Raw genomic sequence first — 72089 nt, 5'->3', positions numbered from 1 at the left:
TTAATGGGACACAAACTCCTACAGATACAGACTATGAGATACAGATCACTCATAGATAATATACTTTATCATTTTATAAGCTTCTTCCAGTAATGGCTCTGTCTTAGAAAACTTGACACTCTTTTTAGCGGATGGCACAGAGCTTTGTTCACAGAAAACGCCCAATAAGTAAAACATGTATGAAACTGAACTATGGGCAACAAATGTTAAACTGCAGTACCAAATTACTATCAACAAGGGCACCCCCAAAAAAGCTCTTCTACAAGAACCAAAGCCAAATCCTAGTGGAGAAAGGAGGCAGACAGACAGGCAACATTTGATATATTGAACATATAGCTGAGATCAGAAATTCTTTCAAGGCAAAGTACATGAAATCTCAAGGATGACTCACAGCTAAGGTATATATTTTCATAACTCACAGCTAAGCAGTAGCAAGAAGTACATGGGGCAGTCTTTTTTCAACTCCTGTTTATGACAACTCAGAAACTCCCTTTCCGAAAAGATTTCCTCTTGAATAATTTCATACTAAGTCCTTCCTCTTCTCCCATTTACTCTTCGTGTGCAGAGATTTAAAGCAAAGAACCACTTTACTCCAACTGTTCACAGTACAGCCCTTCTGTCTAATTCAAAAGTCCTTTACTTAATGACATTTTTCTTTCAGTTCAGAATTCCTATCAACAAACTCCTGTCATTTTGGTTTATTTGTAAGTTCATCTCATTAAGATAAACTATACATTTCTGAGGGGCTTCCGTGATGGCTCAGTGGTAGAAAAATCCACCTGCCAATAGGGGATACATGGGTTTGATCCCAGGGAGACGAAGATCCCCTGGAGAAGGAAATAGCAACTCACTCCAGTATTCTTGGGCTTCCCTGGTGGTTCATAGGTTAAAGTGTCTGCCTCCAATGTGGTAGACCCGGGTTCGATCCCTGGGTTGGGAAGATCCCCTGGAGAAGGAAATGGTAACCCACTCCAGTATTCTTGCCTGGAGAATCCCATGGACGGAGAAGCCTGGTGGCTACAGTCCACAGGGTCTCAAAGAGTCAGACACGACTGAGCGACTTCACTTTCACTTTTTCCAGTTTTCTTGCCTGGGAAATCCCACAGACAGAGGACCTGATGGGCTACAGTCCATGGGGTCACAAAAGAGTAGTGCGTGACTTAGTGACTAAACAACAACATACATTTCTGAAGCCAACAAGTGTGGTCTCTTTGAAAAGAACCTTCTTAGAAGGCATCAAAGAGTAAGTATGGTGATTTAAATAACTAAAAATTTCATAAGAATAAATATTTGCATTCAAAAGATATTCAATACAGGACAACCGTGACTATGCTGGCAGAATAATTTATTCTTAGTCATGATAATATGGTTTTGGATTTTTGAACTGATAAACAGATAGCGTATATTTTGAAAAATCATTATGCAACAGCTCTTTAAAGACATGAGTAACTTGGACAAAAAAACAGGTAATAGAAGTTAGTGGAAGGAAAGGAATAGCAGATTGCTCCTAAAGAAGCCAGAAACTTAATTATCACCTTAACTGAAATCCAAACACCCGGGTTCTTGTTTCAAGGAGACCTACTCACAGAATATTTTCATGACTAACCCTATGTTTGCAGCTGAAGATTAAAAACTAAATATTATTTGACAAGTTTTTATATGACGACATAAAGAGTGGCTGGAGCCTGGCTGTTGACTCAAACATTTCTGCCAGCCTCTTTTGCCTGCCAAAATATAGCTTCAATAAGCACACATAAATTTTATTTTTAATAAATAACCACAAAACGGTTTCATAAACAGACTAAACTGTGGATAATTGTAGCTTACAATGAATATGTGTTACAGTTTCAGTAAATAGAAGTTACACAGTCTGAAACTGGCACGCCCTATCTCCATCTTATGGATTGATGGCAAACCAGCCCGTGTTGGAACAGCCCAGTGATTTTCTTGGTAAGAGGCCTACATCCTAACTACTTAGGCTTCTGCCTTCTTGCAGTAGCCCTCCTGTTTGTCTCTGCAGACATTAGGTTTTAGAGTCCTGAGAGTTTAAAAGGAGAACTGAGGTCTCCACGTGGTGTCCCAAAAGGGTCTTTGTGGTAAGAAAAGTTCTTTATGTCCTGACCAACATGCAGACACCAATGATGATTTAAAATGAATAAATAAAGGGCATCTGGGGGGAATAAATACTGATGTGATGAGAAGGCACGAGGGAGAAGAAACTGTTCTTTCTAACTAACTTTTCTTGGAATTTACGTGCTCCTTTTACTCAAAGGATCCTTTTGGAAAAGTGCATTGCGTTTTCCTCTGTTGGCAACTTTATTTTTTTTGGTAAGCAAATCAACTGATTTCTTAATAAAAAGAAAAGCAGCTTATTGAAAGCTTAATGAATTTTTTTTTCACCTTTAGAAATCAGCTATATTTTTAAGCTTCCTTGACCACACGTGTGCTTTGATGAACCTCCCTCCCACTCAAGGAAAGAGTTCCATGTTCCTCACGCTCCCAGCCCTGAGCCTTCACATTCACTTCACACTGATCCCAGGAAACACAGAGAGAGAAAAGTCAAAAAGGGGGGAATTTTTTTAAAAAAAACATCTTGAGCTTCTTTTTGAAGATGAGGAAAGGGAGTTTTATCTCTAGTAAAAACAGGCCCTTTTGTGAAAAAAAAAAAAAAGAAGAAGAAGTGATGATTGATCAAACAGCATTCAGAATTCCAGGCATACCAAGATATGGCTGTGTTAAACGGGAAAGATGACCCAAAGACCCCAGGCTGTTTGAAAATAAATAAAAGGACTCTCTCATCACGTTCTGCATTCCTATTTGTAGTCGTGTTTTACACTCTACCTGTGGTGACGTTTCTCACTCGTTTCGTAGCTCACAGTTGGATTTATTCAGCCGCAATTTGCTGAGAACCTCCTTGTGGAATGTATGAAGCTAGGACCTAGGATGAATGGAGCAGAGCATGCGGTGAGGAGGGGAGACAGAGTAAGATGGCAGCACTGATGCCAAGAAGCGCCCAATCTGAGGACACAGAATAGAGCAGAGCTATGGATTAAGTGCCACATGAGCTCAGGGAGAGAGTGACTCATGCTGCCTGAGCTTGATCTCCGCCGTGAGGAATGCCTTGTGGTGTTGTGTGACCTATGAAACATTGGCAGCCTGCAGTGCCGCCTCACAATTCTGTTATGCTCTTGAGCATGGCCAAGGTTAGATTTCTCGTGGTAAGTTCAGCCCTCCTCCCGTCTGCGTCCTTCACCGCCTTCCCCAACCCTCCGCAGTATTTCTTTAAACAAACTCTCACCCGACTTCAGTTAGCCAGTTGTTTTATTCCTCACTCCAAATTTAACTCTCTCGGCACATACCTTGTTAAGCAGTTATGTGTAGAAAGCTGTGGGGGATACGGGTATGCTGGGTCTCTTTTTCTTCAAAAAGCTTATAATCCAGTGGGAGAATTAGGCATGTAAATCTTTAATTGGGGGAAAAAATGCTGTAATAGAGGTGCAAGTAAAACGCTGTGAGAGCTTAAAAACCTAGGGGTAAGTTTGAGTTTGATGGGATCACAGTTTTCATAAAGGTTCTGGCACATGAATTTGAACTAAGGACTTCCCTGGTGGTGCAGTGGAGAAGAATCTGCCTGCCGATATAGGGGACACGGGTTTGATCCCTGGTTTGGGAAGATTCCACATGACGCGGAGCGACTAAAGTCCATTCAACACAACTACTGAGCCCAAGTGCTGCAACTACTGAAGCCCCTGAGCCTCGAGCCTGCGCTCGGCAGCAAGAGAAGCCGCTGGAAGGAGGAGCCTGTGCGCCACAGTGAGGAGGAGCCCCTGCTCCCCGACTAGAGAAAACCCGTGCAAAGCAATGAAGAACCAGCGCAACCAAACACAAAATATCTTTTAAAAAATAACCAACCAAGAGGCATGGACAGCTTGCATGGACCTCCAGGGAACAGTGTGAGTCAAGGCCTAAAGATTCCTGGGTAGGTGGCTAAGAGCGAGGAACAGATTAAGAGCTCCTGATTTCTGCCAGGATGAATCCAAAGCAAGAATAGAAGTTACTCTGAACGTTTTGAAGTTTTCTTGAAAAAAAAGAATTACACTGATCTGTGATTGTGAGTGGTAACTCTGGAAGCAATGAGGAAAATGGATTAGAGAGAGAGAGACTCAGAATCAGAAGCTGGAATGGGCCCATGTGGACGATCCATTTATAGTGGGTATACCGCACTGTAAGACAAGAGGCCTTTAGAGCCAAAATAAACGTGTTTCTGTGTAGACGAGTCTCCTCTGGCACATCTCAATGCTCCTGCCACCTTTCCTTTTCAACAATCAGACAAGCAGCCGAAGAAATCAGAAGTTAAACAAATAAAATATTCTCTCTTGAGAACTGTGCCTGTGTGCTCAGTCATGTCCTCCTCTTTTGTGACCCCACGGACTGTAGCCCCCCAGGCTCCTCTGTCCATGGATTTTTCCAGGCAAGAATACTGAAGTGAGTTGTCATTGCCTACTCCAGGGGAGATTCCTCACCCTGGGATTGAACCCATGTCTTTTGAGTCTCCTGCATTGACAGGTGGGTTCTTTACCACTGAGGCACCTGGGAAGCCACTGAGAACTGTTGGTCCTAATAGAACTTCCTGCAGTAATAGATATTGAGCACTTTAAATGTGACCACTGTGACTCAGTAATTTTCATTGAATTTCCATAGTCCCATGTGGCCTATGCCATCATAGTAGACAGTGCAGCTCTAGAGAATAAAACTTTACTGAAGTAGGAGAAACAAAGCATTTTTTTTTTAACTCTAATACCAATCATCCAACCTCAGTGGCTTTGCTGGCTTTTGAAGAGGATATGTACCTACTTCTCGGATCTTCTTGACACAGGGATCGAACTCAAGTCTCCTGCACTGGTGGGCAGATTCACTGCCACTGTACCACCTGGGAAGCCCCGCAAGAACCCCACATTAAAAAATAGTAAGATGCAGTGCTTATATTTAGCTCAGGCATGAGAAAACATCAAAAACACTGTCACTTTCAAAAGGGATCCCATTGATTATTCAGAAAGACCATCTTTACTTGATGGATAAGAGAGAGAGACTCAAATCAGGAGCTGGAATGGACCCATGTTATGATGGGTCCATCTATCTATGGTGGATAAAATCATAGAAATCAGCAAGAGGTTGACTAGTTCTCTCTGTTTCATAAAGAGAAGCATTTACCTCCTAACTATGCATTTTCTAATGAAGGCTTCCCAGCGAGTCATCATCTCATTGTAACTGAAGAACAGCTAGATGACTGTGGTGTGTAGTTAAATGTATCTGTAAGTTGATTTGTGGTGCTAGCTTCCTGGATCATAGCAATTATTTTGTTCAATAATTTTTTTCTCTGTGGTTTTGGAGTCAAGAACTGTAATAAGTTTCTAAGTCTCTGAGTGCTTCTTGTAGTTATTTCAAGAAAGCTCTTTTGCAATTTTCTTGGTAACTGATTCCTTGTTACATGAATTCAGATATGCATGTGTCATGGCTGCCAGTCAACTATTAGGACACATGACCTTTTAAATTCTTCATTCCTTAGCACCTCTTAAGGGACACTGTAGTACACTATGTAAACCCAGAACTAGATCATTTTTGCTAATCACGCTAACAAAATATATTAGAGAAGCATTGGGAGAAATTTACTAATAGGAAGATTTTGAAATAACATTTTTTTCATACATTGGTTACTTCCAATGGAACCAGTGTTTAGAAGATGGCTATAATAATCTGAATCTCTGATAAACTTTAATAACAGGACAGATTACCTTGAAGTCATAATTTAAAAATAGATGTGCCAAAAGTCACAAATACAAAATAACATTTTTCAAATTGTGGGTTACCTAGGAGTTCAGGAAATCAATGTAGTGGATTACAGTCAAATTTCAAATGTAGAATAGTATAGACTAGGATTGGATGGAATGGAATATAATACAACAGAAAAAATCAGTGTATGACACATCTATCGAGGGAGAGAAAATTCTGTATCACAAACTCTCTGCCAGTTGTGCCCCTGTGAGTATGTTCTGAGTTGTGATGAAAAGAAATACTTTACTAGAGAATTACTATACAGAAAGCTTGAAAGCCACTGACTACCAGATGATAGGAGTTGAAATTTCCTGCTGAATGTATTGTTCCATGTGAGAAATATTTATCAAACATCTATTCTATGCCTGATACTGGATTCAGTTTCAAGACCATATAGCTGAATACATGCTTGCTTGCATGCATGTGTGCATGCTAAGTCGCTTCAGTCATCCTATCCAACTCTTGCAACACTATGGACCATAGCCTGCCAGGCATCACAATCCATGGGATTCTTCAGGCAAGAATACTGGAGTGGGTTGCCATGCCCTCCTCCAGGGGATCTTCCTGACCCAGGGATCAAACCTGAGTCTCTTACATCTCTTGCATTGGCAGTTGTGTTCTTTACCACTGGTACCACCTGGAAAGCCCTGAATACATGCTTCAGTTCAGTTCAGTTCAGTTCAGTCGCTCAGTCGTGTCCGACTCTGCGTGACCCCTTGAATCACAGAACGCCAGGCCTCCCTGTCCATCACCAACTCCCGGAGTTCACTCAAACTCGTGTCCATTGAGTCGGTGATGCCATCCAGCCATCTCATTCTCGGTCATCCCCTTCTCCTCTTGCCCCCAATCCCTCCCAGCATCAGAGTCTTTTCCAGTGAGTCAACTCTTCGCATGAGGTGGCCAAAGAATACATGTTTACTTCCCTCAAATAAACTTACCATCTGACAGTATCCACTTGTGAATAATTATGATAAGATGATATATGAACAGCTATGTTGAGAACATGGCAGAGAGGGTCCTGCTTCTGCATGTGAGGGAAATCAGACAGGAAGTGAGAGGAAAACTTCCCAGAGGAGCATCTGATGTGTCCTGAATAGTAGGTGACTGGGAAGCACAGAAAGAGGGGTATTACATTGCTGTATCTTAAGGCTGACTTGTGAAATCTATTTTACCTACAGTCTGAGATGGTCCTCAGATTTCATTGCACACCTTGGTCATCTAATACAGACTGCCAGCAAACCTAGAGGCATACAGAAATTTGAAATATTTTTATTACTTTTGAATTGTTAATAATATGGGAGTGTTTGCTTTACATCGGAAAGACTGTCACTTTTGGGGGGAGCAGGGTGCTGCACTCAGTTTTTGTTGCAGCATGCAGAATCTTTAGTTATGGCATTCAGGACTTGCGCCATGTGAACCCTTAGTTGCAGCATATAGGATCTAGTTCCCCAACCAGGGATTGAACCCAGGACCCCTATACTAGAAGCATGGAGTCCCGGCCACTGGACCATCTGGGAAGTCCCCAAACTATCACTTTTAAGAGAAAAATTTTTCAAATGGAAGGGTTAGTCTCAAATGGGTCACAAGTTATACTTCCTAGGAAAGAAACCAAATTATTTGTGTAACAGGGTGTAGAAAAATCATATGTTGTGCAAACTCCTATCTTTTCAGCGGTCTGAACAAAACAAATATTTATTAGAAAATAAAATAGTGCATGATAAGAAAATCAAGAAAACTGGGTCATGCTTTGCATACTTATAAGGGTTATAGGACATACATCATTTAACCTAATTTCACACTTATAAAATTTACATTATATTGGGAGTTGGGTAGAAATTGAGGTCTAGAACTAGGAATATGTGTCATGAACAATCACAGAAGGCTTTTGGAGCCAATTTAGGCAGCATATGTGTGTTTTATAAGCATGAAATTATAGAGACCTCAAAGCCCTACTTCAAAATAAGACTTTTTATCAATTTCTTTTTTCTTGGCATCATTTACATTTGAGTGTGAACATATTTGGTATTTATTTTAAAAATATCTCCTCTTTCTCTTTTTTTATATGATATCTAACATTATTTCAAATAGTAATTCAACTCACTGGTCCCTAAATGATGTAGCAGAATCTAATAGAACTTTATAATCAGGGCAATAGCAAAAGGAGATCATTGATGAATTTTACTAGGTAAATCACATTTAGTCCTCCTAAATGTGCATGTGTACATTTGTGTGTGTATTCTTGGGGCTGGTGTACTGGGATGAACCAGAGGGATGGGATGGGGAGGGAGGTGGGAGGGGTGTTCAAGATGGGGAACACATGTACACCCGGGGCAGATTCACGTCAATGTGTGGCAAAACCAATACAACAATGTAAAGTAATTAGCCTCCAATTAAAATAAATAGATTAAATAAATAAAATAAAAGATGAAAAAAGAATCAATCACTTTTAAAATAGTCTCAGAGAATGAAAATAACCCTTGTATTTTTTATTTCAGTTCCATGGCATGTGCCATTGTAAAAATTTTGATACAGCCTTGAGGTATATGACCTCACTCTCCAAAAAATGACCATTTTTTTAAATAATAACTTTGATTTGAAATGAGAAAATAAAGAATAACATTTCCAAGTTTTACCATAACACCATTTTTAAACAAAACTAAACCTTTCTCCTCAGGTACCCATTAAACTTTTCAAATCTTGGAAGGGAGAAGCACAGTAATTACAATCGCAACTTTTACCTAAGACTTAAAAGTTAAAGAAACCTGAAAGAACTGCAACTTTTTAAAGCAGTTCTTCAGTTTTCCAGAATAGGAAAAGTGATTATGAGTTAGCTTGTGTTTGGGTTTGATTTTCATCCTGCAGGAGTGAACATTAGACCAAAAATATATAGATCTTGTAGTAAAAGCTGGGGCTCCTTTCCCCAGGTGCCTGATGCTGTAATGTCAGATTTTTCAAATTCTTCTCTACTTTAGAGGAATCAGATCATTTCCAGGAGTGTGCAGATGGGTGCTTTTCCTTCCAGCACAACTTCAATTGTCTACCTGTTTACACAGCAGATGCTCTGTAATTTAATCCCCACCACAAAAGACAATCATTATGATTAAATCAGGCACTAGTTTAACGAGGTACACCTAATAAGCACTTCTGGTCCTCAGATCTTGCACAAACAACATTCTTTCATTGGGCAACTTGTAAAATAACTTTTGCATCCTGTGGCAGACTCCCCAGACACAAGGCACAAAGTGCTGTCTCTTGACTGACTTTTCACCTAGAAAGCAGAAAAGACTCCACTCCATCCCAGAATCTGTGACTTTGGTTCATCTAACCCATATGAAAGCAGGAAAGGGAGACATTTTTTCCACTGTTTGCACTCACTGCAGGTTTTTGGTATACCACACTACTGAGCAGAATATGTGTCTCAAAGTACATGGCAAAAAAAAGTGCCTCAGAGAACATAACTTTTTCCAAACTCAGTTGGTTTCTCTAATTTTAAAATTTCCTCCCTTTTAAACACATGCACACGTATGCACACACACACACACATAAACACACGCATCCATACAATTTACAGAAAGCAAGGGAAAACCAGAAGGGTCTTGTGGAAGGCAAACAAAAGGAAGACACAGCTTCAAAAAGAGAAGGAGAAATACATGTTACAAGGGAATCCCACCAAGGATAAAAAAAAGGATAGAGCATGGAAAACAAAGTTGTTTTCACCTCTGTAAAAAGGAAATATTCCAAAGGAGAAAAACATCCAACAGGATTGCAGTTCATGAGTATCATTTCCTTTCAAGCCCAAAGGTGCAATTTGCAGATCAGCTTCTCCTATCTCCGTCCAGTGCCTTGACTATTTCTGTGCTTTTGTCACCATTTCTCACCTTTTCCTTCTTTTTTTATTAATCTCCCTCCTTCTCAGGAGGTAAATAGAAGGTGGTCCCTCTATTTATAAAAGACTGTAATGCCTTTTGGATTGAAGAATGTGGAAGACCAAGTCAGGAATTCCAAACAGTCAAGCAGCATTAGGCTCTGGCCGAACTGTAGTGAGAAGGAGGGAAAGTGAGTGAGCCTGGACACTGGACAGTGGAGCTGATGTCCTCAGAAATCGCTGCAGTTTATACTTTCCATTTAAAGACAACTCACGGCTCAAATACAAACCGATGGAGTAAAAAAGGCATGATAAGGGTTTCTAGTTTGTTGTTTATTTAGAGAACTTGTCTTGATGTGTTCCTTCCATCCATCATCCAAGGAGGAGCAGCCCTCTCTGAGTTGTTTCAAATCCATTCCCTGCAGTGGACCTCACAGCTGCACCCACCACATATGGTAGCTCACATAGAAACACATTTCTAGAGTAGAAAGAAATTAATGATTTTGTGGTATGACAGAGATTCCCAAAATTTATATGAGAAAAGAGAAGCCAGAAGCCATAAAAAACTGCTTTTATATGTAAAGCTCAGTGATAAGTAGGTAAATAAATTAGATGTATGTATGGATGGATGAATAGATTGATAGATGGATAGATGACAGAGGGAGATCTTGCTTCTCCATCCAGCTTTATTTAAAGGCTTGTGACTATTTTTTCTTTTTTTTTTATTGGAATATAATTACTTTACAATGTTGTGTTAGTTTCTGCCATACAGTGAAGTGAAATCAGCTGTATGTATACATATAGGTCCTTCTTCTTGGACCTCCCTCCCACCCCACTCCCATCCCACCCCTCTAGGTCATCACAGAGCCTTGAAATGAACTTCCTGTGCTTTATAGCAGAGTCCCGCTAGCTATCTGCTTTATTATTGTGTGTATGTATGTCTTTTCACACAAAAGTAATATTTACAAGTCACTATCAAAGAATTACCCACAATGAACTACCTAAGGATTATTATGGATTTTCAGTGAACAAATCAGGACCAACTTTGGTTCATTGGGTAGCGGCTCATCAAGGAGAAGAAGCAAATGCACCCACAAGAGCTTAGACCTAATCCTAGCCTGATTTGCACATGGTCCCCAACTTCTAGAGATCAGCTGCCCTGACATGAAATCTCATATCCCTCCCTCAAATTTCAACATTCCTTCCTCTGGCCTAGTTATCAAGAATATCTGTCCTTATGGATGATGTTAACGAAGATGATGTTGGTGATGGTGATGACAACAAGGATCACAGTCAACAACTCCCAAGAGTTACTCTTTGGCAGGCGTTAAGCTAAGCATTTTTCATGGATTCTCTTATTCAATTTTTACAACACCATAAGACCTATCCCCATTTTACAGCTGAGGAAGCTGAAGCCCAGACAAAATTAAGCAAACATACTCAAGGCTGCATGCTAGTAAGTGACAGAGTCTAAGCTTGACCTCAGACAGTGCAACTCCAGAACTTGTGCCATTAACCCTTACTCTCTCTTGCCTCCCATAATGTCCACGCAGGTCCTGAACCACTGGATTTGTCTACAAGATGCTCAGGCCAAACACAGTGGGGGTGGCCCTGAAAGTACCTAAGTGTGCATATGTATTCAACTGACTCCATTTGGGCATATTTAAAGCCAATTGCTACACAATTGATTGGGTTATGGAATGATCCAAAAATGTAAGGGGCCAAAACAAGCAAACTGTTTCACAGTCTGGCTAGTCCTTTCACACAGACAAAGCCAGAATCTCTGTGAACGAGGCCAGCTCTGTGGCAACGTGGAGAACACAGACACCTCCTGTATTCTTCACCACCCACCCAACCAGTGCAACCAAAATAGAGACTACTGAAGCCATCCATTTGTGCTCTGATACCCAAGCTGAGATCTGAAATAAGATGTAAATGCAACATACATACAGGGAACGGAGGAAAGAGGCAGAAATATTTTTATATTAAAGAATTGGAAAAAGATCCAAAATTCACAGTACCCCTAATGCCCCCGACTGCTGCCATACACACACAAAAATGCAAACACACACACACACCCCCACAGACCCCACAGTGAGCCACTCAAATGGCAGGCAGAAACAGTCAGAGAGCAGCAGAAAAAAATAGAAGGAAATGCTTCAAATGAGCAATGAAAATAGGAGGGAAAACTCTTTCATTTATTCTATATTATATTCATTCACTCAATAAATTGAGTACCTACCCTTCTGGATATAAGTTAAGGAGCTGTCAGTCTAGTGCAAGAGATATAAACATGAACAAATGACAAAGTAGAGAAAATTCACCATCGTTTTAAAACAACATTTCTTGTAAATGACTGTGTGTAACTACATGTGTTTGAATGGTTTTGAAACAAAGCCTATATTATACAAGGATTAGCTGTTATTCGGGAGTTCTGCGTGTGTCTCTTCCCCTTCATTAGTGGGTGGTCAGCTATTAAATATGCCTAATTTCAAGTATCAATAAATCTTGGCTCCGCATTTAATTTCTTTACCTAACTTTTTTGGCTCAATTCCTGAATTTAAAACATCCATTACCTGACTTCACACATGCTTTCAAGTAACTTCAACTAATGTATAGAGGTGTAGTATGAGAGGAATGTGCTATAATATGTACAAGACTTGTTCTCTCTTGAAAGGATCTTAAAATTGTTCATGGTAATGAGACAGGTATACAAATAACTTTACTGCAAAAGTGGTACAAATTACTGCGAAAGAAAGATAAAACAGGCTACATGTAGTAGAAGGAATTAAAAATAATAGTTTTTCTTATAATTTAACTTGAAATCTTTAATAAGGGTGATTTTCAAAAGGGGGTAATAATTCATTACAGGTCACAAATCTTTAAAAAGATAAGGTTCAATATCTCTTATGTCTGAAGACCTCAGCATTTGCTTACGTTTAAGTTGAAGCAGTCGATAGACTTAACCAGAACCATTTTGGTGGTTATGAGTTTGTCATTGGTAATGCCCACACTCGAGCTCTAGAAAGGCAGTAGAGCCAAAATTTCTCCATCTCTTGACTCTCCCTCCTACTTTGTTAATTTTCAGACTCCACGTGGTGACTCCTAACAACTCCAGGGCCATACTCTTCCATGTTCAATCCAACAGAGAAGAGAATCTTCCCAAGAACTCACGCCCATCCCCTGGATTCACTCATTTCTGCCTCTCTGATAATCACTGTGGTTCAGGGGCTGTGAGGCACTGACTGGCCAAGCTTGAGTCATAAATTCCAGCCCTGGCGTCAGGTATGACAGCCCAGCTGAATCAAACAGAGAGAGCAGAAGATGGTCAGCATAAGGGCAGGAAAGAGCACGTGATGCTGATTCCTCAAGCAAACACCCTCCATCCACGTTGCATCCTTCCGAATATACATCAATCTCACATCCCAGCCATACGCGAAGCAACACCGATGAGGAATATAGGAAAATAAAAATGCAGTCGTGGATTTCGAGCTAAAACCTATCAATAATTCATTCATTCGTTAACTTTTATCTGTTTATTTTATTTTTGGCTGTGCTGTGTCTTCGTTGTTTTGCGGGGTCTTTCTCCAGTTGCAGCAAGCAGGGGTCACCCTTCATTGTGGTGCTCGGGCTTCTTACTCTGGTGGCTTTTCTTGTTGCACAGCCCAGGCTATGGGTGTGCAGGCTTCAGTACTCGTGGCACCCAGTCCCTAGAGTGTGTGGGCTCAGTAGTTGTGGCACACAAGCTGAGTTGCTCTACTGCACGTGGGATCGTCCCAGACCAGGCCTCGAACTTGTGTCTCCTGCACTGACAGACATGTTCCTATCCAGCGTGCCACAAGGGAAGTCCCTACATAGTTGGTTCTTAAATCGGTGTGTGTCTTTCAGCCAGTGGTTCTCCTCTCCCCTGAATCTGTGTTCTTCTCGGATGTCCGCTGTGAATCCTTAACCCCTCCTCCTGAATTCGCTTGTGCATTTTCCTCATTCACAGGGCTTCCCTTGATGTGGGAGGGTTCTGAAGAGAAACTAGGTGTTGACTCTCCAACCAAATGCATGTTAAAAAAAAAGTAGAGAGAAACGGCATCCTTTAAACTTATCAACATGTTGAAGCTAAACAGGAAAAATATGGGCAAAGGCAGGAAAAATCCAGACCGTACGCTGGGTGATTGTCCATCTCAATACTTTCTACTCAGCTATGGAAAGTATGTCATGACTCTGAGAGCACTGTTTAGCACCAGGGGTGGGGAGAAGAAGGAAGGACTGTAAATGCGTATTAACAAACTTATCTCATGCAGATCATGCTTTTAGTTAATGAAATAGCAAACCACTACCAACACTCTGCAGTCACACCTATTAAATGCACTCAAACACTCTGTCAAGAGAAACACGTTTATCATCTGTCTTTTCCGATAATTATCATTACACTTTTAGGAAAAGTTTATTTAGGCTTTCTACTTTAGGTTGATTCAGATTCTCTTTGGAATTAAATAGAATTTTATGTGAACCAGAGCTTATCGTCAGGAAAATATCAGATTCATAATAAATGTTTTATTTGTCAAATTAACAGTAATGATTAATGAGGTATGTGTTGCCCCACTTGAGTGGGTTGTTCAGTCGCTAACTTATGGCTGACTCTTTGCGACCCCATGGACTGCAGCACGACAGACTCCTCTGTCCTCACTATCTCCCGGAGTTTGCTCAAATTCATTCCACTGAATCGGTGATGTTATCTAACCATCTCATCATATGCCATCCCCTTCTCCTTTTCTCAATCTTTCCCAGCATCAGGGTCTTCTCCAATGAGTCGGCTCTTCACATCAGGTGGCCAAAATATTGGAGCTTCAGCTTCAGCATCAGTCCTTCCAATGAACATTCAGAGTTGATTTCCTTTAGGATTGACTGGTTTGATCTCCTTTCTGTCCAAGGAGTGGGACACATCATTTTAACAAGGCCCTATAGGAGCCCTTCTCAAGACAACAGCATGACTCAAAGGAATGAGTAATATTAGGAATTCCAGACATCACAGTAAATGCCAAGATGAGAACAGTGTCTTAGCTTGTGTTCTATTTGGGAATTTCCTGGTTTCACTATTTATCTTGTCAACAAGTAGAATGGGTTTTATCTACATTAAATCTACATATAATAAATTAACAACCTCTGAAATAAGTCTTGTCAAATCCAGCAACCTCACACATTGGAGAAGGAAATGGCAACCCACTCCAGTGTTCTTGCCTGGAGAATCCCAGGGATGGGGGAGCCTGGTGGGCTTCCATCTATGGGGTCACACAGAGTCGGACACGACTGAAGTGACTTAGCAGCAGCAGCAGCAGCATTCAAATTACATTGATTTTCTAAGTATAGCTTTCCAGCAAAAAGATTTCACTTATTTTAAAAAAAAGATAGCAAATATTGATACATGATTAAGAAGTTTCAAAAGAACCTCAAAACACACCCAATGAAATTACAGCATCACTGACGCAAAGGCCATGAGTTTGAATAGTCTCTGGGAGTTGATGATGGACAGGGAAGCCTGGCATGCTGCAGTCCATGGGGTCGCAGAGTCAGACACGACTGAGCAATTGAACTGACTGAATGAAATTACACATTTATGTGACAACAACTCTAAAATATTTAATGGGAACTCATGTACACCCAGGGAAGATTCATGTCAATGTATGGCAAAACCAACCAAAATAACATTGTAAAATAATTAGCCTCCAATAAAAAATTAAAAAATAAAATAAATATAATATCCAGCACTTCAGATTGTACAATTTTGGGGGTGGGGTGGTGGTTCCTATTTTCATTGCACCTCATATGAATGGTGGCTTCTAGAGATGTTCAGTGTAATGGAACAATGCCATGTGCCATGCTAAGTCACTTCAGTAATGTCTGACTCTTGGCGACCTCGTGGACTGTAGCCTGTCAGGCTCCTATGTCCATGGGATTCTATAGGCAAGAATACTGGAATGGGTTGCCATGTCTTCCTCCAGGGGATATTCCCAACCCAGGGATTGAACCCATGTCTGTTAAGTCTCCTGCATTGGCGGGCAGTTTCTTTACCACTAGCACCACCTGGGAGGTGGAACGGTATATGTGTCACATGTCATTCTCTTAAAATGCAATGTATGTATGTGTATGTCTGTTCATGTACATACATATATTTATCTATAGGTATATCTACATCTTTCTATGGCCATATAGATAGCTATACTATCTGTCTATCTCAAACTAGATTCAAAAATTTCCAAAATTTTTCCTCTACTCAACAGATAGTAATTGGCTTAGAATTTCCCAATGCATTTGTAATCTGGAAGCAACTTCAAGCCATTCATATCCCCCTACTTGCACTGACTTTTGATTAGTTGTATTTTTGAGTTGAATTTTCCAGACATATATGCCTTGTCTGTAATTACAAGTACTCCATTAGGTTTCTTTCTGCCTATAAAATATAAACTAAAAGTTGACTGTGTGTGGGAGAGACAGAGAAAAAGTGACAGAAAGATTCAAGTATGAATTTATCTCAAAGTCATGGCAACCATGAAAATTCTTCTCCATAAATCAAGAGAAGATTTGTCCTGCCTATCTCAGGAAAAAACTATGTGAGCCTATACAAGTTACTTTTACTTCTGTATCTTTCTATAATTTTAAGCTGCACATTTCATTTAAACAGGATAAATTTGTTTGGAGATGATTTATTTAGAAGATTCAGAAATACACAAAATCTATCCTCAGTGGATTCAACAGCAAGAACAAGCTGTATATTTCTGACAAGATTTACAAAAGTCACTAGCCTAAGAGAAAATTGGGAACTCTGACAGGTGGTGCAATTTTTCTCTTAGCCAAAGTTAATGTGAATTAATTGTAATAAAACTACCCAATTTCAAAAACAAAAACAAAGGTGGACTATAACTGGAATAACACTTAGCTAATCTATCCAAACTGGATGTCAACCAAGTTTCCAGAGTAGAAAAGACTTATGACTGGTCAGTGGTTTCCAGTACAAGTTTCAGTTTTCAAAATATTTCCTTAGAAAAAAAAAAGGCGGGGGGCACCAAATTTGAACTTTAAAGTAAAAACCTTTGCCACATATATTCCTGGAATCCTGCTTGCTGCTGCCTCACTTTTTCCCCTTACCTGAACATGTCTGTAAAAGGGGACATTGTCCAAATAATATGATCTTTTCTTCGTTATAAGGCTGCACTTATCTCCCATCCTATAAAAATGAGTAGTGAGCATCTATGACAATATAACCTTTCATAGACTTAATCCCTCCCCCTAAAGAAATTCATTTATTCTTTTCTTATTTCCTCCTATATAGATTTTCTGATAAAATGTATATTCACACTCTCTGCTGATTTATATCTATGGGAAATCAATGTCTTCCTTAATGCTCCAGAGACTTAAATAACCCATTCTCAGCAGCAACTGATTATATTCATAGAGATAATTTACCTTTGAAATATTACCCAGCAGTCTTTCAAACTTGTTACCTACACCATTTCTCTGTGGCACACTGTGTATCTTCTAATTAGATGGTGTTTGTAAATAAAATATCTCCATTCCTAAACCAGATAAGGAAGCCAGCGGGCCTCTTGCTAACACAGTGACAACTAGTGATATTCCAGGCATGAGTGTCAAATTTGACTCCTCCCTACTGTTTTAAGAAATCATTGTGGAGAGGGGCAATGTGATGTTTAATACCTCGTCAACCAAGAGCCTTCTTCCTGTTCTGATTATCTCAGAGCTCATTGCATTGGGGACATTAAGTCTGGAAGAATCCTGCTGATATAACCGCCTTGTTACAAAAATAACAGCACTGACATCCAAAGTACCTAAGAGACATATCCAGACTTAGTCAGCACCCCACAGATAGTTAGTACCAACATCACAATGATCATCTGTCTCTGGAGTCTCAGGCCAGCCTTCTGGCTTTCATGTAATCTAGTAACATGTGCGGGATTGTGTGCTAAATTGCTTCAGTCATGTCCAACTCTGTGTGACCCTATGGACTGCAGGCTGCTGGGTTCCTCTGTCCATGGAGATTCTCCAGGCAAGAACACTGGAGTAGGTTGCCGTGCCCTCCTCCAGGGGATCTTCCCAACCCAGCAATCGAACCCATGACTCTTACATCTCCTGCATTAGCAAGTGGGTTCTTTACCACTAGTGCCACCAGTGAAGCCCTTAATCCAGTAACATAATGCCACGTAAATAATTTCATAATGAATGTGCTATTCACACAGGATAAAATTTCTCTCAGGGGATTGTCAGGCAAAATCATCAATAGCTTACAAAAATATGACAAGGAAAGAGTTTTCCCCTCTGCCCTGTGAACATCGTCTCCAGCAAATACACCCACAGGTTGGGAGAAGCCCTGACACAGAGCAGCGAGAAGGTTCACTCAGTGTCCATAAACAACATTTTACTTCAAAAGTCTTTCTCAGTAGAGGGGTCTTGGAGAGTTGGCAGTCACTCTATGAGGCTCCTTCATGGACAGGGCAGGGAAGCCTCAGAGATGCTCTGAGAAAGGGCTCCTCTAAGGCCATCTTCGGTTTCTCTGGTGGCTCAGACTGTAAAGCGTCTCTCTGCAGTGCAGGAGACCAGGGTTCAATCCCTGGGTTGGGAAGATCCCCTGGAGAAGGAAATGACAGCCCACTCCAGTATCTGGCCTGGAGAATCCCATGGATGGAGGAGCCTGGTGGGATATAGTCCATGGGGTTGCAAAGAGTGGGACACAACAGAGAGACTTCACTTTTCACATTCAAGGCCATCTTGAGACCCTTTCCATCCCTGGAAAGCAAGTCATCCCATCTATAGTTCTTCTCTGGTCCATAAAACTGGCTTTTCTACCAGCCCTCCACCCTCCCAAGGAAGGACCCAGGAAGAAGCTCCTGCTTCTCTCTCCCTCAACCATCCTGCCATCCCAAATGAGGAAGATGACATGGACTTGTGGATACAGTGAGGGAGGGAGGGTGGGATGGATTGGGAGATTAGGATTGACATATATACACTATCATATATAAAATAAATAGCAAGTGGGAAGCTGCTGTATAACACAGGGAGCCCGGCCCTGCACTCTGTGCCCACATAGAGGGTGGGATGTGGGGGCAGAGGTGGGAGGGATGCTCATGAGAGAGGCGAGATTCATGTTGGCTGATTCATGTTGTTATACCGCAGAAGCCAACACAACATAGTCAAGAAATTGTCCTAGAATTAAAATTGGGGGGGGGGCGGTGTCAGGTACTGATGCTACAAAGCAGGCTGCTCAGGGATCTCTTTCTGCAAACAACCTGCCTTCAGAAAACGACTTTCTTCCTCCCCTAGGTCCACCGGCCTCATCGGAGTCTTCATCCCCCAGCTCCGCAACCCGGGACGGGGCAGGTAGATCATCAGAATGGCATTTTGGTGTTGGATCCCTGCCACATCCTATTTATATCCATAAATAAAAATTCCTCTCTCCTGCCCCCCAGAGATGATTTCTGAATTGATTCAGTCTGAGGGGAGGAAATATGGAGATGGGATCAATTGGCCCCTTTAGAGGTTTCCTTCTCCAGACAGGGAAGCCTGGCGGGCTGCAGTCCATGGGGTCGCAAAGAGTCGGACATGACTGAGCGACTGAACTGAACTGAGAGGCTTCCTTGAGGAAGGGAGGGGAGGAGTGTCAGATCCCATGGAAACAGCAGTCAATGGGAATGTTAACAAAAGGAATGAAGCCCGGGCCCTTGCATTGGGCCAAAACTAAGCGGACATTTCATCAAATTTCAGCATAGAAGAAACGGAGTCCTACTGCCTATCTGATGAAACCAGGAATAGATTCATGGAAGAGTTGAAAATACGTACAGTTACTTGGAACTTAGCCAGGAGAGATGGTTATGGAGTCAGCTAGGGGATGCCGGGCCTAAGGCAATGTTGTTTGGAAGACAGAGAGGGAACCAGGGGTCTGATCTGCTTTTTGTTTTCATTTATATTTAATTGGAAGATAATTGCTTTACAATGTTGTGTTAGTTTCTGCCATACATCAACATGAATCAGCCATAAGTATGCATATGTCCCCTCTCTTTAACCTACCTGCCATCCCCCACTCCATCCCACCCTCTACGTCGCCAGCTAGCACCAGCTTTGGGTTCCTTGTGTCATTCAGCAAATTTCCACTGGCTATCTATTTTACATATGGTAATGTGTATGTTTCCCTGCTATTCTCTCAATTTGTTCCACCCTCTCCTTCCCTCACTGTGTCCAAAAGTCTGTTCTGTCTGTCTACATCTCCATCGCTGCCCTGTAAATGGGTTCATCAGTACCACCTTTCTAGATATCATATAGCCTTGGTAAATTTTTTAAAAATTGAAATCATGTCAAGAATCTTTTCTGACCACAGTGCTGTAAGACTGGATATCAACTACAGGGGGAAAATAAACCTATTAAAAACACAAATACATGGAGGCTAAACAATACACTTCTGAATAACCAAGAGGTCACTGAAGAAATCAAAGGGGAAATCAAAAAATACCCAGAAGCAAATGACAATGAAAACACGACAACTAGGGCTTTCTTGATGGCTCAGATGGTAAAGAATTCCCTTGCAATGCAGGAGACCCAGGTTCAATCCCCGGGGGAAGGTCTCCTGGAGAATGGAATGGCTACCCTCTAGAGTATTCTTGCCTGGAGAATTCCACGGACAGAGGAGTCTGGTGGGCTACAGTCCTTGGGGTTGCAAAGAGTCAGACATGACTGAGTGACTAACATTTTCAAAAGCTAAGTCATGTCCAACTCTTGCAACCCCAGGTACTATAGCCTGCCAGGCTCCTCTGTCCATGTGATTCTCCAGGCAAAAATACTGGAGTGGGTTGACATTCCTTCTCCAGGGGATCTTCCCAAGCCAGGAATAGAACTCGAGTCTCCTGAATTTTGCAGGCAGATTCTTTACTGACTGAGCTATGAGGGAAGTCCTTCAAAATCTATGGGATGAAATAAAGGCAGTGCTAAGAGGGAAGTTTATAGCAATCTGCTTCTAATCCAGGCTTTGCTTCCAGTGCTGGAGCCTTGAGAAATTCTCCCTTAAGGTGTTTCTCTGGGAGGTAAAGTAAGAATTACTGCATAGGTTGTTTTTCAGACAATGTAAGTCCTTTAAAGAACAATCAAAAATTAAAAGGATTATTAGATGCAAAAAAACTGAGAAACAATGAAAAGACCTAGCTAACTGAACACTGTAGTATTTTCATGCTGTTGAGTCAGAGATGAAGGGAGAACCCTGAATAGGATAAGAGAGAGAAAGGATGAGAACTGTCTTGGACAAGACTGAATCAGAGAGGGAGGCCAAGAGACACAAGGCCAGCTCAGGGACACTACTGGCCTTTAACTCTTTCCTCTGCAAACTAGGAAAGGATGCCCCTACCTCCAGGTAGAAAAGCTTGTACCAAGCTGCACAGTGTGGTGAAGAGAACAGGGTTTGTGTCTCAGCCCCCATTCACCCTCTTAACCAGCGGTCTTGTACACTGCACAACCTGCCCAACTGTCCATGACAGCCCTGGATCTGTGTGAACTTGGCTAGCCAAGTTTCTCTGCTTCCCGGCTGTGGCCCAAGAAGACTGGAGTTGTAATGATGTTCACCACTCTCACCTTGCTTTGAGGTGAGAGTGACATACGTGTCACGTATGTGACGTACGTGAAAGCATTTAGGAAGCATAAACAATGACAAGGATTATTACGAGGCAGCCTAACCCAGGTCTTTTCAACCAGACAGGAGAGAGACCAAAAAGCTCAGTTCCTCACAATTAAGCTTGAGGATACACACACTACCTTGTGTACAAAAAGAAATTGTGGCTTATCAGGAAACACATGCTCACAGCTCATTTGGGGGAATGCAGTGGTTTTCTCTTGTTATTCTTCTAGCAGTGGGAGGTCACCATTTGTATTCACGTTTTCTGCAATTACCCAGAGGCCATGGTGGCATTTTTGCACATTTAATCAATCTAATGACCAAGCCTGAGCGTGAGCACACCTCCTGTATTAACTTTTTTCTCTCACTGTCTATTCACTTCTCCTCCCCTTCACAAGTCTCTCCTGCCTTCATTTCTTTTTTTCACACATTCTTGTAATTTATTCATCTCAAGATGCACTTCTGTCTCATTTAATCATTTAAACAGACCTTTGGTGCCTATTTAATTGATTCTTCCCGGGTTTTAATTTGCATCTTTGACTCTACCATCCTGATTTCTTTGACTATCCCTCTCTCTGCGTGACATATGTTTATGCTTTAACAGGTTTCCAATATTCTGGAAGACTTCAGAGGCCAAGGTTGGGGGGGGGGGAATGCTATTTTAAATAGAATCCTATTTGGCCAGGCAGCTGAGCAAAAACAAGAATAAACCCTCCAGTTTTGGGAACCAGACAACCAGGGTCATCCTTTAATGCCCAGCTTTCCAGAGCCAACCAGGCTGGCCAAGGACTGTGGGAACGAAGGCCCATTGATCAGAAAAGGTTAGGGTTTCCTGGGAGAGGTCTTAATTTGATTTTGTCCCTATTTGATTTACGGTCCTACGGCTAATTTTTGGACTTGCTTTTTGTTGAGGGTGGAGGGTGTTGAAATGGAAAAAAATACTAAGGAATTGATAAATTGGAATGTTTGGAAAGCAGGGGACAGACAAGTGGTTCATCAATAGTGACCTCTACATTGCCTTTGGGAACAAGATTTGTGTTTTAATTCTGTGTAGGTTAAGTGTGATAGGAATTGCATTAAGAGTCTTATAAATTAATATTACCCACAGAAGGCCCATATGATAGAAAACAGGGGGTAGGCGAGGTGTTATGATTCTGACTTCATGAGCCAGTATGGCAGCTAATCCAAGAAGGTCTTCCAGTTCCCCGCAGGAGGCCCTAACCCTAGGCTTGGGTTATGTGTGCCATTGAACTTGTATTGGGATCCTGCCACCAACCTGACACAATCCTTTTATTTTTATTTGCTCATTGATATAATGAGAGCCATAAGATAAAAATTATCCCTGAGTGTTATTATGCAAAGGAGTTAATATTTTTCAGCACCCAGAAATTCTGCCATATGACAGAGAAGTACTGAATATTATGGATGCCACATGCATTTATTATTTTCTTCAAAGGAAAAAAATTATTACTCAAGTTTTAATCACAAACATAGAATCATTAAACTTGCAATGTGGATGTGTAATTTCTGCCAAGAAAAAACAAGAAAACATTCCAAGTCTTTCATTTGCTTTAATGAGCTTCAGAACCAGCTATTGGCACCCAATTTTTTTTAATATGCATCCATTTGCTTATTGTTATATTTAAACACTCCTTCATGAAAAGTGGTTGATTCACTTCAAATGGACAATGGATTTTTAACAAACCAAGACCTTGGTATAATGGATAGGATTGGCTGCCTTAATCTTGGCCCTTGAATCAATGAAAAGACCTAGATTCTGAATGTACATATGTAATGTTATGAGTAATTTCACTTATGGTTTATGAAATCTCAGTCACTTGTGGGTATTGAAACAAGAAATACAAAGTGGGCCAAATCTTTCAATAGATAACGTTTTTCTTTGCTCTTTTGGCCTTAGGCATCAAATTTCCCACCTGTGAGCCTGGGCACTCTGATTGGCCCCCCAACATCACTAAATGGTTATTTCAGATGCTCTATGATTATTCCATTGCAATTAACTTAGTAGCAGAGTAGGCCAGAGCTAAGAGGCTTGGATCTGGATAATTTTCAGATAAGCAACTTAGCACACAGCACAACACAGGGGGAAAAAAGCAATTAAAGGAGGCCAAGATTCATACAGGAGAAAAAGGGAAGAGATTGATGCACAAGGCTATCCCATTCTGAAGTTTGTTCATTGCATAAAGATACAGGAGAGAGCAACTGAGTCTGGGGGATACCTCTTCACTCCCCATGGAGTCTGTCCAGGTGCATGGTTGCAACCACCTGGAAGAGGTGACTTTCTCAATCATATGAACGCTGCTAAATCCACACTTAAAAGTAGATAGGTTCCATCCTTGAACCCTGAGTCTCACACAGAGGACTTTAGTCTAGAATTATTAACTCCAGGTGAGGGAAGAGTCCAAAGGCACAGTAAGATCAGTGCTTCAAAGAGTGTTAATCACTGCTGTGCCCAGAGTTTCAGTGATGAAATCAGAGGGAAAAGAGAAAATGGAGAACAGAGAGAGAAGTATTCCTTGGTTGGACAGAACTAGAGAGAACAATAGAGCATATAGATGTTAAAAACTTTTTTGCACAACATGAGAGTTGCAACTTAAGTTTTATTGGGAGCAAAATGAGGACTGCAAGGAGAGTCAACCAGTCAATCCTGAAGGAAATCAGTCCTGAATAGTCATTAGGACAGATGCTGAAGCTGAAACTTCAATACTTTGGCCACCTGATGCGAAGAACTGACTCATTGGAAAATACCCTGATGCTGGGAAAGATTGAAGGTGGGAGGAGAAAGGGGGTGACAGAGGATGAGATGGTTGGATGGCATCATTGACGTCATGGACATGAGTTTGAGTAAGCTCCGTGAGTTGTTGATGGACAGGGAAGTCTATCGTGCTGCAGTCCATGGGGTAGCACAGAGTCGGACATGTCTGAGTGACTGAACTGACTTAAGTGAGGACTACAGGCTGGTAGCAAGCATTTCAGATAGCTCTGAGAAACTGCTCCAAGGAGGTGAGGGAAGGAGCTATAACATACAGGAGTTTTGCAGCAAAGGGCAGGTGGTCAGGAACAATGAAAGATTACAGTTAATTAAAGAAACCAGATATCTCACGTTAAGGAATTTAGCACTTTTCTATGTATGGAAAGATGTAAGAGTTTGATGTTGTTGTTGAGTCACTAAGTCGTGTACAACTCTTTGCGACCCCATGGACCGCAGCACACCAGGATTCCCTGTCCTTCATCATCTCTCAGAGTTTGTGGATAATGCCATCTACATCATCCTCTGTCACCCCCTCTCCTCCTGCCCTCAATCTTTCCCAGCATCAGGGGCTTTTCCAATGAGTCGGCTCTTTGCATTAGGTGGCCAAAGTATTGCTGCTTCAGTTTCAGCATCAGCCCTTCCATTGAAAATTCAGGGTTGATTTCCTTTAGGATTGACTGATTTGATCTCCTTGCAGTCCAAGCAACTCTCAAGAGTCTTCTCCAACACCACAGTTGGAAGGCATCAATTCTTCAGCGCTCAGCCTTCTTTATGGTCCAACTGTCACATCCATACATGGCTACTGGAAAAACCATGACTTTGACTATACGGACCTTTGTCCACAAAGTCTTGTTGTTGTTTTTTAGTCACTCAGTTGTGTCTGACTCTTTGCAACCCCATGGACTGCAGCACAAAATCTAGGCTCACTGAAATTACTCCTTTGATATGCACCTGAGTTATCTGGGGCCAGTGTTTTTTCACATTCTGAGTTCCTCAGGGCTCACTATAGGGAGTGCCTGCACTCTGATGGCTACTAGATGGCAGGTATTCTTTCCTTCTTGAGTTCTTTTCAGGGCTCACAAGCTCACCATCCATGATAGCTGCAATTGCTGATGACTCTGACTTTCTTGTTTACTGATATGAGGAAATACTCCATTTCTCACAGGCCTATTCTGAGAACAAGGCCAGGGTATGAATGAGGCCAAAGCTGAATGAGGCTTTCTTACAAAGGAGATGTCAAAAGAGATTTGACAGAAGAGTACATGTGCAAGAACATCTTAGTGGTCTACCCCTAGAAGGCAAACATCTTCTAACTCTTGCCATCTGGTTGAGTTGCCTAGAGAGCTCTAGATTAGATGAAAGGTCTAGGCTCTGTACATGAATTGAAAAGGAGGTATGTGCTCACAAACGAATGTAACAGCCACAGAACAGGACCATAATAGAACCCGCCACCACAAGCTGCTGGCCTAAGGCCCTTTCAAATTTTCCTTCCTCTGGGCAAGATTAATTCTATAATCTAGTGGCTGGACAGAAACTATAGAAGTATGGAAGGGGCAAGAGCCTCTGGTGGGGAGAACATTCTCAGTGGTTCTAGCACATAGGGTCAGGAAGTCAATTGCCCACTGTTGAGAAGAAGCAGATCGTGATGTGTAAGTGAAGATGGATGCAGCTATTAACCAGCTGCAGATGAGAAAACCCTCTGTGAAAAATAATAGTGAAGTTCTCAGGTGCCATGCTTACTTAACAGGAGGTCATTCTCTGTGTTAAAGTGATTCTTTCGATATTTTTTAATGTTTTCCTTTGAGTCTGACTTGAAAATCTGGAATTATGTGTTATGGATTCAATTTAATTTTTCTCTTAAATTGCTAGTCAGTTTTCCCAACACTATTTATTGAACAGTTATTCCTTTTTCCACTAATTTGAAATACTGCTTTAAAAATATACACTAGGGACTTCCCTGGTGGTCTAGTGGTTAAGACTTTTCTTTCCAATGAAGGGAGTGCAGATTTGATCTTTGATTGGGGAGCTAAGATCCCTCATGCCTCACAGCCAAAAATCCAAAATATGAAAACAATAGATTGCAACAAATTCAATATAGCTTAAAAAAAAATTGGTCCACATTAAAAAAAAAAAAAAAGCTTTACCAAGTATATATGTAAAATACACAAAGTTAATTCACAGAATTTTTTTGGAAGAAAATAGTGACAGTGAAATTCAAAACATCTTTGGACAGAATCTAGCATACAAATAATTGTCAGCAGTTCTAGAAGGTATAAAGAAAGGAATCAAGATAGAAATTTTCACTCAATAGGAAATAGACATTCATTAGATATTTTTACACCTAATGTTCAACTTTTGTATGTACATAGATGGACCCAACAGTGAAATGGACAAGATATGATATGATAAAATATCATATAAAATAGTAAAATATCTGATTCCCTGCATATTCCCACTTGAAATACTAAACCCTTCTGGATAACAATGCACTCTGATAGAACCCTACACTCTGTGTTGAACTGTGTCTCCCGAAAAGATGATAACTAGGAGAGAGTCATGGAATGTGTTGTCCTCACAAACCTCAGAAGGAAATAACCCTGTTGGCTCCTTGAGTGATATCTTACATATGACACAAAAAAATAAAATAAAATCCTAACTATATGAGACTGATGTTCTGCTGCTGCTGCTGCTGAGTCACTTCAGTCGTGTCCGACTCTGTGTAACCCCATAGATGGAAGCCCACCAGGCTCCCCCGTCCCTGGGATTCTCCAGGCAAGAACACTGGAGTGGGTTGCCATTTCCTTCTCCAATGTGTGAAAGTGAAAAGTGAAAGTGAAGTCGCTCAGGTGTGTCTGACCCTTAGCGACCCCATGGACTGCAGCCCACCAGACTCCTCCATCCATGGGATTTTCTAGGCAAGAGTACCGGAATTAAGAATTAATTTCTAATTTATTAAAACTGAATCAACCTCAATTCATCAATTAATTAAGAGATTACAAAAACAGCCCACATTTTTTTATAATGTGTTATAAGGTTTTTATAACAACCAAGGTCCGTCTAGTCAAGGCTATGGTTTTTCCCGTGGTCATGTATGGATGTGAGAGTTGGACTGTGAAGAAAGCTGATCGCTGAAGAATTGATGCTTTTGAACTGTGGTGTTGGAGAAGACTCTTGAGAGTCCCTTGGACTGCAAGGGGATCCAACCAGTCCATTCTAAAGGAGATCAATCCTGGGTGTTCATTGGAAGGACTGATGCTAAAGCTGAAACTCCAATACTTTGGCCACCTCATGCGACGAGTTGACTCACTGGAAAAGACTCTGATGCTGGGAAAGGTTGGGGGCGGGAGGAGAAGGGGACGACAGAGAATGAGATGGCTGGATGGCATCACCGACTCTATGGACATGAGTTTGAGTGAACTCCGGGAGTTGGTGATGGACAGGGAGGCCTGGCGTGCTGTGATTCATGGGGTCGCGGAGAGTCGGACAGGACTGAGCGACTGAACTGAACTGAACATCTTGTGTCCAAAATATTTTTTAATGTCTACAAATTAATAAGAAGAATTTAACAACCCAGTAGGAAAGTGGGCAAATATTGAAGGAGCATTTCACACGTGGATATCCAAATGCTCAATAAACAAAAAGGAAAGAATGGTAAAGACCATTACCATGCTGGAAATGCAAATTGAATGAGATACCACGACACACCCACTACAAAGGGTAAAATTAAGAAGGATGACTATTACACATTATTAAAATGTGTGGCAACTTGAACATTTAAATACTAGTGGTGAGACTATAAATTGGTACAACTGGTTTGGAAAATAATATCTACTAAACCTGAATATATGTCCTAAAACCTTCCAATTCAATCCCTAGGAACACTTGTAACAAATGTGTGTTTGGGTGCAACAAAAGACTGACACAAGAATGCTTATAGCCTCTCAATGCATAATAGACCAAATCAGAAACAACACTAATGTCCACCAACAGTAGAATATATAAGTAAATATTAATATGTTCATACTATGGAATGCTGAATAACAATGGAAATAAGCTATTGCTACTTAAACAGTATGCATGAATCTCACAAGTATAATGTTGAGCAAAAGAAACCAAATATAAAGAAATTTATCACTGCATGATTCCACTTATATGAGGTTCAGAAAGTAAAATGAATCCATGGTGGTAGAAGTCAAGGTATTTTTCACTTTTAAGAAAGATAGCTACCGAATAAGCAGAGTCCAAGGGACATTTTGGACCCTGCTGTTGTTCAGTCACTAAGTAATGTCCAACTCTTTGCAACCCCATGGACTGAAGCATGCCAGACTTCCCTGTCCTTCACCATCTCCCGGAGTTTACTCAAACTCATGTTCGTTGAGTCAGTGATGCCATCCAACCATCTCACCCGGTCATCCCCTTCTCCTACTGCCTTCAATCTTTCCCAATATCAGGGTCTTTTCCAATGAGTGGGCTCTTCACATCAGGTGACTGAAGTATTGGAGCTTCAGCATCAGTCCTTTCAATGAAAATTCAGAGATGATATCCTTTAGGATTGACTGGTTTGGTCTCTTTGCTGTCTAGCAAAGTTCTGTTTCTTCACTCAAGTAGTAGTTACATGGTTGTATTCACTTTGGAAATTCATTGAGCCATCTGCTTATGATCTGTGGGTTTTTCTAAATGTATAATATAGTAAATTTTTTTAAGTTGTCTTAAAAAATAATTTACAACCGCTATAAACTTCAGTGATTGCACTAGGCTTAGAAGTTCTTATTCAGCACTTGGAAACATTGCCACATATGTTTCATAACTGATGTGTTTATTAACTATGTTTAACTTATGTTTATTTAGCATTTTACAATTTTTCAAAACACTGTATATCGTTGCACTCAGCACTGTGACTGTACACCCAGAGAAGTATTGAGAAGCATTCAATGAAAATGATAGGCTCAGAAATAGACATGCATAGATAGACATGAGAAAGCCATTAACATAGCCTTGCACAGAAAAACATATTTGTAGATATTCGTGACACATTCTAAACCATGTGTCTTTCTAAATGACACATTCTAAACCAGTCCTTCCACTGAAGATTACAAGAAAGAAGACTACTATGGTCCATTCACTGGAAGGTTTAGCATAATTACATCAGTGTAGATGGTTAGATGGCATCACCGACTCAATGGACATGAAATTGAGCAAACTCGGGGAGATAGTGGAGGACAGGGAAGCCTAGCATGCTGCAGTTCCTGGTATTGCAAAGAGTTGGACAAGACTTAGTGACTGAGCAACAACCTCTCAATAACACTGAATTAGGCACTGTCATTGCAGATGAGGAAACTGACAAATGATTCTCATTAACTTGCCCAAAATAATGGGGCAGTAATAATAGAGTCAGTAACCACGTGCACACAAATTCAGAATAGTGCTGTGTGTTGACTGGAAGGTGGCAAAAGAGTCCATTTCTGCTTTTCTACTTCCTTTCAGTTCAGTTCAGTTCAGTTCAGTCACTCAGTCATGTCCGACTCTCTGCGACCCCATGAACCACAGCACACCAGGCCTCCCTGTCCATCACCAACTCCCGGAGTTCACTCAAACTCATGTCCATCGAGTCGGTGATGCCATCCAGCCATCTCATTCTCTGTTGTCCCCTTCTCCTCCTGCCCCCAATCCCTCCCAGCATCAGAGTCTTTTCTAGTGAGTCAACTTGTCGCATGAGGTGGCCAAAGTATTGGAGTTTCAGCTTTAGCATCAGTCCTTCCAATGAACACCTAGGATTGATCTCCTTTAGAATGGACTGGTTGGATCTCCTTGCAGTCCAAAGGACTCTCAAGAGTCTTCTCCAGCACCACAGTTCAAAAGCATCAATTCTTCAGCAATCAGCATTCTTCATAGTCCAACTCTCACATCCATACATGACCACGGGAAAAACCATAGCCTTGACTAGATGGACATTGGTTGGCAAAGTAATGTCTCTGCTTTTTAATATACTATCAGGGTTGGTCATAACTTTCCTTCCAAGGAGTAAGCGTCTTTTAATTTCATGGCTGCAATCAGCATCCGCAGTGATTTTGGAGCCCAAAAAAATAAAGTCTGACACTGTTTCCACTGTTTGCCCATCTATTTCCCATGAAGTGGTGGGACCAGATGCCATGATCTTTGCTTTCTGAATGTTGAGCTTCAAGACAACCTTTTCACCCTCCTCTTTCACTTTCATCAAGAGGCTTTTTAGTTCCTCTTCACTTTCTGGAAGGGTGGTGCCATAAGGGTGGTGTCATCTGCATATCTGAGGTTATTGATATTTCTCCCGGCAATCTTGATTCCAGCTTGTGCTTCTTCCAGCCCAGCGTTCCTCCTTTACCCATACACTTTAGAGAGTCTGTCAAGAAAACTACCCTGTCCATCCCCTCTCCTCCATGTGACTCAAAGTAGGCAGATGGGAATCTGTCTGCCTGAAAGTTGATCCTAAAGAAAAGGGCACACGAATTGGTTTCACCCCAGGGGTGACATTCTTGCTTTTTCTACTTCCTAGATTCCCAAAGGGAACCATGGTTCCTTCAGCATTCTTCTAGATTCTGTGAGCAACCACAAATCTTTCCAGTAAATCACTTCTCTTCTTAAGTAGGCAAAAATGGGTTCCTATGGTTCCAGACCAAGTACTCATAGAGGAATAATCAAAAAACATCTTAGAGTGATAAGAAGGAGACCCAGAGCAGACCGGTGACTTCCACAAGCTTCTTAATGCAGAGTGGACACATGTATCAATATCAGATCACCACTAATTTTCAAGCCTTCAGTCTGTGCTCCTCTCCAAGTGACTTTTGTCAATGAGTTGCTAAAACATTAACTGTGTTTGTATAAAGGTCCCTTTACAACTCCATTTTTTTAGGCTTCTCTTCATCTGTAGCAGACTTTGTCAAGTACCATGATCCATTGGCCAGCATGCTCCAAGTACAGTTTCCAGATTCTGGTAGTTAATCACTGATGGCTTTGTATTTTTGGTTCAAGTATCATCTTCCATTTGTTTGTTTGTTTCTTATTCTTTATACTCCTCATTCTGTTCAGCTTAAGTTTAGCACTTTGAGGTTGATCTGAAACCACAAGTAGAGGATGATTGCCTCCTATATTCAGTATTTAAATTTCAGTAGTCACTGGGCTAAGGAGGAAGGACCCTTTGTTGATAATTAATATGGTCCTAAAGTGTTCACCAACCTTTTCTGCATCTGCTTCATGAATAGCCCCATTTAGTCAGGACATAGAGCAAAGGCATTCTACCCGACTTTCAGAAATGTATATCTCTATTAGCTCCATTTGACATTCCAAAGCCACCCTAAAAGGTCCCTCTTCAAAACACTATTAGACACATTCAACTCTATCAGATCTTTATTCCCAATGTTATCTCTTAGGTTGAATATTCTGGAGGATGAAATTAGGCTAAAGTCTAATTACAGTCAGAAAGAAAATCCATTTATATTTGCAGTTTTGAAATTTATACCAGAACTTAGATCACTGAATAAAACCTGAGTAGCATTCTAACATTCTGTGTTATGTGCTTGGAATCTCTCAAATTCTATCAGACACTCAAGAACAAGCATGCAGCCACTAAAGGGTTTGAATAACAAAGTTGGAAAAGGACAGCCAAAAACAATAAATTGGCCTCCATGGTCCGAGCCAGACTCAGTCATGTATAACTACTGAGCTGGAATAAATAAGACCTCTGTTGAAAATGGAAATAAGGATATCAAAAAAACTGAAAGAATAAAGTCAAGAAAAATCACAAAAGTTAGTTCTACAATTTCTAAAACATCAAAGCATCAATTTAATAAATGATATCATGGCCTACAAGGAGCAAAATTAAATCCTGATGTAAATAAGGAAAAGTCACTTTGATTCAGCCTGAGAGTTCCTGATATTGAGAGAGAATATCTCAAAGAAAACTATTTTCAAAAATTTCCCCAAAAGTACCACAAAAACCAAGGGATTTGGAACATAAGCCCATTAGTAGGCTGGGTAACACTTCAAAAAGTAGCCCATCTCAAGTATTATCTTTTAAGTTTTGTGCTTGTCATAAAATATCATGGTAGTTTTTGCACTATTCTTTCATAGACATCTATATAAATGTTAAAATGAGTTAATTTAATTATGCTTGGGACAGTTTTAAAATTTATTTTATTAAATTTTGAGTAAAGTCAGTACTTGGAGAAGATATATCATACTGATCTTAAGGGTTATTGAACTCTGGCATGCCACCACCTACCCATGGAGGCACAAATAGTCCAGGTGAATAAGCACAGTTTCAGAAGAATTCACGTATTTTCCAACCAATTGGCCAGCAAAGACTAACTGATTACATGAGTATAACATCAGGAAGTATCCTAAGAAGTGTGTATTCCTAGAATATTAGAGAATTGATTTGGATGCTGTAATGGAAAGGCCCAAAATAATCATGGCTTAAATAAGATACGTGGTGGTTTGTTTTCCCTTTCTCATTTAAAAGTCTTGGCTGATGCAGTAACCTCTTTTGAAAGCCAGGATTCATCTGCCTTGCTGTTCTGCGATCCTCAATACAGTCCAGGGTAACTCCTCTAGTTCCTGCCATTGTGTTCACAACCATCAGCAGGCAGCTCTCCTGCTCTGTAAGCTGTGTATGAAGAACAGATTCAATAATTTTATCCATATGAAACTGAAGACACTTACTACCTTGTCTTTTTTTCAAAGTATATTTGGCAATACATAAATTAAATGATATATGAGATAGCTACTGTATAAATATTTCAATTTCTCTCACTCCTGAATTTCCATTCTTGCCAGCAGATTCTTGCCCTTCAGTTCAGTTCAGTCGCTCAGTCGTGTCCGACTCTCCGCGACCCCATGAATCACAGCACGCCAGGCCTCCCTGTCCATCACCAACTCCCGGAGTACACTCAAACTCATGTCCACAGAGTCGGTGATGCCATCCAGCCATCTCATTCTCCGTCGTCCCCTTCTCCTCCCGCCCCCAACCTTTCCCAGCATCAGAGTCTTTTCCAGTGAGTCAACTCGTCGCATGAGGTGGCCAAAGTATTGCAGTTTCAGCTTTAGCATCAGTCCCTCCAATGAACATCCAGGATTGATCTCCTTTAGAATGGACTGGTTGGATCTCCTTGCAGTATAAGGGACTCTCAAGAGTCTTCTCCAACACCACAGTTCAAAAGCATCGATTCTTCGGCGATCAGCCTTCTTCACAGTCCAACTCTCACAACCATACATGACCACGGGAAAAACCATTGCCTTGACTAGACGGACCTTGGTTGGCAAAGTAATGTCTCTGCTTTTTAATATACTATCAAGGTTGGTCATAACTTTCCTTCCAAGGGGCAAGCGTCTTTTAATTTCATGGCTGCAATCAGCATCTGCAGTGATTTTGGAGCCCAAAAAAACAAAGTCTGACACTGTTTCCACTGTTTTTCCATCTATTTCCCATGAAGTGATGGGACCAGATGCCATGATCTTTGTTTTCTGAATGTTGAGCTTCAAACCAACCTTTTCACTCTCCTCTTTCACTTTCATCTTGCCCTTACTTTCTTGCAAAAAAACAAGGTCACCCGCCTTTAACTCCCTTATCCATCCTGTTCCCAATGTGTTTTTTTAAAAAGGGTATCCCTTTCTAAGGTAAAGAGCTCTTCACCCATCTCCTGAATTCCTGTTTCTGTCCAGCTCAGGATATTAATTCTATTATTCCCAGTCATCTTCTAAAGCTCTATTTCCTCTGAGGAATCTCTGCACATTGTATATCTCACACACTGACTCATTTTGAAAATGTCTTTCTTGACTCTTCTATTTTCCTTAATTACAGTCATGCTTCCATCCATTCAATCATGTGTTCATTTTTGCACCCCTAGTTCACTCTCCAATGCCCTGAAATCCACTCTCTGTTTATACTCTTCCACTTATACTTGGCCATCACTCCACCACACACACAAAAAATTAATTAATTAAAAAAAAGCTGATTACTCTCTTTTTGGCAAATAAAAGGTTTTTTTTTTCCCCACAATGTTTAGACTTGACCTTTAAGCACAACAGGGCAGTGAACACCCGTCTTTTTCAAGGACTCTATTGGACTACCACTTCTTTTTCCTGTGTCCTGCTCTCATTTCTGGGGCTTCTCTGGTGGCCTGCCAATGCAGAAGACACAGGTTCGATCCCTGGGCCGGGAGGACTCCCTGGAGGAAGAAATGGCAACCCACTCCAGTATGCTTGCCTGGAAAATCCCATGGACAGAGGAGCCTGGCAGCCACAGTCCATAAGTTTACTAAGAGTTGGATACAACTGAGCAACTGCACACACTGCTAATTTCTGCTTTTTGTCCTTCTTCCAGCCACTACTGACAAATTTTCCAAAGCTGTCTTTGGCCCTTTAGCTAAAGCATCAGGTGTTATCATTATAGTTTCTCATTATTTTAAGCATTTCTTCTACGATGATGGCTCAGATCTCTGCCTCCATTCTGCTTTCTTGAGTAATTCTGGCCTGAATCTCCAGCTACCTAAGGACATGCCTATTCGTACAATATCCAAATCAACCTGAACAAAACCAAATTCATCTCCATAAAAAAGAAGCCTTCCACCAATCCTTCCCAGCAGTTTCATTTTCTTAGGTGCTCCAAGCAAAGAGTTTATAGACATCTGAGTTATGAAGAAAAAGAAAACAAAAAAAGGCAACCTCCATCCACTGCCATAACATCTCCCTTGCATTTATTTTATTTAAATCTACTTTTCTGGATGCATATTAGGCTTAAAATATAAAACATACTCAATCTCTTCTAACCCACTGGGATGTGTGTGTATGTGCTCAGTCATGTCTGATTCTTTGTGACCCTTTGGATTGTAGCCTGCCAGGCTCCTCTGTGCATGGGATTTTTCAGGCAAGAATACTGGAGTGGGTTGCCATTTCATCTTCCAGGAGATCTTCATGACCAAGGGATCAAATCCCTATCTCCTGCGTCTCCTGCATTAGAAGCGAATTCTTTACCTGCTGAGTCATTGGAGAAGCCCCACCCCCTGGGGTAGTCCTCAACATTTTGATAGCAGCAGTCCATTCTAGTCCACTCTAGTCCTTTGTCACATGCTGTTTTGTGGGACATATGATTGTTGCAAGCAGATATATCTTGTCTTTTGTCATTTATGTGGTAAGGTCTTTAGAATGCTTCAGCAACATATAAACACAAGAAAATTTCACACATATTTTCTGAAATAAGATTATTTTTCAGCCCAGGTACTGATATATTAGTATTGTTAAGAATCATGTTATGGAACTGAAAAATTTCTAGTTCAAAATTTCAAAAAAGACCAAAGTAGAAACAAATCCATGCTATGTATTATGAAATGGTGAGAGCAAAAGTGATAAGGCATTATAAATTAAAACACTCACAAAAATTAAAATTATTTCCATTTAATTGAGAGATTTTTCACTTCCTCTAATGAAATGAGGCAAATATAATTAAATAGCTAAAACAGAAGATGATAAAAAGAAATGTTCTTTTACTTTTTCTCACTTAGAACTCACCCGTCTTTCATGGATTATACTTAATACCAAGTAAACTGCTTATACAGATATATATTTTTCCTTTGAACAACTCCTACTTAGTTTTTTAGCATAATTTTATTAAACAAGACCACACAAATGGGTAGGAAAGAAAACATTTTGTCAGCTTTATGCTCGGACACTTACGCTAAAATATTTTTGCCAAGAAGGAATAGACTAAACATACATCAAGCCAAATGGAGCCGTTGACTTTAGCGACTGGAGGTACTTATGATTTAAGACATTAGACCATGATTTGAGAATGTTTGGAAAGATCATGCAATCACTTTATATTTCTGACAATCACTGTCCAAAAATCTGTGTGTACAAAAGATGTGTAAACATATATACTATAGTTTTTTAGCTATATTTAATTTTTTAAACCAACTTTACAAACATTTTTGAGGATAGATTCATTTTTTATTCCTGTTTTGTGGAGGAGTTAGGTTTTTACTTTTTTAAAGAAACATAAAATTTATTGTGAGTATTCCCCTTGCTCACCTCTGTCTTAAGCTTAGCACTTTTCATCCCAGGGCTCAAGCTCCAAAATGCATTTCTTTGCAGTATTACAGAATTGTCAGCCATGACTCATTCATCTGGTTTAGAATTTGTCAAAAGGATTAGTTTCTACTAAACATTATTGCTTCTTCTGAGGCAGGAATGCCTTTCGGGTGGGGCACAGGAGTGAATTGGGACAGTGGTAACCCTATTCATTCATCTGGTATTTATTTTTGAGCATTTACCATGTGCCAAGCCCTATGCTTGGTTCTGATGACGCAGCAGTGAAAGTGACAATTCTCATCAAATTTGCATTAAAAGGAGCAGGAGGACATTCAACAATTATTTACACAACAATTTAAACACAATAGTGATAAACATTATAAAGGAGAAAAATAGCTTGGTAACTGGGAGACCTTGTGAACTAGCTCCTTCTTCTGAAACCATGGTTGCTTTATCCTCTGTACCCACCTTTTATTCCAATGAGAGATTTTATTTAAACTATTTGTAATTAACTAATTCCCAGAATGTCCCTTGTAAATGACTTAGCATGACTCTGCAAACTTTTCATAGAGATCAGAGTACAAGATTTTGAAACACAACCAACTTGTTTTGACCAAACTTAACCTATGAAATTCAACCAGTGTAAGTTAAATATAAACAAGTATCTTTAGGAGTAAACATACATCAAACAAGTTCAAAATGATGAATGGCAAGAAGTTCCCAGCATAGCTACCCCCAACTTCTCATTAAGGACACAATGACAACTCACCGAAAAACTCTGATTGATAGTCAGCCTAAAACCAGAATCTAGAAGGAATTGGCATTAATTATAGAGGAGACAGATCTGGATTATGAAGCGTCTATGGAGGCTTAAACCCAGGGCTTAGGAAATGAAGAAAGACTGCTTGACAAAGAGGTTTTGCACCTTTCACACCGTTGCTGGCCAGATTCAGAGTTGCAGAGCCCCTACTTAGCAGAGAATAAGCAGATGGCAATAGGACCCTTGGGAATTGCTCTAAGAGGCCAAGTTGTGCTGACACTGGGCAAGATTTGCTATAGATGAGGCAGGAATGCAAAAGACTTTGGACCAGTACTGAGTATAGTAATTTTTTGTTTCATATTTAATATTATTATCAAAAATAGCAGGATAGAGAAGATACTATCACAGTAGAGTAATTAATAATAATTTTGTGTGCTCAGTCTTGTCCAATTCTTTGCAACCCCGTGGACTGTAAATTTCCAGGTTCCTCTGTCCATGGGATTGTCCAGTCAAGAATACTGGAGTGGGGTGCCATTTCCTCCTCCAGGGGATCTTCCTGACCCAGGGAATGAACCTGCGTCTCCACGTCCCCTGAATTGCTGTCAGATTCTTTACCACTGGGCCACCTGCAAAAGGGACACAAAAGCTATCAATGAAAACCTTCCAGAAATGAGGTCCTGCTTAAAACAGCCTTCCCTCCCTCTGAAAATCTGAGAAAGCTCCTAGGTCATCACATAGCAAAGTACAAAGCAAGTACGAGGACAAATAGCCCTCTCTTTCTATGGCAAATGATCCTGCATTGTAAAAGTATCAGAAAAAGACAAAGGGAAAAGAAAAATATAAAACTACTATAACAGAATAACATCTGAAACTCAAAAGGGGAGTGTGTCTTGGTTTTAAGACCCTTGGTATAAGGAAGTATCTAACACTGAAACATTGAATATATTCGTTCTATTATTAAACTGTTTATGGAAGCGCAAGCTGATACAATTGCCTTGTAATGAAATAAGGTGTATTATATGAAAGGAAGAAACAAAACTATGATTCTTTGCAATAGGATCAATACAAAACAAAGCAAATTAATATTACCTAATCATAGATCTTCTTTTAATTATGTTTTTAAATTTTTTAAGTAAAATCATACATAAATCATAAAGACTCATATCTAAAAAAAATTTTTTTAGAACTTTACTCACAGACTCAAAATACTTTGTGTGATGAATGGGTCATCCTGTTTAGGAAGTTCCAATATTCTAAGTATGTTAACTCTTTTCTGATTAAATTATATAATTTTTATTAAGAATTTTTGATTGCTGGAATGGGGGTGAAGGATGGGAACTTAACAACATTATTTGAAATTCGCCTGGAAGCATAAGCACAGATATATACACAATATTTTTTTTTACTTTTTTGCTATATTTTAATACATTTTAGAGGCGAACATGGCATTACCTGAAAAAAAATCTATTTAAAATACAATACATAGTGTGACACTGATAAAGTAGATGAATGATAAATGAATGAGTATATGAATACATTGGAGCCTTCAGCATGTTAATTGTAGTTGTTTTTTAAATTTAACTTTTAAATTAATTTGTATTGGATTATAGTTGATTTACAATGTTGTCTAGTTTCTGTTGTACAGCAAACTGAGTCAGTTATACATATAAATTCACCCACACTTTTTTAGATTATTTTCCCATATAGATAATTACAGAGTATTGAATAGAGTCCCTTGCAGTATACAGCAGGTCCTTTTATTTATCTGTTTTATATATAGTAGCATGTATATGTCCATCTCAGTCTCCACATTTATCCCTCCCCCGTTCTCCCTTGGTAACCATAAGTTTGTTTTCCACATCTGTGACTCAATTTCTGTTTTGTAAATAGATTCATCTGTGCAATTTTTTTAGACTGCACATCTAAGCAATATCATGTGATATTTGTCTTTCTCCATCTGACTTCCTTCATTCAGTATGACGTCTGTAGTTCCATCCATGTCGCAGCAAATGACATGATTTCTTTCCTTCTTATGGCTGAGTAATATTCCATTGTATCTGTACACTACATCTTTATTTATTCATCTGTTGATGGGAACTTAGGTAGCTTCCATGTCTTGGCTATGGGAAATAATGCTGCTATGAACATTGCATACATGTATATCTTTGATTTAGTATTTTTGCTTTCTATATACTTATGAGTGGAATTGCTGGATGACATAGTAGGGCTTCCCAGGTGACTTAGTGGTAAAGAGTCTGCCTGTAAATTCAGGAGAGGCAGGAGACTCAGGTTCAATCCTTGGGTCAGAAAGATTCCCTGGAGAAGGAAATGGCAACCCACTCCAGTATGCTTGACTGGAGAACCCCATGGACTGAGGAGCCTAATGGGCTATAGTCTGTAGGGTCACAAAGAGCGGGACATGACTGAGTGACTGAGCACACGTGCATCATAGACCTACTTTTAGTTTTATGAGGAGCCTCTCTACAATTTTCCATAGTGGCTGTACTAATTTACGTTCCAACACTCTATGGAGGTGAGATGATATCTCCTTGAGGTGTGGATTTGTATTTCTCTGATGATTAGAAATGGTGACCATCTTGTCTTGTGCCTGTTGGCCATTTGTGTATCTTCTTTGGAAAAATATGTATTCAGATCCTCTTCCCAAGTTTCAGTTAAGTTGCTTATTTTTTGGTACTGAATTATATGAGTGGTTTATATATTTTGGATATTAACTCTTTATCAGTCATATCATTTGCAAATATTTTCTCCCGTTCAGTTGGTTGTCTTTTTATTCGTTCAATGATTTCTTTTGCTGTGCAAACCTTTTAAGCTTAATTAGGCCCCATTTGCTTATTTTTGCTTTTGTTATTTTACCAGAGGAGACTGATAAAAAATAAATTGCTATAATTTATGTCAAAGAGTGTACTGACTATATTTTTTTTTCCAGGAGTTTTATAGTCTCAGGTCTTACATTCCATTCAGTCCGTTTTGTATATGGCATGAGAAAATGTTCTGATTTTACTCTTTTATATGTAGTTGTCCAGAAAAACAGTACATTTTTGAGAGTCAAATAGATCATTACTCTTAAACACACTGGACCGCAGACATACATGAATATTTCACAGACACAGAGGAATGCTGTCAATGAAGAGATAAATAAACGATGACATGTGTAATTATTATGCCTGAGTTAGTCTTACCATCTTGTGTGCTCTGTCACTAAGTTGCGTCCAACTCTTTTGCAACCCCATGGACCATAGCCCGCCAGGCTCCACTCTCCGTGGGATTTGCCAGGCAAGAATACTGGAGTGGGTTGTCGTTTCCTTCCCCAGGGGATCTTCTCAACCTAGGGATCAAATCCATGTCTCCTGTATTGGCAGGTGGGTTCTTTACCACTGAGCCATAGCAAGTACATTAATAGGTTATATTTTTTAAAAAAAACTTAAAAACTGAGGGAGCAATATATTTGAATGAAACAATTATTAGTCGGATACAAAATATTTATCTCTGTAAACAATGTGTGGCTGCTCTTGCACCACTAGACTTTAGCACAAGTTGGGATGCTAATCTTTTTCCTTTCTCTGTAGGCTAAGTTGGAAAACTGAATTCAGATGACCGGAAATCAAAGCTCCCTCATTTCTTCTAGAGAACATAATCTGTGTCATTACCACATTTCTTCATAGTAAATATCTTCATAATTAATTTTATTTATTTATTTATAATGAAAGCCCAGTAGTCCCAGTAGCAGAGTTTTTTTACAAGCATATTGTTACAAATTCCACTGCATATTACAGAGAAATGCCTGGAATCTCATTAGCTGTGCTTCAACACATTTAACACAAATTTTCATGTTTACGCCTAACTGCAGTTTCATCCTTCCCTTGCTGACACCAAGATCCCCTGGGTGGGCCTCAAAGTCACAGAGACTGGTGGCCAAGTATGGAAAATAGCAAATGACTGGAAAATAAGACAAAGGCAAGTTTGGGTTCCACATGCTGTGCTCATTTCCTGCATGAATATTGAATATATTCAAGCTTCATTTCCGTGATGTGTAGGAACGGTGATTTTTCCTTAGTTTTGAGAGAGGACATCACCAACCAGTAACAGAAAAATCCTTGTTTTTCAAATGCAGCAAAAGTTTCTGTGATTCCATGTCGCTCCTCATTTTACTTTTATGGCTATAAAGTAGCTCTTTAAGAAACTCTCGTATTAAGTCAGCTGTTTGCTATCTGGTCCCCGTGTCTGACTTGTTGTGACCCCATGGACCATGGCCTGTCAAGCTCCCCTCCATGGGATTTCCCAGGCAGGAATACTGCAGTGGGTTGACACTTCCTTCTCCAGGGGATCTTCCCGAGCCAGGGATTGAACCGGTGTTTCCGGCCTGGCAAGTGGATTCTTTACCACTGAGCCACCAGGGAAGATACAGAGATAACTGGTCAAGGTCACGACTGTCCTTGCTCTTTCTCTGATCCTCATGATATCTGCTCACTAAAGACGGTGAGAGCACTCCAGTCTCCTGGAGCGTCAACTCAGAGGCATTATTTCACTTTCCCTATTTTGCCAAGCTCTATTCTCCCAGCTCTGAAACTGCAATACTTTGGCCACCTCATGTGACGAGTTGACTCACTGGAAAAGACTCTGATGCTGGGAAAGGTTGGGGGCGGGAGGAGAAGGGGACGACAGAGAATGAGATGGCTGGATGGCATCACCGACTCTGTGGACATGAGTTTGAGTGAAACCCGGGAGTTGGTGATGGACAGGGAGGCCTGGCGTGCTGTGATTCATGGGGTCCCGGAGAGTCGGACACGACTGAGCGACTGAACTGCACTCAACTGAACTGATTCTCCCAGGTTCAACTTCTATAGCAGATTTGGTGTGGAAAAGTAGCGGGTCAGTTCACCACCCCTCTCCACCTTTCTTGCTGCTTGTTACCTCCCAGACTATAAACTTCAGGAGGACAAAATGTGTTACAATGTCTCTTTCCCAATTGTAATGTCAGTGCTTAGCCCTGCCAGGACATATTTACTGAAAGAAGGAATAAATGGACAAGGAATCAACAGCCTCAGTCTGATTTCTGGCTGGTCATGAGTGAGGTCCATGAACCTACAGCAGCTGTCCCCAACATTTTTGACACCAAGAATCGGTTTCGTGGAAGACAGATTTTTCACAGACCGTGGCGGGGGGTGGTTTAGGATGATTCAAGCACATTGCATTTATTATGCTGCAGCTGATCTGAAGGGAGGAGGAGCTCAGGTGGTAATGTGAGCAATAAGGAGTGGCTATAAATACAGATGAAGCTTCAGTTGCTTGCCTGTAACTCACCTCTTGCTGTGTGGTCCATGTACTGGTCCATGGCCCGGGTATTGGGGACCCCTGGTCTACAGCACATTACTGAGTCCGTCTCATCCCTGGGCCTCATTAAAAAGCTTTCCAAGACTGGACAAAAGGATGACTTGGTGGAGCTGATAGCCTAACAGTGTATTCCTGGCACCTTGTCTTTCTTATTTTTTTCTGGAATGTACCAATAAGCAAAGAGCATTCTGGAAGACTCTAGGTGTGAAGGGTGGCCATGAAGAGGTTCTGGTATTAGGATACAGCATAGGACCCATCAGGCAAGCAGAAGGCTCACTTCTTACTAGAGACTGTTAAAAATAGCATATGCTCGAGAGCCAGTTTTTGCATAATGAAACCTCTGTACACTAGGGAGGGCTTCCCAGGTGGTGCTAGTGGTAAAGAACCCTCCTGCCAATGCAGGAGACATAAGAGATGCAGGTTCAGTCCCTGGGTCAGGAAGATCCCCTGGAGGAGGACACAGCAATCCACTCCACTATTCTTGCCTGGAGAAGCCCATGGACAGAGGAGCCTGGTGGGCCACAGCCCATAGTGTCGACTGAAGTGACTTAGCTCACACTACAGTAGGGGACTCAATTATCTTACACAGTGCCCAAATGTTCAAGAAGAGAATGTACTCTATTTTTCTCTGAGAAATATAATCTGGTTTATAATCTAATCATTTATAACATTCTATTTGATGGGTTGTTGCTGTTCAATCACTAAGTCATGTTCGATTCTTTGCGACCCAATGGACTGCAGCACACCAGGCTTCCCTATCCTCTACTATCTCCCAGAATTTGATCGAGTTCATATTCATTGAGTCAGTGATGCTATCCAACCATCTCATCCTCTGTTGTTCCCTTCTCCTCCTGCCCTCAATCTTTCCCAACATCAGGGACTTCTCCAATGAGTTGGCTCTTCACATCAAGTGGCCAAAGTACTGGGGCTTCAATTTCAGCATCAGTCCTTCCAGTGAATAATCAGGGTTGATTTCCTTTAAGAAATCTGATGGGTAGCAAGGGAAAAAAACTATATGTCAGTCCAGTTGATTTACCTAGTTTCTGTGTGCTTAGTTGCTCAGTTGTATCTGACTCTTGCAACACCATAGACTATAGCCCACAAGGCTTCTCTGTCCATGAGATTCTCCAGGCAAGAATACTGGAGTGGGTTGTCATTGCCTTCTCCTAACCTCGTTTAAAGCAATATAAATGAGATAAATGCTTGGTTTCGCAGACCCAGTCCCTCTTCTGGATACACATGGTGGAGGCACAGAACCTTGTGTCAGAACGGAAGGGGTGGAGTCCTTGAATCCGCATGGTGGCATCTGTGAGCCTCGGGCCTTGCAGCAGAGTGGCTGGCCCCAGCAGCCTCCACGCTGAGCCTGTTGCTCGTTTCTTGCCCTCAACCTTGGGCATCTGTCTGTTGCTGGAGCCTGTGACAGCAGAGCTCAGGGCCTGTCCTCTTCCATCTCAGAATACAGATGAGGCTTCACTCACTTTCCTGTCACTCACCTTGTGCAGTGCGGCCCGGTTCCTAACAGGCCATGGACCAGTACTTGGTGTGCTGGTCTGACCTCACCTCTCTGTCATGCTGGAGGCCCCCCTATGTCTCTTCCGTGTCCTCCTCACCACCTTCAACCTGCTCACTGAGTCCTCTGGTCCCACCTTTGTAAACAGTTAGGTCCACACTTACCTCCTTTTCACTGATCATAAGATTCGAATGTTTCTAATAAAAAAAAAATCTCTCACCTGCCCCCTGAAATCCATATGCCAGCCTTTACTTCCTCTCCTTCTGCTCATATTTTGACAGTAAGATGAAAGCATGTTTGAGACTTCCCTGGTCCAGAGGTTAAGACTCCGTGCTTCCAATGCAGGGAGTGTGGATTCGATCCCTGGTTGGGGAACTAAGGTTTCACATGCCAAGTAGCGCAGCTAAAAAAATAAATCAAAAGTAAGATGAACTCAAGTTACATTCATCGGTCGCATTCAACCACCTTTCCTGGTTCAATTTTTCTAAAATTGGTGTTCCAGGGAAAACCTTTCAAATTTCTTTCCAACCTTCAAGTTTCCAACAATAAACACTGAGTTGTTTTTTTTTTTTTTTTCCCCTCTGCCCAATAAAATGATGTATCTGGTGTGTAATAAGGACTTCCATTCTTCTTGATGCTTTCATGAATTCACGAGATTCACCCTTCCACATCTTCCTCATTCCTCAAAGTAATTCAAAGTAGGACAGGAAGGAATAGATTTAGGGCAGCCCACTAAGTACTACCATCTCATCATAATACTAAATAGGAGGTTCAGCCCTCATGTACTCATTCTTTGAGGCCTATGGGAAACTTACCTACCTTTGCCATTTAAAATCTTAGCTGGAAAAATTTAAAGATAAAGGGAAACAAGTCATTCTCTCCACCAGTGCCCCCAAAAGCCTGTGCAAAATGTTAACTAGAAGACTCAACTAGAATTAAAAATCTCCCCTTTCAATGGTCAAATACCTGTGATATCAGATGTGACCACAACACGGCTTCTTAGATCAACAGCAGTGAGAGAGCCCTGAAGTCAAGCCTGCTGAAACCTAAGCTATATTGTTCCTGCCTATTCAGACACTGGCCACGACAGCCAAAGCAATGTGTTGGGCATATTCAGGTTATATGTTGGTCACCAAAATACTAGTTACTGCTTATCTTTCTTTAGACTTCCAAATGTATGTACTACCTGTGCAGCCTGCCAGAGGAACAGGTATAGGAGATCAAAATATCACCTTTAATGATGGCATGGCTAGACTGGAATCCCTGGTGGCTCAGACAGTAGAGAATCCACCTGCAATGCAGGAGACCTGGGTTCAATCCCTGGGTTGGGAAGATCCCCTGGAGAAAGGAATGGCAACCCACTCCAGTATTCTTGCCTGGAGAATTCCATGGACAGAGGAGCCTGGTGGGCTTCAGTCCATGGGGTCTCAAAGAGTTGGACATGATTGAGCTACTAACACGTGGCTAGATTGGAGATGAAGGTCTGCACCCAAGGGTGTTTTTCCTTGAAATAAACAACCAATCAGTCACAGGCAGATCAACCATCAGGGAAAAAGAGTTTGCTCTGATGAGAGCTCCACTTGAAGGAGAAAAGAGTGGGCAGAACCCCTGAACAGTCTTGCTCCAAAAGAACTGGCCACTATTCATAACTGTATTCATTTTCTAACACTGCCATAACAAAGCAGTACAAACGTGGTGGCTTAACACAAAGATAATGTGTTCTCTCACAGCTCTGGAGGCAAGAAGTCTAAAATCAAGTTGTTGTCAGGGCCGTGCTCCCTCCTAAGCTTATTAGGGAGGATTCTTCCTGGTCTCTTCCACCTTCTAGTAGCCCTGGTGTCCTTGGCTTGTGGCTGTGTAACTCAGCCTCTGCCACCATCTTCACATGGCCATTTTCCCTCTGTCTCTATCTTCTCAGCTTCTTATAAGAACACTCGTCATATTGGATTAGAGTCCAAACTAATGACCTCATCTTAACTTCATTATGTCTGCAAAGACCCTATTTCCAAATAAGGTCAAATTTACAGGTGTTGGGGATTAGGACTTAGACACCTTTTTTCTTTCTTTGTGGGGGACACATGCCTGTGAACTTGAGCACATTTATTCCACCTCAGAATGAAGCCAGGGTAAAAGGATGTCAGAACTGTGCCTTCCACTAAGTCAGATAAAGCGTGCTTCCCATGGGAAGGGCCCAGGGAGAGGGAGAAAAAGAAGGCAGAAACCTTCAAGAAAAATATAATTGTATTTATGGCAAAAGTCAAAGGAAGCAAGATTAGAAAAGAAACACAGTTGATTTTATAATTACAGTGGACACACAAGGCCTTACAGGGACTGTTTCAATAGTGCCTATGTATTAAGCCAACACTTGATATGTTAATCTTAACCATGGATATGTCATTGAATACGCTAAATGAAATCTGCATCTTTCCATCATTTATAAAACTAAGTTGACCTGAAGAAAATAGATGATTTACGATTAATCATTAAGCATGTAAAAAAAATAAAATATAATTAGCAATGTTCAATCGTAAAATTCAAAAATGTGGATATCATTTTTTCCTACAAAATTGACAAAAAAATTTTTAAACCATAGTATGCTTTGTTACAAGCCTATATGGATAAAGAGACCCTCCTTTATAGCACTGGGAAGAATGGAAATTATAACCTCATGGGCTATAGTTTAGTGTAATACAAATGCAATACATATCAAGCACTTTATAGAAAGACTTCCCGAGGCACTAAGAAATTCTTCCAGGGAAGTATCTGAGGAAAACCTAGAATGTCCATACAAAGTTTTAATTATAATAATTTTCATCACAATATTATGATTATTTTGTGACAGACACAAACTAAATAAATACTTAAAAGTAAATAGTAACACAGCTGTGTGATAGATAACTACTATCGGTATCATTTTTAAAAAGTGATTCTGTAGAATGAGGATCAGCAAACTATGATCTACAAGCTAAATCTGGTGTACTGCTTGTTTTTGTAGGTAAAGTTTTATTGGATCATGTTGTACTTATACATTTGCATGTTGTGTGTGACTGCTTTCTCAGAGTTAAGAGATTGGGACAAAGACATTATTGCCTGTAAATCACAAAATACTTGCCATATGGCCCTTTACAGAAAGAGTATATTGATCTCTGCTATAGAAAAATTTACATGATATGGGATAAGTTGCCAGTTATGCTTACAAACAGAAAAATTACAAAATGGTGTGCTTAGTATGAATCTATGGTTTTCAATGTGGATGCGTTTATTTAAATATTTTTGTATGCATAGGTACTTATAAGCCCATGAAAAAATTAATAGTCATTACCCAAGAGAAATGGCATTCTGAGTAATTTTTTTTCTTTTTTATTAAACTTCCTATCTTTCCCAAAAGGTCTGCAATGAATATATGTATGTGTACATGTAACCATATTTTTTTAATAAATGTTGTTAAACCAAAAATTGAATTGTTGAATTCTGAACAAGTTGCTTTTAACCCCTCTGAGCTTCAGTTTTGGTCTCAGTTAATAATAGAACCTGAGCCACAGAGAAGCTCATCATTAGCTAAGAGACAATATGTGTAAAGTGCATATGAATGCCGGCACCTTACAATACCAACACAGCATCGGTGGGGAGTCCTCATAAAGCTGCTTAAGACACTAAAGTTAACTCCAGAAATAGTATAAAGAAATATCCATATCTGACAGAGTAGCATCAAAGTAGACTTTCAGTTCAGTTTAGTTCAGTTGCTCAGTCATATCTGACTCTTTGCGACCCCAAGAACTGAAGCAGACCAGTCGTCCCTGTCCATCACCAACTCCCAGAACGTGCTGAAACTCATGTCCATCAAGTCATTGATGCCACCCAACCATCTCATCCTCTGTCATCCCCTTCTCCTCCTGCCCTCAATCTTGCCCAGCATCAGGGTCTTTTCCAATGAGTCAGTTCTATGCATCAGGTGGCCAAAGTATTGGAGCTTCAGCTTCAGCATCAATTGTAAAGTCATTTCCTTTACAATTGACTGGTTTGAGCTCCTTGCAGTCCAAGGGACTCTCAAGAGTCTTCTCCAGCACCACAGTTCAAAAGCATCAATTCTTTGGCACTCAGCTCTCTAGAGTCCAGCTCTCACATCCATACATGACTACTGCAAAAATGATAGCTTTGACTGGATGGACCTTTGTTGGCAAAGTAATGTCTCTACTTTTTAGTATGCTCTCTAGGTTTGTCATAGCTTTTCTTCCAGAAGCAATCATCCTTTAATGTCATGGCTGCACTCACCATCTGCAGTGATTTTGGAGCCTAAAAAAAAAATAAAGTCTCTCACTGTTTCCATTGTCTCCCCATCTATTTGGCATGAAGTGATGGGACCAGATACCATGGTCTTACTTTTCTGAATGTTGAGCTTTAAGCCAACTTTTTCACTCTCCTTTCACTTCCATCAAGAGGCTCTTTAGTTCTTCTTTGCTTTCTGCCATAAGTGTGGTATCATCTGCCTATCTGAGGTTATTAATATTTCCCCCAGCAATCTTGATTCCAGATTGTGCTTCATCCAGCCTGGCATTTTGCATGAAGTACTCTGCATATAAGTTAAATAAGCAGGGTAACAATATACAGCCTTGACGTACTCCTTTCCCGATTTGAACCAGTCTATTCTTAAATGTCCAGTTCTAACTGCTGCTTCCTGATCTGCATACAGGTTTCTCAGGATGCAGGTCAGGTGTTCTGGTATTCCCATCTCTTTAAGAATTTTCCAGTTTGTTGTGATCCACACAGTCAAAGGCTTTGGTGTAATCAATAAAGCAGAAGTAGATGTTTTCCTGCACTCTCTTGCTTTTTCGATGATACAACAGATGTTGCCAATTTGATCTCTGGTTCCTCTGCCTTTTCTAAATCCAGTTTAAATATCTGGAAGTTCACAGTTCGTGTACTGTTGAAGCCTGGTTTGGAGAATTTTGAACATTACTTTTCTAGTGTGTGAGATGAGTGTAATTGTGTGGTAGTTTGAGCATTCTTTGGGATTGGAATGAAAACTGTACTTTTCCAGTCCTGTGGCCACTGCTGAGATTTCCAAATTTGCTGGCATATTGAGTGCACCACTTTAATAGCATCATCTTTTAGGATTTTAAAGAGCTCAACTGGAATTCCATCACCTCCACTAGCTTTGTTCGTAGTGATGCCGATAGACCCACTTGACTTCGCATTCCAGGATGTCTGTCTCTTAGTGAGTGATCACACCATCCTGCTTATCTGGGTCATGTAGTCCTTTTTTGTATAGTTCTTCTGTGTATTGTTGCCACCTCTTCTTAATATCTTCTGCTTCTGTTAGATCCATATCATTCCTGTCCTTTATTATGCCCATCTTTGCATGAAATGTCCCCTGGGTATCTCTAATTTTCTTGAAGAGGTCTCTAGTCTTTCCCATTCTATTGTTTTCTTCTATCTCTTTGTATTGAGCACTGAGGAAGGCTTTCTTATCTCTCCTTGCTATTCTTTGGAACTCTGCATTCAAATGGGTGTATCTTTCCTTTTCTCCTTTGCCTTTTAGCTTCTTTTCTTTACTCAGATCTTTGGAAGGCCTCCTCAGACTACCATTGAGCCTTTTTCCATTTTTTTTTCTTGTGGATTGTCTTGATCACTGCCTCCTATACAATATCACAAACCTCTATCCATAGTTCTTCAGGAACTCTATCAGATCTAATCCTTTGAATCTATTATCACTTTCACTGTATAATCATAAAAAGTTTGATTTAGGTCATACCTGAATGGTCTAATGGTTTTCCCTACTTTCTTCAATTTAAGTCTGAATTTGGCAATAAGGAGTTCATGATCTGAACCACAGTCAGCTCCAGGTCTTGTTTTTGCTGACTAGAGCTCCTCCATCTTTGGCTGCAAAGAATATAATCAATCTGATTTCAGTACTGACCATCTGATGATGTCCATGTGTAGAGTCTTCTCTTGTGTTGTTGGAAGACAGTGTTTACTATGACTAGTGCGTTCTCTTGGCAGATCTCTGTTAGCTTTTGACCTGCTTCATTCTGTACTCCAAGGCCAAATTTGCCTGTTACTCCAGGTGTTTCTTGACTTCCTACCTTTGCATTCCAGTCCCCTATAATGAAAAAGACGTCTTTTTTGGGTGTTAGTTCTAGAAGATCTTGTAGGTCTTCATAGAACCGTTCAACTTCAGCTTCTTCACCACTACTGGTTGGGGCATAGACTTGGATTACTGTGAGATTGAATGGTTTGCCTTGGAAAATGAATAGAGATCATTGTGCCGTTTTTGAGATTGCATCCAAGTACTGCACTTCAGACTCTTTTGTGACTCTTATGGCTACTCCATTTCTTCTAAGGGATTCCTGCCCACAGTAGTGGATATAATGGTCATCTAATTTAAATTCACCCATTCCAGTCCATTTTAGTTCACTGGTTCCTAAAATGCCAATGTTCACTCTTGCCATCTCCTGTTTGACCACTTACAATTTGCCTTGATTCATGGACCTAACATTCCAGGTTCCCATGCAGTATTGCTCTCTACAGCATCAGCCTTTACTTCCATTACCAGTCCCATCCACATCTGGGTATTGTTTTTGCTTTGGCTCCATCTTCTCATTCTTTCTGGAGTTATTTCTCCACTGATCTCCAGAAGCATACTGGGTACCTATCGACCTGGGGAGTTCATCTTTCAGTGTCCTATCTTTTTGCCTTTTCATACTGTTCATGGTGTTCTCAAGGCAAGAATTCTGAAGTGGTTTGCCATTCCCTTCTCCAGTGGACCACGTTTTGTCAGAACTCTCCCCCATGACCCGTCCGTCTTGGGTGGCCCTACATGGCATGGCTCATGGTTTCATTGAGTTAGACAAGGTTGTGGTCCATGTAACCAATTTGGACTGATTAAAGTGGACTTTAATTTTTAACAAATAACCTCACTTAAGGCAGATTGGATGACTTTCTATAGGAATGGTGTTGTGCCTAATTCTGGTGGAAACTTTCAGGTGTTGTATTTAGATGTGTCACAATATACTTATAAAATAGCCAATTTGGCTCAATGGTTACAATCAGAATCCTAAAATCATAATCCATCTGTCTTTCAAAATTAACTACAGTTGCATGAGGAGGGCACTTTTTCCTCTGCTGATCTTTTATTTCATTAAAAACAAAGAATAGAATCCCTTAGTGAGAAAGTAGGATCTATTTTTGACTTTGTGTGCTGGGCAAACTCCATGAAACACACCATAAAAGAGTGAGGTATGAAATGTTATTCCAGAATTCTTTGGTTGTTTTCTGTCATATATTTGGAGCGATAAATTTTGTTTTGTCTATTTTGAGGTTTGATTTCTCTCCTAGAATATATAGTATTTCATTAAACCAGTATGTGTTCATGGTTTCTTTTCATCTTTTTTTAAATCTCCTCCTGTCATCAGCTTGCCCAGAAGCCTTTCCAGATAAGAATGCAAAGGGTATCTGAAAATAATATAAAACCAGACCACATTCCTATGAACTGAAAAAACTTAGGAATGTGTAAATTATATAAATTGTGTGTTCCTGTTACACACAGTTAAAATGATTGTCAGTGTCAGCTGTCTTTACATCAAAGTGGCCATTTTGATCTCTGCTAAGAACTGGCTCTATAATTATTTAACACTCTTCTTCAACTTTCTCAGCATCCACTTATTGCAGGTAACATCTATAGTTCCTTTTAGAAAAAAGAAAACAGGCAAGTCAGTTTTGTTTCTCTGATATGTTTATTAATACTTATATTAATGCACAAATGCATAGTGCAATATTCAAAACTATTTTAAATCAATCACCAAATTACTAGGAGTTAAAGCAAAAACAACAGGATCACAAGTATGTCAAAGTGTAAATGAGATGATGACATGTATTATTTAAACTAAAGCTGATTTTGAGGGAAGCCAAAACCCCCCATTGATTTAATTAAAAAAAAGAAAAGCACAGTCAATCCAGATGTCTGCAACATAAAAACCAAATACAGGGATGATTGATTAAATCTTTGACGTGACTCACCAGATGTTTTAACCTCTTGGAGACAGACTAAAAAGAAAGGATTCGGGTGGGTTTCAAGTTCTGTCATTTCTCCCTGGGTACTCGGTGTGAATCTTCTTTGCTTCAACTTTAGCTAACTTTTCTTTCTAATCTCTACAGCCTCTGGTAACATTATCTTATATATTTTTTCAGACTGAATCTTGGGAAATCTTGATCAAACAACAATTTGAGAACCAAGTGGTATTGTATAAACAGTGTCATTTCCTTTCCCCCTAAATACATGGCTTCACATGATTTTATCATCTGGAAAGATCACAGGGAATGCAGGATCCCAAGAGAAGAGTGGTGAGAAGCACTGAAGATAGTCAAAGGCTTTTGAAATCTAACAAGATTTTTGACATCTTTGAAATCTAACAAGATCAGCTGAAATGATAGAAATTCTGAAAAGGTTATATTAGCTTGATGCCTCTAAAGTACAAACCTTCACGGTTCAGATTGCCCTGTATTTAGACACTCATCTTTCCTGGTGGCTCAGATGGTGAAGAATTCTCCTGCAGTGCAGGAAATCCTTTTTCGATCCCAGGAAGATCCCTTGGAAAAGGGATTAGCTACACATTCCAGTATTTTTTGCCTGGAGAATTCCATGGATAGAGAAGCCAGGCAGGTTACGGTCCATGGGGTAGCAAAGAGTCTGCCATGACTGAAGGACTAACACTTTCACTTTCAAGCCACTAACGAGTTGTTGGTGAGATAAGCTCTTTCTCAAAGGAAATAAATTAGAGACTGATGATTGTGGTCAAGTGGTTAAGACTTTACCTTCCAGTGCAGAGGAGGCAGATTCAATCCCCATTCAGGGAACTAAAATTACACATGCCTTGTGACCGAAAAAACAAATCATAAAACAAAAACAATATTGTAGCAAATTCAATAAAGGCTTTTAAAAAATGAATGGGTTCCTTAATCATGAGAATATGCAGGTTTGCTTGAGTTATGAATTATGAAAACCCAGCTGTTGTTTTAAAGCAAACTGAGTGGCAGAAGTCATTCTGGGTGTAGGCAAAAAAGATTCCATCTTACATGCTATGATTTAAAAGAAACAAAATCAGATGATTCCATTGCATCTTTACCTTTGGTCTGAATTTTCCACCCCTGAGACTTAAGTGATAATAAGGCTCATCTTTTATATCTGGATTTTGGCTCAATTGATTGGCTTAACAATTTTTTAAGAAATGCATTATCCTACTCATTTTTCATCAAGAAGCTGAAGAACTTTTCTAAGGACAGTGAGCAGTGACCCAGAACCCAGGTATTCTAACTCTGAGTCTTCTGTAGTTCTATGGTTGCCTCTGCAAATAAGTTAGAAAAGAAATATTGTGACCATTAGGTCTAAAAAATACTTTGCAAAATGTACACCACAAAACTGCATTCATCAGATTTGTCTGCTCATACATTGAACTTCAAAGAAGGTAAGAAACAAGATAAGCCCACTTGGGGCCCAAAAACTGTTCTGTAATCTCACTTGAAGACAGAATTCCTAGAGCCAAACTTACTCATTACATCAAATATTCTAAAAGATGAATTTCTTAATATTCTTTTCCCCAAAAAAGCTAAATTTAAGGTATATCTTCTTTATCTGAATTTTCTAGAAGTGTTACTAATTCTGCTTCCACGTTTCAATATGACTTTGATTCTTAAGGGCCATGTCATCTGGAGATTATCTTTTAGTGTCCAAAATATTACAGAGCAATAAAATGTAAAAGGCATTGATGTGCAGCCTGCAAGTTCTTCTGCCTGTTGTTGTTGAGTCACCAAGTCATGTCCGACTCTGCGACCCCATGAGCTGCAGCATGCCAGGCTTCTCTGTCCATCACTATCTCCCTGAGTTTGCTCAGACTCATGTCCATTGAGTCACTGATATAATCCAACCATCTCATCTGTTGCCCCGCTTCCCCTCAATTTTTCCAAGCATCAGGGTTTTTCCAATAAGTCGCCTCTTCACCTCAGGTGGCCAAAGTATTGGAGCTTCAGATTGAGCATCAGTCCTTCCAATGAATATCAGGATTAACTGGTTTGATCTCCTTGCTGTTCAAGGGACTCTCAAGAGTCTTCTCCAGCACCACAGTTCGAAAGCATCAGTTCTTAGGCTCTCTGCCTTTCTCTGCCTGGGAGTGTTGGTGGTTTAGTCCCTGAGGTGTGTCTGACTCTTGCGACCCCATCGACTGTAGTTTGACAGGCTGCTCTGTCCATGGGATTCTCCAGGCAAGAATGCTGGAGTGAGTTACCATTTTCTTCTCCAGGGGATTCTTCCCAACCCAGGAATCGAACCCAGGTCTCCTGCATTGCAGGCAGATTCTTTACCAACTGAGCTACAAGGGAAGCCCCTTCTGGCCTGAGAAGGTCCCAAATCCCAGTGTTGCACTGTTGATTTTAATCTGCTTTCTCCATGAACCTTTCTCTTAACCCCTGTATTTTCCAAATACAGGTATTCCCCAAATACAGGTGCCAAACTTCTCAGATTCTTCACCCAGAATCAATTTGCCTCAATAGTCATCACCACCTCCAAAGCTTTGAGAAGAAAAAATGTGGTCCTGGTGAACACCCTTAGTTACTCAGCATCTTCCTGTTTAGCAACTAGTGCTCTTCCACTAGGCTGGGCTGTTAATGATTTTATTCAACTCATTTTGACTCACGTCTCCTGGCATAAGGTTGAGCACCTGGCCCAGGTCAACCAATCAGAAAGTACTGTCTCTCAAATAAAGCAATTGCTTGTGACAAGAAATTTGATCCAACCTGGGGCAATGAGTGTCAACCCAAGGGCTTTTGCTGGCACTATCAGAGAAAGATTGCCTCTTTCCTTTGATATTAATATCTGCAAAACCAATAAAACTCCCCATGGAAATCCTGCCCAAGGAAAAGCCAACATTGATGGAAGCAGAGTTCAAGATAGATAAGAGCCATCATCTGATCTTCCAGCTCAGCTGTCCCTGAAAGATGCCACCACCACTTTTGACTCTTCAGTTACACAAAGCCATGAACTCTTTTTGGTTTTGTTTGTCTGTTCTGCTTGTTACTATATGAGTTGGGTTTCAGATGCTCATCACCAAGAGTTCTGTCCAGCACAATCTTCAGCTTAACCTGTAAACATCCCTTGCCTTTAAAGGTTTAAATTGCAGTGTGGCTGAACTTGCTTTTAAAATAAAGAAGTTTGGGGATCACAGGACTGTTCATTGATGCAGCAGCTATGAGAATATGTCCCTCAGATCTACTATATAAGGAAGATACTTGACTGCTGTCCCCAGCTGCTATGTTCTGGATCCACCAGCACTTTTCATTCACAACCATGCTTCCCATGGGCTGTTTCCAGAGGAAGACTGAGTAGCACCAACATGCTAAAGCAGGCCTTTCATTCGTACGAGATGTAAAACATCTCTGAAGAGTGAGATTGGCTGGAGAACTCCCCATCAGCCTTGCAAGACTTTCTTACAAATGCATACTGTCCAAGATTCTTCCACCTAACCTTCTTTCCTTCCCTCTCTTTGAGGGTTCAGAACTATACAATGGTTTGACTGCTGTACCAGGCTATCCTGCTTTCTCCCCATTTTCTTTCACAGGCATTCTGCGAAGAATTTTGAAAGTTCTGAGATTTTTATCCTTGCTTACAAGCTAGTAAGTTAGCCTGCCAACATTTCATGGATGCTGGCAGAAGACAAGAGATTCTTGAGTCAAAAACAAAGGAGAGTGTCTTGCTCAAAGCTATGGCACTAGTGAGAATATCAGCATTTACCCAACTTATCCAAATCCCAAACCCCACAGAATGATATTAAGAGGGTCAAGTGACAACCCTAAATACAATAAAGAAAGAAAGAAGGGAGTTCTTTTCATTTTTGTTTTCTGTTTTTGAAGATTTTTTATGGAAAGATTCTGCAAGCTTAGAAAACTTGAATCTTTTATAATAAGCAGAGGATGAGATGGTTGGATGGCATCATCGACTTAATGGACATGAGTTTGAGCAAACTCCAGGAGACAGTGAAGGACAGGGAAGCCTGGCCTGCTGCAGTCCATGGGGTCACAAAGCAATGGACACAACTGAGCAACTGAACAATAATTGTCTGTCTGAATTTCACCTTGAAGAGAGACTTTCTTTACAACATTGGACAGTAAGCAGCTGTCCTATGCTCTGGAAGGAAAAGCTGTCTCTCATTCCCAAGGTCGTCCACGATACTAACACCTTTGAAAAGATGGTCTGGAACAAGGGCAGTCAGTATGTGTCCTCACAAGACTTGCAAAAATGCAAGAGACTCAAGTGTCCCAAGACCCGTCATTCAGTAAATTTCTTGCACATCTAACCTCATCTTGGCCTCTACTTCTGGGAAACCCAGACTAAAACAAACGATGTTGCTTTCAGTCAGACTGTGTTCCTTTTAAGAGTAAAAACGATGCTCTGCTTCTGTTTTCAGCCTCCGTAGCACATAGTAGGGTGTTTGGCAAATATATGTTGATAGACTGAGCCATGGAATTGAGAGTAAGTGTTCAGCCAACGAACAGAAAACTTGAACTTTGAAAAAGGGTAAGACATTCCTAAAATAGATCTTCTGATATAAATTCTCTCCAAATTCTGTTTGTCCATATTGGCTGAACTGAGACTATTGCTGGACAATGATATGATTTAGCCATTTCTTCATCTCTGCCTGTCCCAAACGGCCATAATATCCCAAGGTGATGGTGCAGTAGTTTGGTTCATTCAGTGGAGAGCCTCTGAAATCCTAAACACCAGAAAATATAGTCAAATAGAAGAGCATTTGCCCCTACCCACTCACAACACTAATAAGGTTGTGTATCCCAAAGTTTTCCCACAGGATTTTCATTTATGGAAGTGATTGAGTGAGAACATGGAAAGGCCAATATCACTAGAAGAATTTTATTATTTACATTTACTTAGAAGGGGGGACATGCCACACCATTCAGGGCCATATGGAGAGGCACCAGATTCGGTCAGGAGATAGAAGGAGAGAGAGGGAAGTCTAGATCAGAGACTGTTGAACTTCCATGGGAAAGACAAGGCAGGACAAGGCAAAAAGCTTAGGACTGGCTAGTTTGAATAATTCCAGCAAGCTTTGGGGCTTAGGAGCTGTCCCTCACTTTGTGGCACCCAGCCCTAGGTTGATTTAGCACAGGGGAATGTTGGCTTGGTGAGTAAGTGTTTGAGAAAAGAGATGGTTGGGGTGTGGGCTCTGGATTGGTTAATTTTCATGTGAAAGGCATCTTCTCAGGTGAGCCCTTTACTGTTTCTAAAAGCTGGGCAGCCTTGGGAGAGGTATTCTTCTCCGGTCTGCAAGGGCACAAATGCCAGAGTATCGGGGACACAGAAAAGAGGAAAGTATCGTTAATACAATTAACTTGTCCTGTGATGAACGGATGTCAAATTATCAAATATAGAGTTTAAGAAAACACAGTTGAAACAGAGTGCTTCCCTATCTGTCTAAAATACAGGTAGCTCCTGCTCCAGCCTCCCACTAAATAAGAAGTCCATCCTTGAGCTCCAAAGAGTTGAATAAGGGAAGAGGAGTGGGTTTTTTTTTTTTTTTTTTTCTCTTCTTCAGTAAAGTCATTCCAATTTCTCTTTCCCAAAGGTGAACTTCATTTCTGTTCTTTCCTTCACCTTAACTTTGGCTTTCTCCTCCCTGAGCATCAGCTCAAACAAGTTCCAACACCCTTTGATAAAGCCACTGATGGTTTAAATTTTGTTGGACTTCTGGGCTCAACTCGTGGAGAATGAATCATCTCTGTGGTCACAGCCAGGCTTCTCTAACCCTGCTCCAAGTCTGCCTTACCTTGATTTTACTCCCTTACATCAGCAAGCAAAAATCAGTAAGTTATATCACCCTAAGTTAAGACAGTCAGACATGACCAACCCAATAATTGTGCTCATGAATAAAATTTAGGTTGTCCTTTGAAATGATAAAGAACAGCCAGCAAGACTGGTCTTTTAGGTTGTTTTTTTATATATAAATATATTTACTAAACATAAACTCAAAGCATTTCTTGCCATGGATAAGACATCTATTATGAATCAGTACTGAATTTTCATTAAGTTAAAAATAAAATTCAACTTCTCAAGTTGTTTGTTGTTTTGTTTTATTTTGGGGGGGGGCAGGTAGAGGCTGTTGGGAGAAGGATGGTGGTGGGGGCTCCACACAGATTATGTACTTGTCTGTAATCTGTTTGAAAATTGCAAAAAATTGAAAAATATCAATGCCTTAAAAGCTTTTATAAGGTTCCAACCATGGACTAATAAAAAACAATAAAAACTAATCAAGAATTCAGCAATTCAAAACGGTATCTAATTTAGTGTAAATAAAAAAAGCATCTGAGAGAACCAGTCAATGCTTAAGTTATGTGGGCTCTGGTTGGCTGTATGCCATTGAAAGTGCTTGTCTTTAAACACACCCCAAAAATGCACCTACATCATAAGGTACTATTAGGAATGTAGTAAAATTCACTGATAAAGTAACAGATTTTTTAAAAGAGCAAAGAAGACAGGTGGCAAACTATTGGGTTTCTCAATTGTTTGTGAGTTCCATTGCCTTATGGATGAAACTGCTTTCGTCAATCCAAAGTCAAATGAGTTCCTATTTTCACTTATGAGAGTCAATGAGCCTCAGAATACTCTGAGAAATCTTTCATCAATTAGGTATAAAGGCTCACATTTTTATTTTTATCATCCCTGAATTGAAACCACTTCTGCCAAGCACTATAGTTTATCAAGACATACTATTTATTTTTCTTCCAAACACACTCAATTCTAACTCCATTTCCTAAGACAAAGTACTGCTGTAAGTGGAATTCAGGAAGACAAGGTGGTTCGAACTCACAGTAGATTCTACCAGGGAAAATAAATCCTGTGATTGTGGCTGTGATAAGAATAAAGACCATCAAGACTAGTGGAAAACAGACACTGTGTCTAGTTGAAATCCATAGCTGCCACTCAGATAAGATATGACTCAAAGTAAATGTTTTTTATTTGTCTTGTGTATGGAATATTGGCTTTACTGCACAAAGCCTTTTAACTTTTAGCCAATTGTCAATAAAAATACAGAGAAGTACAGTAAAATCAGCATAGTGTACAATTTCACAAAAATGAAACTATTGCCAAGCACAAATGCATGACATTTATGCAACATTTTGATGCAACTCCTATTTTCTAAGCTTGATTTTCAAAAGAACAAACTGTTTCCAAAACCAGTTATTCTTTTTCCCACTAATTATTGTTGTTATTTAGTTGCTAAGTCATGTCTGACTCTTTGCAGCTCTATAGACTATAGCCCACCAGGCTCCTCTGTCTATGGGATTCCCTAGACAAGAATACTGGAATGGGTTGTCATTTCCTTCTCTAGGGATCAAACCTGCCTCTCCTGCATTGGCAGGCAGGTTCTTTACCACTGCACCACCTAGAAAGCACCCTTCACACTCATAGGTGCCTACAGTAATACACACTCCTTCCTTAGTGGAGATAATGCTACAAATTTGCCATTTTCCAGGTCTGAGTAGAGAGAGAAGGAATTCCTCTGTCACTAGCAGAAATACATTCGCACAGATCTCTGCCTAATTTCCCCTCCTCTTCAAACATATAACATCAGTCACAACTACGAGAGTCAGCTGAGAACAGGGTAAACAGGCCATGACTCTGCTCAGGGTCAAATTACAATCTTGACCTTGTGAAAGCCAAGTGAAGACAGCATCACAGGTTATCAGATACTGAAGAAGTAGAGCAAACAGCTGCTTTCTGGGACACTGTCCTCTCACATAAGCAATTCAACGCACAACATTATTATTAATAATATGTCTTGCTTTCCATCAGGTTCTTTAAAAAATAAGAAGGTTATGCACCAAGAGGACAAAAGTCATTCTGATATGTTCTCAGACTTAGAAGAACTTCAATTAATCATTCAGACACTTTGCCCTTTGTTCAAGAATATTGAGGCAGCTATGACAAATCAGCAGGAAAAGAAAACACCGGGTCACTGCTATAAACAGTTTATATGTGATTGCCAAGCATGTATTATCAAGATAGATAGATAGACATTGATTGATAGATAGATACATAGATATCTGATTCTAGGAAATAAATATGACAGTAGCTACTATTGAATCATTCCTGAAATATAAAGGGAATAGTGCAAAAGGTTTCTGAAACTATTAATAATATTACAGCAAGGCAATAAATCCATTATTAATATTAATAAAATAGGTGGTTTTATGGTAAAGAATCCACCTGCCAATGTAGGAGACTCAGGAGACATTGCTCCAAATCCCTGCATTGGGAAGATCCCCTAGAGGAGGAAATGGCAACCCACTCCAATATTCTTGCCTGGAGAATCCCATGGACAGAGGAGCCTGGCGGACTACAGAGCAATGGGGTTGAACAGAGTTGAACACAAATGAGCATAGGTGAAAAGCCAACCAATAAAACATGTCCTCAAAACAAGTGCTCCTTCAATGAGAAGTTCCCAAAAGATTCTTTCATATTCAGGATTTTGCATGCAAAGATTTTTGGAAATGCTTTTAATTATAGAATGTATATCATACAGGGGAGAAACTCTCTAGTGATACATTAGCAGCTATTTTTACTTCTATGTATACTCTTCAAATCTTATGCATCGCATCATTGTTTAAATGTCATTTTAAGATCCAACTGTGAAGATAGACACCTTAGTTTTATTCTTTGGGGTTGGGAACTATTTCAGTTTGAAAAATAAGCTAATAGACTAAACACAACAGGTGAACTCAATCATTGAGAAGATACAAGTACTGTAAAATATGAGTTTATAGCAATAGAAATGTAAGGAAAATACTTTGAACCATTGGACAAGGCTAAATGAAGCTTCTCCAGGAAAACATCACCTAATGAAACATTTTTTAAAATATCCTGGAAAAATCTATTTCCAATAAAGTTATAAAATTTACCCCAGGGCAGATCTGGATTTTTGTGGAGCTTTTAAAAAAGAATATAAAATAAAAAATTAAGTATAAAAGTGAATATTTATGAGAAAATAAGTCACAGGAAATCACAAAATTTCAAAGCTGACAAATAACACAAAATCTGGAAAAATGGCATTGTTTTCATTAATTAAATATATTTTATTAATTAAACATCTTTATAAGACTTTTCCCTGGCAGTTCAGATGGTAAAGAATCTGCCTGCAATGTGGGAGACCTGGGTTCGATTCCTGGGTTGGGAAGATCCCCTGCAGGAGGGCGTGGCAACCCACTCCAGCATTCTTGCCTGGAGAATTTCCATGGACAGAGGAGCCTGGTAGGCTACAGTCTATGGTGTGGCAAAGATCTGATGCAACTGAGCGGCTAAGCACATAAGACTTTTCCCTTACATTTTTTTGCTATATTCTTTTTGATGGCCTCTTCATATGAAAACTATGTTGTAATATCATTTTCTATAGAGGCAAGAGAAAAATGCACTTTCCTCTAGCATGGTTGGATGAAATCTATTTGTTTCTATTGACAGTTTATAAACTTCATTTCTACTTCATGAGTTGCTTTTTTTTTAATATCATGTAAACTTCTGAGTTGTCATATTTGAGAAAGCCTCTCTCAAGCTTCTCTCCTATGTGAACTCTTAGAAACAGGCTCACTGCTCATCACACTGAAAACTGCATTGTCTCATTGTCAAGTATATGGTCATGCCTCAATATCCACGGGTATCCATGGAGTGTTGGTTTTAGGAACAACCCCACCCCAAGATACCACAATCTGTGAATGCTCAAGTCGCTTGTATAAAATGATGTCATATTTGCAAATAACCTAGGCACATCCTCTCATATACTTTAAATCTCCCACACTGCAGGCGAATTCTTTACCAGCTTAGCCGTAAGAGAAGTCCAAATCATCTCTAGATCACTTATAATATTTAATACAATTTAAAAGCTATGTAAATAGTTGCCAGTGTTAATTGCTCAGTTGTGTTTGACTCTTTGCGACCCCATGGGCTTTAGCCCACCAGGCTCCTCTGTCCATGTAATTCTCCAGCCAAGAACGCTAGAGTGGGTAGCTATTCCCTTTTCCAGGGGATCTGACCTTGGGATTGAATCTTGGTCTCCTGTTTTGCAGGGAGATTCTTTACCACCTGAGCCACCAAGGACTGCAAATAGTTGTCTAAGGCATAGCAAATTCAAATTTTCCTTTTTGGAAATTTCTGCAATTTTTTCCCATATATTTTCAATCTGTGGATGCTTGACCTGGAGGGCCAATGGTATTGCTGTTAGGAGAGAGGGCTCCATAAAATACAACAATGATTCTTCATTCCACTTTGCCCCACACCAAAACATTTCTGTTTACCTTAATAAACACCATGACATTTTCAAGAGAAAAATCACATTTAGTTCATGTAAATATTCATTCAAGTATTCTGAGATGCTCTGTACCTGATCATACTGATTGCAAATGAATATATTTCTAAAGAAACTGGTACTCACTTTCTTTGATAATTCTCCTGAATGACCTAGTGAGTACATTGTCTCATGTCTAATTTTAAACCAATAAAATGATATATTTCTGTAATAAAATCAAGTTAGCTACTTTAGAAGCTGAAAATTTTTAACCCTGTAAAATAAAAATCATAATGTATTTTAATGGAAACACATGATAAAACTTTAAGAAAAAAAAGCATGGCATTCAACAAGTTTGAACCGGGAATGGTTGAAAACTATGGAGAAAGTTAGATTTCTAACATTAAAGTTAACCTGGTTAGGTTCTCATATATTTTAAGACTATGTCCCATTTTGTGTTCTTCTGGGGCAAAGACAATCTGAAAACAAATATAATTTATTAAATATGATTTATTACAGTTATTACAGTACTTTTCAGTTCAGTTCAGTTCAGTTCAGTCTCTCAGTTGTGTCTGACTCTTTGTGACCCCATGAATCACAGCACGCCAGGCCTCCCTGTCCATCACCAACTCCTGGAGTTCATTCAGACTCATGTCCATCGAGTCGGTGATGCCATCCAACCATCTCATTCTCTGTCGTCCCCTTCTCCTGCTGCCCCCAATCCTTCCCAGCATCAGTACTTTTACTGGTTTGTAAATGACTGGACCAACTCTCATTATCCTGTAAGATATTGCAAAGGATGTCATTATTTTGTTACACTATGTAGTAAATTTCTTTTTGCCCGTGAATTCAGGTCAAACCAGACAACTATGCTTTCTCATCCAAATCTCAGAGATCTTTAACCTTCTGTTGGTAAAAGTCACGGGTCATAAATATTGATAAAACTCTGCAGTAAATCTTCCATTTGTTGGAAAAATCTCCAGGAATGACGTGACCTCGGAATTTCCTGGAATCATGTTCCTGTTGTGATCTACAGAGTTCACAGGTCCTTGCCTCATTTAAATATAAAGCCCTAGGGAGGACCTTTAAAAATCAAATCCATTTTTAATGTTTCACATTAGAGCCACAATTTTTGGGTCTTTATTTTAAATCTGATTAGCTAAAATTTTAAGTGTGAGATAATATATTATGGGATATAAATATTAAACTGATAGAGATTGGCAATTTTGATGACTTCGAAAAATTCACTTATCTTTGAATTTCTGTGTTAGTAATCCGCCCCAAGGTGCTTACCAATCTCCCTTTCCTCACCTACAGGCATCCATATGCACTTCTTACCTCTTTCCACTAAGTTTTGAAGGAAAATCACCTTCTACTTTTTTATAGCTAGCTTGAGACCTACCAATCAGTGAACCCCGTGCCCTCCTGCAAGCTTGTCAAGACTTTGTTCCACATGGTAGCTCTTCTCGACTGAATTTTCAACTTCTCCTCTCTAAAAGTTTTCTTTCCTTCATCACTAGATGTGTTCAAATGCCTTCCATTTTCAAGGACCTGCCTTTTATCCTGTGTCCATTTATTTCTCACTCTCATTTCCTCCAGGACCAAGCACATAGAAGATGCCATCTTCAGTTGTCTTCTAATTTCTCTTTCACCCTGACACACTCCAGTGAGCCTTCAGCCCCTACCAATTCACCCTGGCAGCCCACACGAGCATCATGAACGCCTACCACATCACAAGACCCAAAGACGTCTCTGAGGCTTTATTTCTTTTTAGGTTTCCATAGCATACCCTAATCACATCATTCTTTCTGAAATTCCTCCTTTGAGTCCAAACATCACTGTCTCCTGGTTCTCCCTCTGTGCCCATCCTTCATAGGCTGCTTTGCTATCCCTTTAAGATCTGGACTCCCAATTTTCTTTCTGCAACCCTCTCCTCATTTCATTTGTCATCTTCTCTCTCTTGACGATCTCATTTGTCTTTGTGATGTCAACTCCAGCCTGTGTACTGATGGCTTTCAAAACTGTCTCCCATATAAGAATAGATATATGTATTTGTATAGCTGAATCACTCTGCAATACACTTGAAACTAACACAGCATTGTAAATCAACTATACTACAATATAAAGGAAAAAAATTTAAACAGCACGAAACAAAAACAAATCAAAACACTGTCTCCATCCTAGAACAAACTAGCAGTTACTAGCGGGGACAGGGAAGAGGCAAGGGACAATATAGGGGTAGGTTTAAGAAAGCAATTATAGTGGGTTATATGAAATTGTGTGTGGAAACCTTTAAAAATTGTAAAACACTATAGAATTTTAAAAAATAAAAGAAAATCGCAATAAACTTCCTCCGTCCCAGACTTCCTCTGCCTATCCAGCTATTTCTCCTCTTTCATAACAGAAATTGTATCTGCAGCCAATGTTTGAAGCCTTCTTTTCCCACTACAAGAATAGTGACTAAACTTGTCTTGTTCACTGCTGAATTCTTGTACCTAGCCCCGGGCAGGCATCTAAAGGGGGCCTGGTTGAATGAATTGATGTCCCAGAAATACCTCAAACTCAATGTCTAAACATCAGATCTCTAAACTTGAGACAGTAGCCAACCCTGAAATTGGCCACCTGATGGGAAGAGCCAACTCATTAAAAAAGGCCCTAATATTGGGAAAGATTGAAGGCATAAAGAGAAGGGGATGACAGAGGACAAGATGGTTGGCTGGATCACCGACTCAATGGACACGAGTTTGAGCAAACTCTGGGAGATGATGAAGGACGGGGGAGCCTGGCGTGCTGCAGTCCATGGGGTCACAACGAGTTGGACACGACTGAGTAACTGAACAACAACAGCAGCAATGACTATATTTCCTATTTTGGTTTTGCCATCATCCTTTCATTTTCTTAAGCCCAAAACAAGAACAGATTTCCAACTCCTCTGGCTCTCTCTCTTATCCCCCACTGTGAAGCACTCAAAAAGTTAATGGATCCAGCTTCTTAAATATCTCTTGAATCTGGGTCTGCTCTTTCTTTTATTACCATATGATCTTAATTTCATCCAGTTAACTAGGTATTTCCATCTAGTCTCTGTTCCTTTCCACCTTGTCCCCTAGGGCTCTTTATAAAATATAAATTAGACCACATCACTTCCCTGTTAAAAGCTTTTCTGTGGTTCTCCACCAGTTTAAAGGCCTTAGTTGCTTTAGTCTTGCTAATGTGTGCCCACCTATTTGCCTAAGCACATGTGTGTTCACGCATATATGTATACCTGCATGTATACATCCATGTGCGTGTGCAGGTGTATAGGCATGTCAGCCTTCTGATCCAACCCTTACCTACTTGAACAAGTTCATTCCTTCTGCTCTTCCCACTGCTTCCAGTTTTGTTCCAATAATACCAGATGGTCCCAGTTCCCCAAACAATGTCAATACACTAAAATGCCTATATCCTAGAATGCATCTGTCTGAAATAGATAGTCTTGATCTTTACAATTCAGTTCCGACATCTTGCTCTTCAAAGGCCCTCCTGATTCTTCCTTCTCTCTACTTAATTGTCCACTACTTCATGCTGTTCCATTGCTTAGTATTTACTTCTTTTGCCTTGCTGACGATGAACTTTACTGGGTGGGCATCAATCCCAACCACTAGTTCCTCAGTGTCTTCCAGGGAGTATCAGTAACTTTTTTCAATAGATTTTATTTATTAGAACAATTTTAGGTTCTCAGCAAAATTGAGCAGAAAGTAGAGAATTCCCATATACCCCTCTACACACATAGCTCCCTCCACTATCAACATTTCAAACCACAATGATATACTGTTACAATCAATGAGCTTACATTGATACATCATTATCTTCCAAGGCCAGTAGTTTACATTAAGATTGATTCTAAGTGCTGTACATTCTATGGGTTTTGACAAATATATAATGACATGTGTCTACATTATTGGCTTCCCAGGTGGTACTAGTGGTAAAGATCCTGCCTGTCAATGCAGGTAGACATTAAGAGACACAATATCAATCCCTGGGTTGGGAAGATCTCCTGTAGGGAGCCAAAGCAACCCACTCCAGTATTCTTGCCTGGAGAATCCCATGGACAGGAGAGCCTGGCTGTCTATGGTCCAAAGGGTCACAAAGAGTTGGACACAACTCAAGTGACTTCACATACACACACGTCTACATTATCATAGTGTCATACAGAATAGCTCATTAAAAATTCTCTGCACTCTGCCTATTTATCCCATTAACACATCACAGTCATTGATATATTTGCTGTCTTGTTATATGTTTTATAGAATGTCACGTAGTCGAAATAATACAGCTCATAGTTTTCTCATATTGGCTTCTTTCACTTAACAATGTGTATGCACTTACAGTTTTTCCGTGGAGTCAGTGAATTTTTATCTTGGATTTCTTGGGACCCTTGTACTGCAAGGAGATCCAACCAGTCCATTCTAAAGATCAATCCTGGGTGTTTATTGGAAGGACTGATGCTAAAGCTGAAACTGCAATACTTTGGCCACCTCATGCGAAGAGTTGACTCACTGGAAAAGACTCTGATGCTGGGAAAGGTTGGGGGAGGGAGGAGAAGGGGACGGCAGAGAATGAGATGGCTGGATGGCATCACCGACTCTGTGGACATGAGTTTGAGTGAACTCCAGGAGTTGGTGATGGACAGGGAGGCCTGGAGTGCTGTGATTCATGGGGTCGCGGAGAGTCAGACATGACTGAGCAACTGAACTGAACTGAACTGAAGATAGCTCCAATCACAGAACAGATACTAAATAAGTTTTAGTTACATTCAGTCTATAATCTGTTTTAATTGTATAATTATTTGCATTTTTCCCTCCCTGAAAACAAACATTATTCTGAAATTCTCTGACTTCTATCTTTTATTTTAAAAGAAAAAAAGAGTATTAAGCAAAAAGGACTTAAAAGTCCATTTTGTCTGTTTTAGGCTTTTTTGCATAATTTTGGAAGATGAAAAGTAGCATTTTCCATATGCATTTCTGAGATTTACAAATACACATTTATACTTTCCTTTGAATTTCCTTTGAATGTGTCCATTTTAATGGCAACAAACCAAATGACCATGCCCCTCTTTTTATGTCAAAAACTAAGAGTATTCTGACCTTATATACACAGGAATGGTTGGTTAATCTTACTTATTAACAATGATGATTTGTTTGTACTACTGCTGTTCATTGTCAGGTGCATCCCTGTTGACTGCCTATAAGCCCCAATCCATTATTTGCTGATGTAATCATCAGCATCACTAAGAGTGTTCATTAAGGTTGACATTCCCTGGCCATCCTCAGTAGACCTCCATGAGAACCACTGACATGCAACTTTAAAGAGCATCTCTGTTGCAGATGGTGTTGGGTCTCCTTTCAAGAACAAAATCATGGAACTCCATATAAAAATACTTGCCAGCAGGTGGCTAGCTACTACCTATAAGAAACTTCATGGTGAAAGCAATGAGATCGATCATCTGCTAAATTTAATGCTGTATTCCAAATGAAAATTACAGAAGCAAACCTAATTGATTTCTATGTGTTAATTAACAGGAGGAAAATAACCAATATGTCTCTGGTACCACAGTCTGCGGATGGTTAGTACTTACAGAGAAAATGGCTGTTTTATTCGTATGGTTACATCCTTTGGGGGAAGAAAATTTTCAAGAGTCTGAAACTAGAGAAAATTGCTTTCTGTAAAAGTAGGTTAGAAATCTTGACAATTTGTTCAAATCTGCAGGGTTCTGATATGTCATTTTTTCTCATCAGCGTAGAAATATACTTACTTTGCCAGAAAAACAGCAATTGCATTTAAATCTCCCTGTAGGTGCCTGAAAAGTTCATATAGCTGGGACTGATTAACTGGAAGCTGAAAAACAGAGCTATTTTTACTACCTTCTTTGTCAACCCCAGTTCCTTGTTCATCACAAAGTCAGGCAAATATATGTAAGTGACTTCATTCTTACTATTTGATGCTCTTTTAATAATTATGTGAGCTGATGATCCAATTTCGACATACTTAATCTCACAAAGAGTCAAGACACGACGACTGAGCGACTGAACTGATCAGTTCAGTCGCTCAGTCGCGTCCGACTCTCTGCGACCCCATGAATCGTAGCACACCAGGCCTCCCTGTCCATCACCAACTCCCGGAGTTCACTCAAACTCATGTCCATCGAGTCAGTGATGCCATCCAGTCATCTCATCCTCTGTCGTCCCCTTCTTCTCCTGCCCCCAATCCCTCCCAGCACCAGAGTCTTTTCCAGTGAGTCAACTCTTCACATGAGGTGGCCAAAGTATTGGAGTTTCAGCTTTAACATCAGTCCTTCCAATGAACACCCAGGACTGATCTCCTTTAGGATGAACTGGTTGGATCTCCTTGCAGTCCAAGGGACTCTCAAGAGTCCTCTCCAACACCACAGTTCAAAAGCATCAATTCTTCAGTGCTCAGCTTTCTTCACAGTCCAATTCACACATCCCTACATGACCACTGAAAAAACCATAGCCGTAACTAGACAGACCTTTGTTGGCAAAGTAATGTCTCTGCTTTTTAATATGCTATCTAGGTTGGTCATAACTTACCTTCCAAGGAGTAAGCATCTTTTAACTTAATCTCTACTCTTTTTTAAACTGATATATAACAAAATGATGTTCTGGATTAAGAGGAAATAATTAATAATATATTAGCTCAAAATGGGAACAGTTAAAGCATAAATATTGTGACTTTTTAATGTCAGCACATCAATATTAAGGTTCTTTATAATACAGATCAAAGACAAGCAAATGGTCCCAGAGATTTCCAAAAGTATGGTGAATAAAAAGTGCTGTAGAATCTTTGAAAACATGGAATCAATGAGAAGTCAAGAACTGTTGAAAAGTTCCATAATATAGTAGTGAGCCAGAGACTAACTAGGACCAACTTTTGACAAAAACACAAGGAAGTGAAGGCATTGTATTGTACATTGATCTAGAAAACAAAAACTTTTTACTTTTAATAAAAATTAAAAGTTTTAAAATAAAAAAAATTTAAATAAAAATGTTTTAAAATAGACTTCTGACTAAGAGGAAAGTCAGGAATACTTCTAACAATGGACTTCAGACACTTGTGTGGTGGTTAGAAACACTACTGTCTTTAAACACGTGTTGACCAAGAACGTCGCAAGTCAGTACCAAACATTTCCTATGTGAAGAACCTTTTTCCCATTATTAGACCTCTCTCTAAATTTCTGAATGTGAACTTCCCCAAAACAGAGGGAAACATACAAACAGAGATGAGAATGCAATGCATCTTTAATTTTACAAATGCATAGCTAGTTAAGGGAAATATTTTGGAAGGAAACATGGGAGAAGAAAAAATAGTCTAGAAGTAACATTTGCAAGGATATTTTGCATTTTGGTAACTCATAATTCATCGCCAGTACCTTCTCTTCCGCCACTGGGACTAGAGTTGAATACAAGGCTTATTCCGCGGCACAGCCACAGCTCTCAGGTTGTTGTGCTGTGCGCTCAGTCACGTCCGACTCTTTGCAGACACGTGGCCTGTAGCCCACCAGGTTCCTCTGTCCCATGGAATTCTCTAGGCAAGAATTCTAGAGTAGGTTGCCATTTTCTTCTCTATGAGATCTTCCTGATCCAGGGTCAAACTCGGATCTGTTGCATCTCCTGCATTGGCAGGCGGGTTCTTTACCACTGCGCCGCCTGGTGGTTGGTGTTCAGTCGCTAAGTCGTGTCTGACCCTTTGCAACCCCATGGACTGCAGCATGCCAGGCCTTCCTGTCACTCATCACCTCCCAGAGTTTGCCCAAGTTCATGTCCACCAGGGACGCCATCCAACCATCTCATTTGGTCGGTTTCCACAAAAAACATCTTGCCACCTCCGGTCTTTGCACAGTTGGGCAGCAAATAGTTAATGAACACCTAACCTGTGTAAGGAACTGTGTCAGCCCTGTTCAGATTCCAGAAATATTTAAGAATAATCCCTTCCCATAGAGAACTGAGATATTCTAGTGGAGCGGGAAGACAAAATGAGCCAGGTCCCATTACGTTAATAATAAAGAGAAAGTCCTGGGGTGGCCACCAGAAGATACAGCTCATATTTGTTTAGAAGAAGAGAAGAGAAGTGTTCTCTGAGGAGATGACACTAAAATGAGGTTCGCAGAACAGAAAGATGAGGCGGAAGATGAGGTAGAAGGAGCCACCTCCTTGAGGAAAGCAGAGTAACAGGGAAGTGTGGTGAGGGTGGTGAGCAGAGTTCCTGGAGGGCAGGATATTCAAAAAGAGAAAGAAAAAAATGAGTATGATAGAGAAAATTAAACACATTGAGCATTCATCTTCAAAACCAGGCCAAGGAGTTTGAGCTTTAGGATGCATGCAGAAACAGGAAAGGATAAAGCAGTGCCTGAGCCCTTATGATGTACCAGCCCTAGAGGCTGTGCAAAAAATTACATTGCTAGACATCACAGGCGGGCTCCCCTGGTAGCTCATCTGGCAAAGAATCTGCTGCAATGCAGGAGATCCCGGTTCGATTCCTGGGTTGAGAAGGTCCCCTGGAGAAGGGAATGGCAACCCACTCCAGAGTTCTTGCCTGGAGAAACCCCATCCATGGACAGAGGAGTGTGGTGGGCTAGTCCATGGGATCGCAAAGGGTCAGACACAACTAAACACACACACAGACATCATCACAGAATGCAAATTAACCTTTGAAAATGTTTGCATAGCACTAGCTTTGTCATGGTAGGGGAGTTTGAGAGCTATGGAATCCATGGCAGGGACACTGAACAAAAACCCGTTTCTGAAATAAAGGAAGGTCTTGAGAATTCCCTGGAGGTCCAGGGCTTCCCTTGTAGTTCAGCTGGTAAAGAATCTGCTTGCAATGTGGGAGACCTGGGTTCAGTCCCTGGGTTGGGAAGATCCCCTGGAGAAGGAAATGGCAACCCATTCCAGTATTGGAATGGATAATTCCATGGACAGTATGGTCCATGGGGTCTCAAAGAGTCAAACACAACTGAACTACTTTCACTTACACTTCACTTTCCAGGGATTAGGACTCAGCACTTTCATTGCAGGGGGCTCAGGTTCAATCCCTGGTCAGGGAACAAAAATCGATCTGGTAAGGAAAAATTGTATATGTATATATAAGAACTGATACAAATGTACTTTATATATGGGGTTTCCTTGGTGGCTCAATGGTAAAGACTCCACTGGCCAATGCAGTAGACATGGGTTCAATCCCTGGGCCGAGAAGATCCCCTAGAGAAAGAAGGAAATGGCAACCCACTCCAGTATTCTTGCCTCGGAAATCCCATGGACAAAGGAGCCTGGTAGGCTACAGTCCATAGGGTGACAGTCAGGCACAACTTGGCAACTAAACAAGGACTATATATATATCTTATACATATATATATAACAGTGAAATAAAGGATGGTCTTAATCTAAGTGATGTCAGTGAGCAAAGGAAAATGGAGGAATGTTTTTTCATGCTGTTTTGACCTTGCCAATTTGATACAGTAGATATTGTTACATTAATATGTTCACCTTGAGGACATACTATGAGTATTATCCAAATACCTGAAAGTTGAAAGATTTTCAAAGGGAAAGAAGTCTCTAGAGCCTAACTCCTTAAACTGCCTGAACTCCTTGATCAATTTCATACACAGAGAAGATAAACTGCTCCTAATTTTTCCACTTTTATTCTTATTTCACTGAAATTGTCATAATTAAGAAAGATTCCTTCTTCCCAGAGAGAATTCCAAACCAATTATTGATTTATCAACCACTATTTTAGGGGACTTGTTTGGTTTTAGTTTGTTTCATTTCAATAACAAATTTTGCCCTCTCGGATTTCATTAATGTGAGTTTTCTTTTGTTTTTCTCTATATCTCAGTTTGTATTGCATTCATGCCAATTTCAATATTTTCTCAAGAGTAAAATGATGGACTTGGACTTTC

This window comes from Moschus berezovskii, chromosome 2 (assembly GCF_049115385.1).
Source record: "Moschus berezovskii isolate FMDL1 chromosome 2, NW_MosBer_1.0, whole genome shotgun sequence".
Taxonomy (NCBI): Eukaryota; Metazoa; Chordata; class Mammalia; order Artiodactyla; family Moschidae; genus Moschus; species Moschus berezovskii.
Note: the sequence above shows the minus strand (reverse complement) of the source record.